Source organism: Daktulosphaira vitifoliae, unplaced genomic scaffold (assembly GCF_025091365.1).
Source record: "Daktulosphaira vitifoliae isolate Bord-2020 unplaced genomic scaffold, ASM2509136v1 Scaffold_2, whole genome shotgun sequence".
In the NCBI taxonomy this organism is placed as follows: domain Eukaryota; kingdom Metazoa; phylum Arthropoda; class Insecta; order Hemiptera; family Phylloxeridae; genus Daktulosphaira; species Daktulosphaira vitifoliae.
Window position 1 is genome coordinate 11,203,084 of NW_026099573.1, and position 72,089 is coordinate 11,275,172.

General features: G+C 25.9%; 6 protein-coding genes across 9 annotated transcripts in view; 2 read left to right on the plus strand and 4 right to left on the minus strand.

Annotated features, from left to right (window-relative positions):
• Positions 1-14,895: 14,895 nt before the first annotated feature.
• On the minus strand, positions 14,896-20,689 carry LOC126898444 (uncharacterized). Its single transcript, XM_050672457.1, has 5 exons — positions 20,550-20,689; positions 16,693-16,792; positions 15,825-16,019; positions 15,370-15,575; positions 14,896-15,275 (listed from the first exon to the last, which is right to left on the minus strand). The coding sequence occupies exons 2-5, from the start codon at positions 16,784-16,786 to the stop codon at positions 15,117-15,119; spliced, it is 654 nt and encodes a 217-aa protein (XP_050528414.1). The 5' UTR covers positions 16,787-16,792; positions 20,550-20,689; the 3' UTR covers positions 14,896-15,116.
• A 9,015-nt stretch (positions 20,690-29,704) lies between these two features.
• Positions 29,705-33,932, minus strand: LOC126897976 (uncharacterized). Its single transcript, XM_050671925.1, has 4 exons — positions 33,923-33,932; positions 33,508-33,648; positions 30,930-31,046; positions 29,705-30,075 (listed from the first exon to the last, which is right to left on the minus strand). Exons 1-4 carry the CDS (start codon positions 33,930-33,932, stop codon positions 29,759-29,761), a joined length of 585 nt encoding a protein of 194 aa, XP_050527882.1. The 3' UTR covers positions 29,705-29,758.
• Positions 33,933-35,820: 1,888 nt separating this feature from the next.
• Positions 35,821-47,626, minus strand: LOC126899853 (MATH and LRR domain-containing protein PFE0570w-like). Of its 2 annotated transcripts, XM_050675077.1 has the most exons (16): positions 47,437-47,625; positions 47,118-47,229; positions 46,877-47,055; positions 46,222-46,357; positions 46,052-46,148; positions 44,011-44,197; positions 43,853-43,936; positions 42,822-42,865; positions 41,951-42,086; positions 39,253-41,857; positions 39,071-39,187; positions 37,610-37,664; positions 37,461-37,543; positions 36,655-36,783; positions 36,194-36,371; positions 35,821-36,099 (listed from the first exon to the last, which is right to left on the minus strand). In XM_050675077.1, the coding sequence occupies exons 1-16, from the start codon at positions 47,459-47,461 to the stop codon at positions 35,908-35,910; spliced, it is 4,359 nt and encodes a 1,452-aa protein (XP_050531034.1). In that variant the 5' UTR covers positions 47,462-47,625; the 3' UTR covers positions 35,821-35,907. The 2 variants fall into 2 exon arrangements, with proteins under 2 accessions (XP_050531034.1, XP_050531033.1); XM_050675076.1 differs by having other exon boundaries at positions 39,253-42,086; positions 47,437-47,626.
• Positions 47,627-49,922: 2,296 nt separating this feature from the next.
• LOC126899854 (protein catecholamines up) lies at positions 49,923-52,274 on the plus strand. The gene is made up of 4 exons (XM_050675078.1): positions 49,923-50,837; positions 50,897-51,105; positions 51,164-51,239; positions 51,367-52,274. Exons 1-4 carry the CDS (start codon positions 50,264-50,266, stop codon positions 51,540-51,542), a joined length of 1,035 nt encoding a protein of 344 aa, XP_050531035.1. The 5' UTR covers positions 49,923-50,263; the 3' UTR covers positions 51,543-52,274.
• Positions 52,275-52,761: 487 nt separating this feature from the next.
• LOC126899856 (uncharacterized) lies at positions 52,762-57,334 on the minus strand. 2 transcript variants are annotated; one of them, XM_050675084.1, is made up of 3 exons: positions 57,137-57,334; positions 56,894-57,052; positions 52,762-53,356 (listed from the first exon to the last, which is right to left on the minus strand). In XM_050675084.1, the coding sequence occupies exons 2-3, from the start codon at positions 56,990-56,992 to the stop codon at positions 52,886-52,888; spliced, it is 570 nt and encodes a 189-aa protein (XP_050531041.1). In that variant the 5' UTR covers positions 56,993-57,052; positions 57,137-57,334; the 3' UTR covers positions 52,762-52,885. The 2 variants fall into 2 exon arrangements, with proteins under 2 accessions (XP_050531041.1, XP_050531042.1); XM_050675085.1 differs by having other exon boundaries at positions 57,133-57,334.
• Positions 57,335-60,110: 2,776 nt separating this feature from the next.
• Positions 60,111-72,089, plus strand: part of LOC126899855 (sugar transporter SWEET1-like) — a 25,750-nt gene continuing 13,771 nt past the window's right edge. Inside the window, exons 1-3 of one of the 2 annotated variants that reach the window (XM_050675079.1) lie at positions 60,111-60,416; positions 61,794-63,083; positions 65,072-65,211. In XM_050675079.1, coding sequence (XP_050531036.1) covers positions 65,170-65,211 — 42 coding nt within the window. In that variant the 5' untranslated portion in view covers positions 60,111-60,416; positions 61,794-63,083; positions 65,072-65,169. The remainder of the gene's footprint in view (positions 60,417-61,793; positions 63,084-65,071; positions 65,212-72,089) is intronic. The other variant, XM_050675082.1, reaches the window with a different exon arrangement.

A 72,089-nucleotide genomic window follows, 5' to 3' on the forward strand; every position in this document is an offset into this window, starting at 1 on the left:
TTTTTTAACATTATGTTGCTATAACTTTTTAAAAAATGCATGAATCAACTTTATTCTTTAATGATAAATACTTTATATATACTTCTTTCATTCGACATACTTTTTTTTAAAATCGGACCATTTCCCTTTATACAGGGGGGGTGCAAACCTTTTAAAATGCGTATAGAAAGTAGAACTTTTTCAACTTAACTTTTGAAAATGTTCCGGAAAGACTGACACTTGTATTTAATTGTAATCTTAAATCTAATGTAATATACTTTAATTTGAAAAAAAAAAATTTGACCTCTGGACTTGTCTTCGTGGTGAAAACGGACATCAAAGTTAAAAATATGCTATTTTTGTGAAAAAATTCTTGATATTATATTTTACATTTTTTAACATTATGTTGCTATAACTTTTTAAAAAATGCATGAATCAACTTTATTCTTTAATGATAAATACTTTATATATACTTCTTTCATTCGACATACTTTTTTTTAAAATCGGACCATTTCCCTTTATACAGGGGGGGTGCAAACCTTTTAAAATGCGTATAGAAAGTAGAACTTTTTCAACTTAACTTTTGAAAATGTTCCGGAAAGACTGACACTTTTATATATATCTTAAATTAAAGCTTATGTAATATACTTTAATTTGAAAAAAAAAAATTTGACCTCTGGACTTGTCTTCGTGGTGAAAACGGACATCAAAGTTAAAGAAAAACGTACGATTTCCGTGAAAAAAATCTCGATTTTATATGTTATATTATTTAATTTATATTTTATATAACTTTTGGAAAAATGTATGGATCAATATTATTATTTTTTTATAATAAATATTTATATACCCCTTTCATCTGGCACGCTTTTTTTGTAAATCGGATCATACCCCTTTAACAAGGGGGGTCAAAACTTTAAACATGCGTATTGTTACTACGATNTAATTGGTCAAAACTTTAAACATGCGTATTGTTACTAGGACATTTTCAATTTAATTTTTGAAAGTATTGCGAAAATACTGACACTTTTATATATATCTTAAATTAAAGCTTATGTAATATACTTTAATGTGAAAAAAAAAAATTTGACCTCTGGATTTGTCTTCNAAAAAAAACAAATTTGACCTCTGGATTTGTCTTCATGGTAAAAATGACTACTGTATTCAAAAATTTGCTATTTTTGTGTTAAAATTCTGGGTTTTGTATTTTATTTTATTTTAAAATACCTGACAAGGGGAGTANGGTTTTGTAATTTATTTTATTTTAAAATACTTGACAAGGGAGTATAGATTTTTATAAATATTATATAAATTAAAATTAATATATCATAGAAAGTTAAACTTATTTAAATTTGTTTGCTTCTTGATGTTATATTCTCCTCAGACTCCATTTTATATTAATAACCATGTGTCTAAAAATCGGTTCTTTTTATATAAACGTCGAAGCCTTTGCGATACCTTCCCTCGTTTAAAAGAAAATCTTTGGTTATCATCAAAAATTCAAATCTCCCAGAGTTCCAGCATTTACCACACATTTCTCTTATAATTCTATAAACTTATCTAACGAACGATGATCGTTTTATATGTGTTTTAAATTAGTTTCGTCTTGTCTGATACCGTTGTGTCTACCTCTACAAAAATATGATGCTATGTTGTATTGTTTTTCACATACGACGTCGTCAAATATAAATGTAGAATTAGAAGTTGCTTTTTCCGGTAGTATTACATGATCGTTATCGGTGTAAACGTATATGTTTACCCATTCTACGTCATTGATAATTTTCTCTAAGATTTTATACTTGCGTTAGTCCAAAGTCTTTATATAGAAGTATATGTTTTCAAATTTTAAACCGTTTTCTTCCATTAATAAATTAAACATTACGTTTGTTTTACCACAATTAGATGGTCCGCAAATTATACAACGTATATTATCGGGTAGCAAGGAACCGTGTTTCATTCGTTTTGATTCAGATTTATCCAAGTCAACGTTATACATCAGTAACTTATATGTTTACGCTTCGAAAAATATTACGTATAAACGATTGACGTAAGAATTTTACCGTTTAAACGATGATTCGACGTCGATCAAACATTAATAAACTTGGTAATGGTTTAGTTAATTCTCTTATAAATAATCTTCCAGTCGAAGTTCATTAGCCAACGTATCAATACCTAAGACCCGGCACGCGGTTGGAATAGCGATTAGCTCATGGTGATTCCGGTAAAAATCCACTGAATGCAGTAGCTCGGGAACACAATACAGCATATAGTAAATATAAAGACATTAAGAATCGTCATAAAGCCGATTACGTTTTACAAAATCTATCTTGGGAACGTATTAAGGCAAAATATAGTACGTTCGGAGATAAAGTAGCGGCTTACGCAACTACCAATATTATGAGAGCCGTATCATGAAACGTAAACTCGAGATGGGAATAAATGTCAAATCGATCGTTAGTTCGAATCGAAAGGCAATGCGAAAAATGCAAGTTAAAAATGTGAAGAAAGCAACTATTATTGTACTCGTAAAGGCTAAAAAAACATTTAAAAACTCTGTTCGAAAACCTAGTACTCCTTGCATTATAAAAATACCGAAATTTGGCGGAGTGCTGTCCTTGATTTCTATTTCGCCGGTATTTCTGCTCTAGGCTCGTTGGCAGGTAGTACCGCCAATATAATCAAAGCGGTGAATGAAGTAAGGAAAAATAAGGATTTAAAAAGTTCAGTTTAAGTCGGAAGAGGTATGCTCTCAAAAAAAAAAACCGCATTATATTTGAAACCATTTTAAAAAAACTAATTCATATGCTACCCAGTAATCGCCCGCTAAACAGCAATTATGTAATAAAATATGCGAGATTATTCAAACTGTCTCATTTTCGTGATATTTTTTTACAAGATAAGTTACCTAAAACACCATGAACGTTTAAATATGCCGTGGTGAATTTGGATGATGATATGGGCGAAGGCACACACTGGGTAGCGTATTATAAAAAAAATAAAACCGTTTTTTTATTTTGACACGTTTGGCAACTTACCGCCGTCTTTAGAATTACGCTCCCATTTAAAAGGATGTCGTAATTTAATTACACTCGTGTACAATATTTAATACGTTCGTATGTGCACAATTGTGTTTGAAATTTTTACTGGAACGATGAACGCTCTTTAACATTTCAAGGTAACCAGTCTAGAGTGATCAGTACCTTTTTCCAACCCATTGAATTAAATGGAACGGCATAATTAGCACTTTTGATTTTACAAACTTGCAACTCTAAATCAAATGTTAATGTTAAATATAATTTTTTTCATGTTTTAACCTATAACGATTACCATGAAAATTTAGCATTAGCGAATGAATCCGTTATTGATTTAATAATACCAATAGGATCGTACGAGTTAGATGATATAGGTAAATATCTTTCGGATGAATTGAAAAAACATATTATATTCATGTAAAATGCAATGTGAATACAGTGAAATCGGAAATGTTTTGCGATAAAACAGTAGATTTTACAGCAAACAATTGCATAGGAGAGTTGTTAGAATTCAATAAACGAATGTTTGAAGGCGGTGTCGTACACGAATCAGAACAAATGACTAATATTTGATAATAGCTTATCAATCGAAAACATGTTTAGATCTTACTTCTCATCAGTTTATAATAAAACCAATTCTGTTATTAATCAAAACATCTCATCGAACAGAATTAATTTAGTAGATATTAATTATTGTTCACTTTCCATTAGTGATGTGTTTGATGGATTATCACAACTAAAACTAGACGCAACATCTGGCTCTGATTCTATCCCTGCTTTGTTTTTAAATTTATGTCGTTATTCATTAGCTTACCCAGTACACAAATTATTCTCTTTATCTCTAAAAACAGGCGTTTTCCCAAATTCATGGAAATCTAGTTATGTATTACCAATTTGGAAAACCGGAGATCGATCGATTAACAATAACTATAGACCTATTTCTAAGTTAAGTGTTCTACCTAAACTTTTTGAAAAACTTATTGAGCCCAAACTATCAGATATATTGAAAAACACTTTAATAAATGAATAACATGGATTTCGCAAAAATAAATCAATTGATACAAATTTATTAACATTTTTCAACTTTTTAGCTAACACAGTTGGCTCTGGTGGTCAAGTAGACGTAATATATACAGATATAAAAAAAGCATTTGATACGGTTGACCACTCAATTCTTATCAAAAAACTATCCGACTTTGGCTTTGGTGATCCAATTTTATCATGGCTATCTTCTTATCTTACTGATCGAACTCAAATGGTAAAAATTAATAATAAAATTTCCAATGAATTTATTGTATCATCTGGAGTACCCCAAGGGGGTCATTTGTCTCCCTTGTTATTTTTGATTTTTATAAACGATATTTTCCAAATATTTAAATATTGTAAGTTCTTATTATTTGCAGATGATTTAAAATTATATACCACTATTAATTCTATAGATGACATAAATCATTTACAAATTGACTTGAATAGTCTATTTCAATGGTGTTCATTAAATGGCTTAGAGATAAATAGTTCTAAATGCTCATTTATTTCATTTTGTCGTCGCAAAGTAAGAATACCTTCTGACTATAATATTGGTGATTACAAACTACAAAAAGTTTCCCATATTCGAGATTTAGGTGTAATACTGTCAGATGATCTAAATTTTTCTGAACACATTAACATAATATATAATAAAGCTATTCGGAATTTAGGATTTATAAAGAGAAATTGCTCTGAATTTAACGACCCCAGTTGTTTAAATACCTTATACACAGCTCTTGTTAGATCTACACTTGAATTCGGCTCTATTATTTGGAACCCAACTCAAGCCGGCCACAAAAATAAAATAGAAAAAATTCAAAGACGCTTCTTTCGAATGATAGCTCACAAAATANCTTCTTTTGAATGATAGCCCACAAAATAGGTATGGTAGGTAAATCAATCAATGATGTTGCAATCAAATGTCAAATCCCAACCTTAGAATCAAGACGTCTATTTATTGATTTAACATTTATATACAAACTATTAAATAATAAAATTATCTGCCCAGAGCTACTTGAACAAATTTGTTTTAAAATACCAGCTTATAATACCCGATCTCAACAATTATTTTTTACTATTCTAGGGAAAAATAATTTCATTAAATATAGCCCATTAAACCGTATGTTAATGTCTTGTAATAATATTTCCAACTTTGATTTTTTTAATGATTGTCCTAACAAATTAAAATGTGTAATAACAAATAATAATCATTCTAACACAAATATTTAATGTTATATTCATAATAATTCATTACTTCTAATTTATATTATTTTTATACTTAATATCTAATTATTGTTCACCTTAATTTTATAAATGTATCACTGTATATTTTTAATTTTTTAAAATTGTATTTATATTATTATATTACTACCTGTACTACATTGCCCTTCGAGGGTGTTATCTTACAAATAAAAAAAAATATATATATTAACCTACTATCGTCTATAAGAATAGAGTGTGATATTATACATGGAGCATTTGTTAATGGACGCGAGGTAAAAATATATAATATATAGTATATATACAATAGTATAACTTTATATATCTCTCTATCAACTAATGTACACGATTTCCTATGTCTTCTTCGGGTAATTAAAACTTATTTAAGGAGATAGGGACAATATTTGGGCAGATATCAGGTAGCTTCCGATTCTTGCTTTTACCAAGATCTTCTAGTAATAAACAAACCCCTAACAGTATATAAACGAAATTGCAAATGTATTTGTTGATACAATATAGATATACAAGTTGTTCCTCAGATTCTGACAAATCCATATACTTTTCTATTGGCGATTCGTCAAAACTTCTCGGGACACAATATACTTTGCATTAAAAATAAATATAATTTCTTTAAAATCATTTCATAAGTTTTCAGTTCAGTTTTATGTTTCTATAAACACACTGGTACAAATTATATATACAAAATAATTTAATGGTGATTTTTACATGTAATAATGATTTCAAAAAGTACAACTTTGATAGTTTTTTGTTAAATTATTTACTAGACTTTCCAAAAATATTATGTTATATAAACAAAACCTATTTACAAAAAGTATAAAAATAAAATAAAAACTAAATTCATAAATAGCAGTTTCTCTTTCATATAAGTAGATGCTTCACAAGGATTTACTACAAACTCAATTTCATTACTTGACGATGCGCTATCATAATAAATATCTGGAATTGAAAACTGATAGTCTGTCGTCATAGACATGTCGGATTCCGAAGTTTCATCTGTAGATTCAGTTTCTTCTGTACTATTTCCAACCAAGATCATAATACTTATAGTATCACGTTTTATGACATATTCTAACCATGGTAAATAGTATGAAACTAAGCTAAAAGTATTAATATTCACGTTCCCGGCGTAGCCTTTTAAATTGACTAAAGATCTTTGAGTTTCTAAAATTAAAAAAAAAATCATTTAATTATTAAAAACAATTAGTTAGAAAAAAAAATTAATGTCGATAATTTGTAAAATAGGTATCGATATACAGTAGGGTCTCGATAATCCGAACGAGATTGGGGAAAGGGGTCGTTCGGATTAGCGATTTGTTCAGATTACCTATGGCTTAAAAAAAACATCAATTTTATCGTAATTTAAATTATGAAATTGTATTTTTATCTGTATTAATCGTGTAAAAATTCGTAATTTCAAAAGAATATATAAAATATACAACATATAAAATAAAAATGAAATTATAAAAATATTAATATAATTATGGGTATATGTAATTATGAACCTTACTATTTAAAATATTGATTTATTTTTTTTTGTACACTGGTTTCTATTATGGATTGGTATGCCTTGTCCCGTAAACGTCTAAGCAACATAAGTTCTTCGCAGCTTTCATCGTTTTGTTCAGCCTACTGTATGGCCGTATTTAACGCTTTAGTGGCATCTGAAGCAGATATTTTTAAAGGGGGTAAAAATTCATCATCTTCTACCTTCTCAATATCCTCTTTGGTCACGGCATGTATGATTTCATCATCAGTTAAAATTTCCTGGTGCTGTATCTCTTCATCGCAGCCCTCAGATGCCCACTGTTGAATTTCATCCTCAGTGATGGCTGTGTTTGGAGCCAACTTGTCTAAAAGTGGGGTAAGGATAATGTTTTCCCCCTGAACTTCATTGGTTTCGTTCACATCCACCAGTTGTGGACTAAGATATTTCTATGACATTTTAATCAGATGTGACGAGACAGATAACCAACAATTAGCCAAATCAAAGTAAAAACAACATCTTTAAGATTGATTTTTTTCAAAGCTGCTACCAAGTCAACTCCATTTTCTTCATCCGCCAAAATATTCGTAAGTAAAGTTTTTCGGTAATTCAATTTTATATTTTGGATAACATTCTGATCCATTGGTTGAATCATAGCAGTTGTATTTGGTGGAAGAAACATCGCAAAAATTTTGCCATCTTCACTTATAAGTTCATCTGCAGATGGGTGACCTGGGCATTTATCCAATAGTAATACAGCTTCCATAGGAAAATTGATTGAAGAAAGATAACGACGAACATTAGGAACAAATTCATTGTTGAACCAATCTAAAAATAAATCTCTTGTTACCCACGCATTTTTCTGCCCTCGGTAGCACACAGGAAGTGCAACCGAATTAAATGCACGAGGCTTGTGAGCCTTTCCTACAACAAGTAAACGAATTTTATGGTTGCCCGTTGCATTAGCGCAAGACATAAAAGTGACTCTTTCTTTCATAATCTTTCTACCGGGAGCGGCTTTTTCTGTAGATAACACTAAAGTGTGGTCAGGCAACATTCATCAAAACAATCCAGATTCGTCGAAATTGTAAATTTGTTCTGCTTTAAAATTTTTTTGTATGACAAGTTCTTCAAAGTCTTTTTGGAACGGCTGGATGCAGTCCTCTACACTCGAAAGTTTTTCACCAGAAATTTTGAGACGCCTTATCCCATGACGCTTTTTGAAGTTGTCCAACCAACCTTTGCACACATTAAAAGCATGGTTATTTTTTGAGTATTGGCGCTGAAAAGATCGTGCTTTTTCACAAATCATTTTACCGCTCATTGGAACGTGTAAACGTCTTTGTTGAATAAACCACATAAAAACTGCACTCTCAACATTTGGATTTTCTGGTTGTTTCAACGTTTTACGCTTACCTGGACCATTTTCCGTTTCAATGACAAACTTCTCTATTTTTTCCTTGTTTTTTTTTAATATCCCTGATGGATACACCTATCCCAAATTGTCTTGAAATAGTACTGTAGCTGGTCCCTTTGTTAATTAATTTTATAACTTCTAACTTATCATGTAATTTTAATGTAACATGCTTACGTGGAGCCATTTAAAAAAAATACGCTAATAAATGTTACAAATACGCAGTGTAAAGCGATCTTTATGCAGTATGACACTCAACTGACGAATGTATGTAATCGACGTTCATATCTAACGTATCATATCTAAACGACGTACATGTGCGATATCGAATGTACAAACATAATCGAAAAATTTTATTACCGGAAAATATTATTTATAAATAAATATGTACATATTATAGCGATAAGATAATTCTCAAGCCCGTTCGGATTACTGCATCTTTCGCATTAGCCTGTGTTCGGATTATCGAGACCCTACTGTAGTTCAATCAGGAGAATATCGTTCCCGCCAAATTTTAATAAGGTCGGGTTTTCGTTTGCACTTAATTAATTTTCTATTGGCATACCTACCTAAATCTATTAATTTATAAAAATAAATAATTTTATAATGCATTTTTTATTATATATTTTACTCCTTTTGTAAATTTTTACTTACATAATTTGGGATTTTTTAGTGCACAAAATCCCGTATCTTAATAATGTGTAATACATAATACAAGTTTATGAGAAGAACTTCTTGATGTTCTCAAAATTTCAGGTAAGAAATCAGTTTAACCGAAACGAAAAACCAACCTATACAATTTGGCCATTATTATTACATTTTGTTCATTATTATTAACTATGTTTTATATCCAAAAACTGATAACTCACAAAAATGAGAGTTTGAGATTTTTTTATTATTTTTGTAGAGAACTTTCCTGGAAAGAGAAAAATGCAAATATGATTCAACCCATGTTTAGTTTTGACACTAATATAGTTTCATGTCTACGATTATGATGTGCCATATTCAGTATCTAAAAGTATTCATTCACAGATGATAATTGTGTTATATCACACAGAAAGTAATTCGATAATCTTGAGATTACTTTTAATAATGATATTACCCTACTTGGACATTTTTTAAAAAATTAGACACTTAGACCCATCTAGAACGATTATAAGTGTTTCATTTTGAAATTCAAAGACCAATAAAGAATTAACAGTACATTTCTAGGGGGAAACAATCCACATTAGTAAATCACGAGTAATACTAATCCAATATCTCTTGGAATAACACTAGATCATTTGATTCTAGAACACTAGATCAAAATACACTATAAAAAGTAGCAACAAAAATCAAAACCAGAAATTCATCAACAAATTGACTGATAAGTATGAAATTGTATTTGCGCATGCCTTGAGAACTTTAAAACTCATAACTTACTTATTCTGTCGTAGAATACGATATGTCTATTTATAAAAGAAGTCAATATTGTGATTTAATCGATTTACAACTTAGAAAGACATTACGAAAATTCCTAGTGCAACTTTGTGTAATGACTTAATAGATCCAATAATACATATGGTAGTTCGACATTAGATCTCAAGACTAATACTTACGGAATCATTTTATGGGGGCCAACAAAGTCTCTAAACAAGAATATTCATATGTCAAATGTTTAATAAAATAATGGTTTAAAAAAAGACAAGGAAAAAAAGATCACTCGTAGACAATTAACTTGAATCAAAACAACCAAGTAATATATGATGTAGCCTTAATCAAATAAGTATTAAGCTAGAAAGATGCAAGGAACTCATGCATCAATAGAAATGTATAGAACATCCTAACTATCGCTGCGAAGAATGTATTCAATCAATAACTCAATAATAGAAAAATGTCCAATAGGAATTACAATGGAGATCCAAAAATCTCTACAGTAATTCTAGAGGTGTTAGATTGACAGAAAAAGTACAATATTGGTTTATAAATATATATATATACTACCAAGTAATTTTATATATTTAATTGTATCATTTATTTAGTATACTTATACTCTAGTCAGTTTTTGTTATGTATCTACCATGAAAATAAATAAATAAAAAAGACAAAATCTTACGGAAAGATTCAGGTTTATACGTGTTATTCTTTATGTGACTAAACAAACCCATTACAGTTGACGTTTGTTTATCAATCAGAAGTCCACGATCAGGAAATAAGTTATAAGTATTATTGTGATCCAAAACTCCAGCAAATAAATACCAGTTTCCTGACCTATTAGGAATATATTATTTAATAGAAATCATAAATTCTTAATTATATATAATATTACGTATTAATTAAGACGTTTTCCAGAAAAGGGACCATATAAAAAATATATAACCTTTACTAGAAAAGCGCCTTAATTAAAACATGAACAATTGACACTTTGAAATTTAACGACGTATTTTAAGAGGTTACAGATGCAATCCTCTACCCTTGAATTAATTACGACCACACTAAAATCATGTACCTCGATTTTTCTTAATTTTCAGAAGGAAAAATGAATATACCATTTTTTTTAATCTAATTTTAAGAAACAATAGAAATTTTCGATTCTTAAAACTCTTAATAATCATGTTTAGGTAACTCCTCATATGTGAGCGATCTTCCAAACTATTCTTTACGACTATCATTATTTAACTATTAATTTATTGTAAACAATGAATTAATTTACGTTCTTTTTCCTATTTATCGTAATGGAACTCATTCCTTCATTCCTCCCTCTACAAATTTTATATGTTAGCATAGAGGCGTAGAAATGGTTAATCTATAGAAAGAGGGGGGAAATGAATACATAAACCCCTAACCTAATATTTTTAATATAATTTTATTTCATAAAAAAATTTAAAAAATGAAGTATGTACAATTTCTTGAAATAAAAACAATAAACCTCAAAAAAATAGACATACAAATTTAAAATAGAAGCGATGACATGTAAATTTAGAGAACACTGATTGTAAATATTTAATATTTTACAAAATGAGAAACACTATAAGTATTTACCCACAAGGTATCTCAGATCTAACAAATAATTCTTATAGCTTTTTATCCAATTATATAATTAAATTATATCATACTGTTAGTAAAATACACCAAAAAAATATATTATAGTAGAATGATAATTAGATTAAAGTATATATAATTTTATTGATTTTTCAAATTTTCATGGCAGTTTTTAGTTTTTTTTTTCAAAAAACTCTTACTCAATGAAAACACTGGCATCTAAAAAAAATTGTATTAATATATTTACTGGCTTTTTAAGCTATCATCCGCCGTCTGGTTTTTAGAAAAATGATTTTTAGGTGGGAATCCTCTTCCAAAAAAATATTTTGGAGCATTAGAAACATTTTTACAAATATCTAGTAATGGATAAACATTATCGTCCATAAAATTCTTAACAAAAGATTCATTCCTATCCTTCATGGCTTCTTTCCATCTTGTAACACCACGTTTTAGTGATACTAAATAATAATAATTATAAATTAGTAAAATCCTATCAAAAAAACAAAACTCGCCTGTAATTTGTTAATTAATTTATTACTGGGAATAAATTACCAATCAAAAATTTAAAATATTACCATTTAAAAGATGCCTTGAAAATTTTTGTATGCTACTTTTATTTTTATAACCTTTTTTTATTTTCGATCATGATTGATCAATACAGAGCTTTATTATGTTCAAGTATCTCCGTTTTCTATTATTATAAAAATTAGGTAATTCTAAACTTATTGAACACTTTTCGTCACATTGAAACTTAATGTAAATTTATAATCCCTATATTCTTTTTGAAAAATCTATAGATTTAAAAGAAATTTAAATACTGTCTCGGATTTTTTGCTTTAATGAAATATTAATATTGCGAAAAAAAAGTCCTTTTCACATTTACACACTTATTTATATATTTTACTTTATTAAAATAAATAGATATTAAGCTGAAAATGTATTAAATTTATCATGATGTTCTTTTATCACTTCTTGCACTCAGCTACTACCAATGATGCACACGTAATGGGGCCAGGCAAAGCTTCAATATATTTTTAGCTGAAAATTGCTGTATATATCTTTGGCGTTAGTAATTAGAAGTTAATAAATAAAAAACGACTTTTACGAACAGATTTTTCTCAACTAGGATTTAAAAGAAATCGAATTACATCTAATTCAAAATATTACTTTCAAAAATGGTAAAAAAAACAAAAATAACATAATGGTTTTATTGATATACGAGGTAATCCCATTGTGAAAATACAACTTGGACTACATTAAATATTTTTTTCTTTTTTATAGAAAAAAAAAATTATTTAAATTTATTTTTGTTTTTTTATGATAGCCATTTCAAAGATTAAATTTAAAAAAGAATTTTATTTTCAAATATAGATTCAAAATAATAGATGGATTAAATATAGTTTTTAGGTATGTTTAGATATAACATCGCTGCTTGTTTATTATTTATTTATTTTTCTTTTACATACTAAATCCGATTGCAATATTTTCTGGAATAGATGAAAATGCGATTGGTTTTAAGTAAGTCCATTTTTCTTTTGGATCATTGGGGTTATTCAAACCTTCAAGCAATCTTAATACGGCAATATCTCCACTTCTCGTGGTAGGATCAAATCTGGGATGTACAATTTTTGCATCCAAGTCAACTTCAATTAAATTTTCATCATTGCAAGCCTTTGAAAATGGATTACCTTTAAGGCAAACCTATATTTTAACCAGTACTTGACCTTTAAAGTATTTAATTTACTCTCCAACTTTAAAAATTTAAAAAATTATTCAACTGATATTCTTATTCTAATTCATATTCTGCATTATTTTTCTGTGAGAAAAATAAAATTTCATCTTTTATTTATTTAAGTCACTCTATTTTATTTTAATTTATGAATAACGAACAAACTGACGTGTATAATTATTTTTAAGTTTGAAATTGATTTAAAATTTTATTTTAAGTATTGTCTACCTTTATTGTATCTAAGTCAGGTATTTCTAACAAACTTGCTGCTACAATAACATGCTGGCAAAATGGAAATGTTTGATTTTTCCAGGGATAATCAGAGCATTTTAATACACCGTGGTAATATTCTAGCGTGGAATTCACAGTATTACTTATTACTACACCGACGATTCCAGGATGCTCAAATTTTTCTAGAGTGCGTTTATTGTGTATTTTGTCAAATTTTTCAAGTTCTGCATACGTTGGATTTTCAATCAAATCAAATGAATTAATAACCATTAAAAATAGTGTCTGAATATATAAATATAATTCCCATCGAATACTCATGAGAATTTATTAATTATGTTACTACATAGTAAATGAATATTGAAAGTCAATTGTAAAGAAATTAAAGATAATGAATACAACAATAAGTTTGAATAAATAACAACTATTATGTACATTAGCTATGCATAGCTTTATATTTAGCCAATAAATCAAACAGAGTACTAGAGAGTATAGAGTACAGAGAGATAAAATAATTTGCCATGTGTGAGAACAAAAAACCTTTATAAAAAAAATTTTCGTTAGCATTGTAATCTCATGTCTTAAAATTTTTTTATTTGTATTAGCTATAATAATATTATTGTACTGTAAAATGCCTTCATTTTATATTTAAAATATTCCTTGGTGATGAAGTCACAAGATTCGATTCTTTTTGATCGTGTCATTAAAAAAAGATGCTTAAAATATCTTAGATTTTACCGGGTAATGATATCAAACATTAAAATGTATAATGTTGTTTAATAGTTATTATATGGAGTAATCAATTGTTGTAAAGAATAGATATCTCTATTATTAATTTTCATCTGCTGTACAATAGTATTTTATAAGTATACTTATATAATTGTGGTTTAAAGTTAGTGTCAGTCCCATAGATATTTATGAAATTGAATTATTTTTTAGCGTTTTCATATCTGTAAATATGAGCATCTCAGTACCCGTTTTTAAAAAAAATTTTCAACGAATAAACAAAATATTCATACTTCCTAATCTACAGTAATTTACCGTTGTTTACAATCCTATAGACATTTTGTCTCGCCTAAATGAAGATTTGGTCAAAACATATTTACAAAAATGTGTCACAATTAATTCTTATACTGAATATATCTTTTTAATGGAAATTGACGGTAAAAATTCATTAGTAAATTTGATTTATTATCAGTTGAGAAAGTATCAACAATATAACCTTGTGCCCATTCGATGTCCGACATTGATCTTGATACGTTATAGTAACACCGTTTCTGTGGACTCGTCATCGGGTTAGGTCATTGATTCTATGGACTTTCTTCCTGATGATTCGCGGTCGTCTGCTCACCAGTAACTGGTTTGACTGCTCGGAACCACCGCGACTCTATGCCAAACTGGTGTGTTCTTAGCACACTTGCCATTTACAGTAAACCCGAGCAATCCGGAAAAATAACGATGAGGAACGCCTTCATGACCGTAGTAATTATAATAGCTTCAGGGGGTACTACGGTATATTTCGGAAGTGCCACACATTTGGATAACGAGAATTTATTATACTGTTAGAAGAACAACACACGCGTGGCGGTTAGTAAACGGCTGACTGAATACATAAAAGTATAAATGTTTAAAATAAATAACTGAAATCAGTTAATGCAAAAAGCAAATGTGGCTTGAATAATGAAGGCTGAGTTATTATCAACGGATTATAGATAATCGGAAAACATAAAAAAAAACATTTAAATTTCTATAAAAAAAACATTTTATTTTTGTATTAACTAAACTTAAACATAATAAATATGTATTATAAATATATCATTTATACTTTACAAAATTGTACGTTAATTATATATAGGGTTCACTTTCGACAACTGATTTATTTAGTTTGCGCTCAACTAAGAAGTAACGAGAGTTTTACTAACATAATCAACAAAGATAACTTAATAAACAAATTATTAATTACTATTAAAGACGAATTCCTTGGTTGCGAGAGCGAACAAAGTTCAAAAGTTCATCACTGTCCTCACAAACAAATGGTTTCAGATGATGACAAGCGACATCGTGCCATTTAACTCCATCTTGGTAAAAGTTGTTCAAAACGGCCAAACAAGATTCGTCGTTACCCTATATTAAACAAAGGATTCAAATAGCTTAAACAAATTCAAATTCAAATTTATTTTGACGAATTAATATTAATATAACAATGTAATTAACTCACTTGAGGAGCTTCTCTGTTGTCAGGTTGAGCTTGTCCGAATCCTCCAGTACTACTCCAGTCACCTGAATTACGTTGGGTGGTTGGTCCAATTTTAGCACCAGATCCAGACCAGAACCATCCATTAACGTTAGCTGGTATCAAATCTGGTCTATCACATCCATTAAAATTACATTTTCTGCCAGATGTCCAAATATATTTCACGTTTCCTAATATAATTAATAATATTAGGATAAATATTAATTAATTATTCAATCATTTAGTTTAATCAGCATTTTCGTGAACTTGACTATGTTGAAACTTTTTAGCTTAAACTCCCAAAAAATACTGTTGATTATAATATTCAGATGTCTCTATTTAATTTGATAAATTCACAACGAACATTTCTTTTAAATGTATTTTTTAAGTTAACTCTATAATTTTTACTCTTAGTTTTTAATATAAAATTATGCACTCACCTCTTCCTATTCTCTGTTTAACAAATTCGTTTTCTTGTGGGGTTTCCAAACTTACTGCGTCCATACAATGTCTGCGACAAATGTTTCTAGCATCTAACCAGTCAACTTCCAAACTTTTGGTTGGCGCGTGCTCCCAACTGAAAAAGTATGAATGTGAAACTCCCCTGGCATCACGGTAGGTAGCATGCTTGATTCCTGAAATAAAAAAACTCAATTTATAATTCAAAATTAATATTAATTTAAAATCTATCCTTTGAGTTAACATGATTTTAAGCATAACGTTAATCTGAGTAAAATATATATACAAAATTTTGAATTTATAAAAATATTATTTAAGTCTTTCAGACCGGACTTTTCATTTTCAGTTAAAATGACCTTTCTTTTAATAATAAGTGACCCTAGAATAGGTTAAAAAAAGATTTTCAGAGAAATGTATATTAAAACTTTGAACTTTAGAAAAAATGATACTATAGTTATTATGTTTACATCATTTAGCATCTATAAACACTATTCTTACTTTAAATTAGGATCGTAAATTAAAAAAAATGAAAATAGGTACACAAAAGTGTTCTGAAGGTTTAAAATAGTTAAAGTAATTTTTTTTTTTGTATTTGGAAGTGAATAAAAAATGTATAATGACTAAAAAAATATTGATATCCAATACCATAATTTGAGTGGACAATGACCGATTTAAAACTGATTAAAATTGTTTTTAAGTATATATTTTATTGATTTTAAATTTTTTAACAAGTAATTATTATAATAAACAAATTTAAATTATGTTGAAAAAAGTGTTAAACCGTCATTTCATAATCTTTCTTTTTTATTTGAGCTTTCATTAATATTTGTTATTTTCTATATTGCTTACTGCTTGAACAACTGCGTGGATCTGGTAATGCTAATCTTCTTTGTGCAGCTACAACTGACAACCCAAAGAGGAACAAACAAATTGTACGGAGCATGTTTGCCTGAAGAAAATAAAATAAGAAAAACTTATTATAAGAAAACATCTGTGGTTTATATCCAAAAACTGATAAGTCACAAAAATGTGCTTTTAAAAATTTTTAATTGAGTGTATAAAGTAGAATGTTTTCTTTCGTTTAACAAAAATATTGATTAAATTTTATCGGGAAGGTCTGTTTTTCGTATTTCAAAATTATTAACACCATTGATATTTTAAATTTATTTTTTCTCTCTAGAAAAACTGCTAAAATTGGCATATTAGCTTTTGGTAAATGACGACAAAATGATATAAATTAGTAATTAACAATAGAACTAAATGTAGTAATTAATGAATTTTTTAAATTTAATTAAAATATATTTGTAAACAAAGAGTATTTTTTTTTCACTTGTTATTTTTTATTTCATACTGCCAACACATTGATTACCAGCATTTAAATCGCCACATAATTTAAAAAGGCTTACAATGAACACATCGAAGTAGCATTCACACTTGGTAAGTTAGTAGACAAAATTTTGAAATTACACTTATCAACAACTTATTAGTCTACTGTGCAATACCGTAGACACTAACTCAAAAAAAATTATGTTTAATTTAATTTTCGATAATCACTCCAAAAAATACATTAAATATATTTTTATTGATATTTATAATAATTCATTTAAACGTTTTATAAATGTTAAACAAAGCAATTTTGTTTATATAATAAGTTGAAATTCCCTTGTATATTAAAATGCTAAAAGAGAAATTGCTTCGAGCATAACCTTTTGACCGATGATTGCGATAATTTTAATAACTGTAGAAATATATATAATTACATAGACAATAAGTAATATCAATTTTTAAAATCTCTATACGTCCATTAAATCTTTCTTATCCTACATTACTTGGTATCTTATATCATCTAAATTTCTGGTTCATTTTTCAAAAACATACTTGGTAATTATTCTAAAAATACTGTTTTTCTACAATTAATTTAGAATTATTTCCATCTAATCTAATCTATCAAACATTATTTACCGCTTTCACCTTTTTTAATATTAAATCATTCATCACACTTAATTTGTTTACGTGTTTAAAACTTAGAATTCATTTGGTTATAACGACTTATTTTACTCCAAGAAACTAATAAACTGTAAATAAATGTTTAAAACAATTTTTTAAACGTAAATATATAATGTCTTGCTCGATTACAATTATACTTAAAATATAAAATGAATATCAAAAGATAAAAAAAAATTATTAGCAACGAAATTTTGAAAACCAAAATCTTATAACAGAAACATGTATATTGTATAAATGATTGTTTTGTACATTAGTAAAGTTATAAAACATAACAATTATCCGTGTAATTTAGATTAATTTAATAATTGTAAAAAGTCAACAGGTAACTGAAGTCTCCGACTATTTAGTTAACACAACAAATAACAAATTGTTAAAATTTTGACGCAAATAATGTTGGCAAACCCATATTTTTATAAGCCCATATGTTGCAATTTAACATATATTTTTAATTTAGAATTGCTAATTTTAAATTGCATCGTACTATTATTTGATTAATTTTTCTGAAGTATTACCAGTCAGCAACTTAAGTTCCTTCGGTATAATTATTATTGTTACACAAGTAAGAAAATAAACTAAAAAATGAATCTAAGAATACAAAATATAAACTTTGTTATGTGAAATTTATGATTGCGTGATAATTTTATTCTACTCTCTAAAATTTCCTTAACCAAGAAAAGCTGTATTAAAAAATAATAGAATATGGCAACTATCATGTTTTTTGCGATTCTATACATCTTAAGTTTAGTATCGTGACTATAAATTTAATACGTAAAGTATTATTATGTCATAATATAATTACAGTTTAATGAGAAATTCAAGAAACTATATTCTAAAATCAAGTCTGTCCAGCCTCAACAACAAGTACAAAATTAATTTTTACCTTTATAAATTGGTATTTTACACCAAAATTTCAACACAAATCTGCATTTCAAATATTTTAAATCAGTACATGAATGAAAATGAAATCTATTTATTATTTATGGATGAATTAAATATCACATTAAGTACTAAATAATGGGTATACTTGTATATTTGTTTTCGACAGTATTGTGTTGGTTGTTACCTATATTGACTAAATTCCATTAGTTTAACATACAAAAATTGGAAGACCATTAATCCGGGGAGATCATCGTACTATATTAGCCATTAATTTGGGCAATTATTTATTTTCGAAGGTTATTCATAATGTCATAGTGTTGTCACTGATAGGTAATATAAATTTGTTTGGATATTTATATTTTCAGTTGGTCACTAATAGAAAGTTAATATTCTTATACGACAATAGTCGAGCACGTACTTACTGTTATTAATGTATTATGGCCATCCGGGAATGTTTTTACAAAATACATCAACTTAGCAATTTATTTTTATTGTAATGGAAATGAACAAAACTTAAGGACAATGTATATATTCAGTATTCCATCATGTGTTACAGAATTTTAAACCTTTAATTATCAACTATAGATAAATTAAAATGTAATAGACGCTATATTGATTAGTTTTGGAGATTTATGGGTACAATTAATGCACGCAGTTTTAAATTATTTTAAAATATTGTTTAAATTAGACATCACAATTAGTGAATTATTTAATAATTAAATAATTTTCTCAATTATTTGTTTGCTATAGACGCAGTCACCATAAAAAAAAATTCTATATTAATGTTTAACCAATTAATAATAAAATAAGAAAATCCCGTTATGTTTATCCAAAATATAAGTGTAAATTTACACTGTAAACGGTATTACTAAAAAAAAAAAGAAAAACATTTATTACACAATAGACGTGAAATAATGTTAACGTTTTATTATAATAACTGTGAATGAAAATTTACTAAGATGTAGTGAAACTCTAATAACCCAATGTTAATTCAATAACATCGCGGTTCTTATCTGTTACATTCTCCCAATGCCTTTTTTGTACCATTAGTTTCCGTTTTCCGACTGCTATTAAACACTCGTGATCAGACGAGAATAGACATCGTAGATTCTAGATAAAAAAATCTCATTTCGATGGCTTTAATTGTAAGAATAATAATGAAAACATTTGTAGAGTTATCTTAGTAATGATAATCGCCAATTGTATTTCATTATTTTTTTATTGAAGGAGTAGATACTTTCTAAACGCATTAAGAGAAAGCCAAACACAGACGTTTTTTTAGAAGTGTTACCGATAAAAAATTGATACATATATTATCATTTATGAATAACAATACAGTTCGCGGCATACACTAGAACTTTCAAGTTTATCAAAATTAACTTGTGTGTGCATTAAAATTTCAAACATATTTTTTTATTTTTACAAGCGGGGAAATATTTTTATCATAATAATGCGGTATTCAATTATAGATCATGCAACATTGAAAAATAAATAAATAATTACAAACTATAATGATACCTGAAAACTGCACATTGATTAGCTTTAAAATCGCAAAATAAATTATGAAATTATAAATCATGTAAGTACATTAAACCACCAATAAAAGTTTAGGAAGAGTGCATTTAAAAAATTGCATATTGTAAGAAAAAAATATTTACTTATAAACCTTTTAGTTACACAAACAATTTTTTAACTAACGTAAATTTATGTTTAAAATCAATAAAAATTAATTAAAGTTTGGGGAAAAATGTTATTCGATACTAATGGATTTTAATTCAATCAATCGTACTAAATAATATAAAGAAATTTCGTTGTCTTACCAAGAGCTTATACAGACTGAGTCCTGACCGAGAAGCGACGAGATTTAAACTAACGCATACACGATCTGAGTCTTGCCGCGGAGCGATTGAGGAAGACGACTGAACCGTAGCCCAACATTCCTGGGGAGTTCATAGCTGCTGCCCTACTTTCCCGCCGCGATGCTCCACCTGTCGCTTATCCTCCACCACCGTTAGCCTACTTTACCTACAAGATCCTCTTCCTGTTAATAAACATCCGTGGTTGCCGCAAAGCGTTAATTCGTGTGTACTATTTAATTATTACTTGATACACACACACGATACGACACGCAGCGAAAATGATTGAGAGCCTGTCATGTCGATTTTGTAATCGAAAGAGGTCTCCCACATACATGCGATGTTCCTTCGAAAGACTGTCGAATTTTAAAATCTCTCTTGAAAATCAGCAAACTCATAAATTGAAAAATCGAATGTGCTGGAAAAATATTACTCAATATTGTGAGCTTCTATCGTTAAATTACATCGTCACTACTAAACTTATGAATTTAAATAACATGTTATTTTGATCGGTACAATGTTCAATATTTACATTAAACTGATATTTATTTCAAGCTTTGTCAGTTTTCACACAACTCGTGGAAGATTTTTTGTCTAAAAAAAAAAAATTAAAAACGAATACTTTTTATTTATTTATTATTAACGTCATTTTTAATCTTGTTCACAATTATAACTCTCTGTCGCAATGTCATGTTTTGTTAAAACAAAATAAATTTATCTATTATGAATAATATTCTAAAAAGAAATTCCTCCAATTTTTGTTTTATTTTACGTACAATATTTAACTGCTTTACATCAATATAATAATGGCACCTCGCGATGAAATTATTCCAGTGCGATCGTTCAACATTTTATGCAATAAAAACCCGTTACTTAAAGTAGTAACAATACCCACGCCTCATATATACACATTGCAGAAAATAACTAATGAACCTTTTTACATATTCGTGCCAATATAACATCTCAATATGTATATACAATACACTAGTAAATATTAACAAAACAATTGATCGATGTTTTGCATTTAATTCACACAAAATATGGCTGAAATGGTATATTATTATTATTATTGTATCAATGATAATTTAGTCCAATAATGAACTAATTGTATCAAACAGTTAAGTATAAGCGAAGTATTTAAAAATAACATGACTTTTTTTTAAGTTATGCCTATGTTAAATGAAGTGATTGTTTTATACAAATTAGAATTTTTTTTTTTGTTTATGTATCACGAATTTTGTCCATATATTATTAATTTTATCCTTTAATAATATGAATCTTAATTTTGATATGCAATTTACTAAGTATACTGTGTAAATTGAACATGGTCCGTGAGTAACATAGGAGCACATATGAGAGTGCAATGAGGTTCTTAGAAACTCTAAATAATGAAATAGTGATCCGAGCTTTTTTACAATTATTCCAAAATGGTAAGCTAAAAAAAAAGTTGTCAAACAATGTTTTACCTTCTAGTCAGAAATCATAATTTTAGTACCCACGAGATTTCGAGCGAATATGATAAATAATTTCTATTATCAATACATATATAAACGATTTCGCAAAATTTTCAAAAGTCAAATCTAACAGATAACACCATGACAATTTTGTTTCTGTTGAATATCAAACTTTATAACGTCACGCTAAATTTTTTTTAACAAAGTCCATGCAGTTGTAAGAATGTCCATTAGACCTTCTATTGTGCGACACTTAATTCCGAATATTGTGAAACTATTGTTTTGTACAATTTTTTAAAAGTGAAATAATATTTTCTGTCAAAATGTCGTATACGCATAAAAATAAAGCGGTAAATAATATAAAAACATAGTTTCATAAAACACATTAATATTAAAAAAATCGTAAGTTACAAATTCTATTTAACTTGTTAATTAACTTGTAATTATAATAAATACACCAGCGTTTTAAGTATCAGTTATCGTTTTTTTACATTAATAATCACTATTTGTTAATTAAACTTTTGTTTCGCTGAATATTAGCAATTAATAATATCCAGCATTCAGTGTTATTCCATCATACATGGTAAATGAATCGTTTTTTATTCTCACTATTATCCCAAATCTCGATTATATTTTCCAGTGGTACTAATAGTACTTATTTTTACCAACTACAATCTTATATACAGTCGTATCTTTAATGGTGTTCGCAATGAAATTAACTACCATCTTTGTTCGAGATTCTACTATTTAATATCCTAATGTTCCTTCTCTGATAGTGATTGTTATACAGAATATTCCACCGTTATTTACTAATTTGACTATATAACTAATATTAAAATGAATAAATCACGGTGGGTAGTCTATATAGTCACCAACTATGTTCGTAAAAAATATTCAAATAGACTTAAAATATGTGTTTTAATAAAATTATTTACTATTAATCAAAATATATTTATATTTTAGTAATCATTTGTATGAGAATTATTAAAATAATACCATACAAACACTAATATCATGTATATTCATTACATTAATGAATAAAGTGTTTTAAACCCATAGAATAGTAAACGCTTTAAATTAAATAACAGTAATTTAAACTGAACTTTATAGATAATTTTTAAGATTAATTAAAAACCATTTAAAAACGCATTTATAATCATATTCATTTACAGATCAACATGTGTTACCCATAAAAAAAATTAAGAACTAAAATCAACTTTCCAAATAAAACCAAAGAATACCATGACAATATTGCTTGTGTTGATGTCATACCTCATTCATATTATATATATTATTTGTTCATTGTTAATGCAAGATTTTTATTATTTATAAAGAGACCACTTCATAGGTCACGCACAAAACAGCCCCATCAATCAAATGATTTTCACATTCAACATATTCCTTCTATAATGCATATTTGTAATGACAGAAAAATAAAAGTTACTTACTCAAATGATTTAAATCTAAAACAAGATACTAAAAACTTACTTCGCACGTTTTTTCTCAACAACTCAACAAAAGAATTTTATTATCAATAATACAGAGTGATTGATTTATATGTAATCACTAAATTTCTCCTAAAATAATAAGGTTAATAATTTTTGTCTTGGTTTTGATGATCAGTATCTATTTTTTTAATTATAAATGGTTAAATTATTTATAAGTTCATCCCTTATCAAATTGTTTTTTTATTCAAATCAGTATTTGACTATGTACCAAACGGTATCAAATACCTTAACCCATCTCACCTTAGCTAAAAATGATTTTTCAATCAATAATTGTTTTTAAAATCACATATTAAGTGGCATTATATTTCATACCCTCAAAAAATATTTATATTTTTTCTGACACTTATTATAAAGTGGAATTGATTTATCATAAACCATTTTCATAAAATACATTCTCCTGAAATTAAAATAATAATAATAAATATTTTTGGCTTTGTTGAGTAGTATTCATTTTTTAATTTAGAAATGGTCAAATATTTTTTTAAGTTTATTTTGGTCTAATGACCTAGCCGATAAAAATTTCAATAAATCAATTGAACTTAAATAAATGATATAATAAAAATTGATCACTTGTGGCTAGTTAATTAAGTAAAATTAAAATAAATTTAAAATAAATGACATTAATGTTAAAACAAATTCGCAACTTTAAATTAATCATCTAATTTATTTTATATTTTTGTCAAATAAATTATATTTGTCAAACAAATTTAATAACATTGTTTAATTTGCAAAATCTCACTTGCTCCTTTATTAGGGCAAAAGTGATCCTTATTTTTTTTTTACTCTAATAAGCACTAGAAAGACGAATTTATTAGAACTTTTTGGTATAGATGCAAGTGTTTTTGTAGTTATATATGTTTATTATTTATGTTATATATGATAGTTATTTAACAAAGACATAATACACATTTCATTTTATGACCAATTAAGTAAAAAAAAAAGCGTGCATATTTACCCCACCTCACCTTATAATGCTTTTTTAAATAAAATGTATATTAACACATTTACTTGAGGAATATAACAGAAATAAATTGTAAAAACAAAAAAAAATACTTAATTAGAAAAAATACTAAATTTATTTGAAATTGATGTCTGCTCTATGGAAATTAACGCTACCATAAAACAAATCAAAACTAGGCTAGTAAAATTTGAAATGGACCCCTTAAACCCGTAGGCCACAGGGCGTTTGTCCTCCCCTCACCAACCCCAATTCAATATTATTGAATATTATATTAATGTATAGTGAGAATACTCATAGTGTCATTTCTTTCTAATTTTTTTTGAAAAACAAATTTATTATATTATTTTATTTACACGTTCACAATACTTCAACATACTTTATTTACATAATGAATTTTTATTTTTATTTTAAAATATTTAAAATACCATTTAAAAAAAAAATGAATTATTTTAAATAAATATTAATTTGATTTATTTAGTGCTAATTAAAAAAACGTCACAGAAATATTAGTCAAATTTATATCTTAATTAATGTTATGAAGAAAATATACTTAATTATATGAAGCGATTTTAATTATTCTAAAGGGTTATTTCAATAAATTATTTCGCAAAATATGAATACTATATTTATTATTTATTGGTGATTATGATATAAATGAAGTTCAATAAAACTTTATTAATAGTCTAAAATAGGCTATTCAAAAACAGACTATACATAAAAATAATCTTGGTTTATCTTGAAAAAATTTGCATTTTTTAAATGTTAATTTTAACGAAAATTAACTATTTGAGAATCAAAATAAATAAATACTATATATACTAGACAGGTTTTTAATAGTTGCAAATATCAATAATTTATACCTGCAACTATAGTAGTTATAACAAAAAATAGGTTCCAAATATTTTGAGTTATAATTGTAGATTTAACACATATTAGTAATAATAAAAATTGATTTGTAAAACTTTTGTAAAGTGTTCTAATTAAAAAAATATATAAAATTAGTAAGTCAAAAAAAAAAACCAGCACAATTGAGACGTAGCTTAGATGAGACAAGCTTAGGTGATATCTGACAGTGATTAAAATCACTATCATAAAAAAAATTCATGCAAATCTATAGATAGTGTTTAATTTTTGAAGGAATTATTATATTATTTCAAAAGCATTATCAACTTCAATTACTAGTTTTAATATTTATCAGTATAACACATGATTAAAAATATATTATACAAATTAAATTTAGCATAAAATCATATTCTTTATTTTGTATTATAATTTTCATATAAAAATTATGAAAAATATAATGTAAATGTTTATTTCGTTAACTCTATTATAAATGTGTATCAAGATTGTATGTATAAATTTATCAAATAAAAAGTAAAAAAATTGACTTTCTTAATTCGATTATTTTGACCTTTATTAATTAAGTATTATTAAAATTATGAAATTGAAATTGTAGTTTATCATAAACCATTAGTAATTAGAACTTTTTTTGTTTCACATTTTTGGCATTGACTTTAAAAGTTACAAAATGACATTTTAAAGCTAAGTTTTAAAACCCTCCTCTCTTATATGACTATACCGTATATACAAAAATAATTTAAAAAAAAATTTAAGTAGAAAATTATAACATCATTAAAAACGGTTATTTTTTACATCAAAATTTGTTTTACTAAAATTGTTTAATTCTGGCGGCAGTTTACACGTAGAAGATGAGGTATTAAGACAAATTCTATTTTAAACTTATTGTTTGTAACATAAGCTTTAATTTAACATATGTTTGAAGCTCATAGAACATTTTATGCAAAGTAGCGATTTTGAATCCCCAAGTGAGCAGGTTAAGGGTCAGATTTAAAGCAAACATTACCTATTATAAAAGGAAATAACTAAGTTATTTAAAAAAAATTGTTTCGATTCAATAATTTTTAAAAAAAAGTTAAGACAGTTTATATAAAAAAATTTACAAAATTGAAAAATCGTAATTTTCGAGGAATTCCCACCATAGAGAACAAGGGAATTTTTGAGGGTAATGTCTTCAACTAGATACGATTTTTAATCTTTTTATGTATCGTTTAGAAAAATCGGTCTTCTAAGAGTTGAAAAAAAAAAGACAACAGACATAAATAAAAAAACCAATTTGTAATCAATATTATAGTAAAATTAATACCTTCTCAGTTTTACATCAAAACTGAAATACAATTAACTTTATAAATTATTTGATAAAACTTAAAATATTATAAATATAACGCCTTTTAGAGTCAAAGTTATAGTAATTATTATGTATAAAACGGCTAATGAAATGCATTGCCCAGTCAGCTTCTCTGTCTACACCATTGCCTAAGTACATTTGTCTATTTGACATGATTTTTAGTAAAAAATTTATATATTAACCAAGCGATTAAATTTTTAAATACCGCCTTTCCATCAATTCCAAAATATAATGAGCTTATTCAATTTTACTGTTTTACATAGTTTTCTTTAATATCAAATGTATTATTTTCCGAATTTATTTGTCAAAAGTAAATTTGGTCATAAATTTTAAAAATTACTTAAATTTAATAATGTATTTTTTATAACTTTGAAATATGCAAAAAATAAGACCTGTTCAGTATACAGTTTTATCTTCCCGTACAAGTTTTTACCACTATTTTTATCAGGGCTTTTAATCAGTAACTCGCTATAGTAGTAATACCTAAATTAACGCCAAAACCGAAATTCGAGAGAGAAATCCAATGCCAATGTTGAAAAAACTTGAAATAATAAAATTCATAAACTTCCGAAATAATACCCAAAGAAAAAATGTCGCATTAAAGACACTGATTTTAATTGTAAATATTATTTTTTAATTTTAGTCTCTCAATAATAACATCTAAAATAAATGAAAAAATTATCAATATTCATAAGTTATTTATATTACTGAATTTCAGTCGTAAATGTTATATTTATTTATTATTATATGGTATAATAACACTTAAGATGTTCAAGAAATAACTTTCTAACTACAACTAAGTTCTGGAAAAACTTATCAACATAAAAAACCATAAACCACCAAATGGCAATAAATACGAAAATCCATCTAGTCATCGTAAGGTAATACTACATTGTTATCAAGAAACAACTAATGATTCGTTAACATTTTTTTTAATCGTAAAAGGAGAAAACGGATACGATGTATCAGTGTGGAGTCAGTGGCGTGACTCCTCATTAGGACACAAGAACTATTGTGCAATTTTTAATTTTAGCTAAAATATTTGTATACCCAATACTATAAACCGGTATTATTTCAGTTTTATTCGGTGATATATCTGCCATAGGATATAAAAGCTGATTACAAATAGAAATGATACGCATATAAGCATGACCAGCTGAACTTTTGAACCAGAGGCAATTGACTGAAACGACTTCTGCATTATCGTGCTATAATATTACTACATCAACTTTCACAACGATTGACTTCTTCCATAGTTGAGCAATAGTATATTATTATTTTATAATTTTCTTCAGCCTCACGTACACACTTCTTCTCTCTTCTTTCGTATGCGCATATAAACCCTGCGGCTCCGTTAACATGCCAAGTTTTTTTTTTTGTCATACTCATAGACCGTTTAATAAGTCTTTGTTTTTTATTTGTGCAAACTTGGTAATTATTTCTCGCATGTTGTTTACAGATGTAGCCTTAGTGAATTCATTTCGCAAACTGCAAACAATACACAGTTTGTTTTCCATACGAAATTCTGACTAGCTAAAAGATTTCGCCACGCACATTTGACTTATTTACATACTTACATAATGTATAAAAATAATAAATCTGAAAATTGCGTTATTAACCAAAATAATTATGACATTAGCATCTATTATTGTATTATAAAACTATAACTGGGGTTGCTATTAAAGAAAACAGAGATATTTAGTATTATTATATCGTATTGATCTAAAAAAGAGAAAGCCACTCTATCATTACTATCGGTAGAATATAAGATATAAAGAAAATATAATTGGAATTATAATTAATATATTATGGATACAAAAAATAAAATTTTGGAAAAGAATAAATGAATTATGCAAGAGTTTATATGATGAAACTTATGAATTAAATGAACAATACATTTAACTGCGACACATATATTATATTTTTAAAGCCTCAAAAAGTTACTTTATTAATATAACAAAAAAAATCATGTAGTTACGAGAAATGAATTAATTTTGATCATAATAAAAGAAAATAATGTAGGTCGTGCAATCTTTGACCAACTATACAAATGAATTACAAAATAAATAAAAATAAATTCATTCACTGATTATATCGTAAAAAAATAAAAGTATACATTTGAATATGTCTGTCATCAAAAATATAAAACAAAATTCACTTGAAACGTTCATTAATCAAATAATATCGAATTATAATTATCTGTTTTTTACTTTAAGACCATTCATCAAGCTTCCAAATTTATAAAGAAATTATTTCACTTTTTTTTTAAAAGAAAATTAATGAACTGATCTTTAAAAAAATTATGGTAAAAATTTTCTATATTATAAAAAACAATTATTTATTAAAACTTTTAAGAGTAGTCTTAAAAAATTACAAAATATACAAATAATAAATTAATAATGTACACTTGGATATTCCTATCAATTTAAAACCTAAAATGTTATTAACTTAAGTAATTCAAACACATTAAACATTTTTTAAATATTTAAATTTATTTTAATTGACTTTAACAAAAATTTTTATTATTAATGAATTATTTTCTTTAGTTAACAACTTTATATGAATATAAACTAAATATCAACTAAAAAATTAGTAAAAAACCTATATCAACTATTTAAGTGTTAACCTTAAATCTAAAACTATCAAAGGTATGTGTTAAAGAAACATTTATATTAAAAATCACATACTAACGTATGGGAGTTATTGGATAATTTTTTATAGTGTTCGCAGAAGCGGATTTACTAGGGGAAATTCCAAACCCTCTGGTAGCCCTCTCCACATCGATATTTTTATATTATTTAATATACAGAACTCCAAAATATTTTTAATCTTTAGAACTTCTTCCCTCTCAAAATGTTGAAAATTCGCCACTAAGCATTAAAAACATGAATTAGTTTTCTTTTTGGAGTTTGAAGTAAAAAAAATAGAGAATCTACATATCCGTTTTTTTAATTTCATAATGGATTTTTAAGTAATTTATCAATATTTTTCCTTTCAATTTATGTGAAAAATAGGACATTTTTTTTTTAATGTAATTAAGGTAATTAACGAGTTTCAAAACAATTTTTAGCATTACGATCGTTAAATTTTGGAATCAACGATTGAACATCATCATAATTTTGATTCAAACATTTTTCCTTGTTTACAAAGCGATGTAATAATAATCCAAATAAACACATAGTAATCATACAAAATGTTGTGTATAAACATAAATAGCAAAATGGTTTCTTCCACCGCAAAATTTCGCTGCGATTAAAATAAAACCTCGAATTACTGTTCTCCTCGACATACTCGTGTTTCCAGTGTCGAATTATGTCAGTCTGGTTAATTGATTTCATAACAGTTGAATTTAACGGAAAATCTTTAAAAGAAATTAGATCATAAATTTCATAGACTACACATTTTTTTAAAGATGACATATATAAACTTAAAAACCATTCAATATTTATGTTAATTACGTAATAAGAAAGTAACATCGTGAAATACATAACATACATGCTCAAGGGGATGAAGATTTCTCATAGGATTTTTATATGAAAATTTTTTATTACCCAGTCAAATCAAAATAAAAATTTATCCTAAACGCGTAATTACTTTTAATCGTAGAAAGGGTTTATCCTTCCTCCCGTTACACTTCTTTGGTGCACGTCTATATACAAAAACTATAATAGATATTGTAAAAAGGAAAAAATATATCGTTAAAGTCGTTATTCATCGTCGACTTACCTCTCAATTTTATTCATTTTGGTGTATATTCGCAAACACAATAAAAATACACAGAGTTCATTTCATTAATTAAGTGGTTAATAAAAAAATGAAAATAACATTAAACAATTTTTTTTTAATTTATCAATCATAAAGTTCGTTCCTTATAAGTATACTAACTTTATTTTTTCAAACAGCAACACGATCAACTAGCTTATTTAACAGATAATGCTCCAATTAAGAAAATTACTGGTTGTTAAACTATGGCATAAGATGAGAACGCGTGTTATTATTTTTATCATTATTAATTTCTTCCCTACGTTAAGGTATAAAAAATGTCAACCAACTTCCGAAATACTGGTCCATAAATTGTTATCAACCAGTCATTTTCTTAATTAATCATTATCTATTATATAAGCTAGTTATATGATTATATATGTTATCTTAAAAAATAAAGCTAATACACTTGTAAATAAAACAAACATGTTTAAAAAAATTATAAAAAATCACCTTTTTCTAAAAAAATTCCTGTCAATACAAATTTCGTTAGCTTATTGCCATCCAAGCGAATCTTTTCTATCACCATACCTGAATTAGTAGCCAATGTATGATTTTGTTTTGAAGGATCTTTTATCAACAAAAAAAATAATTAGTTTACACGTCATCATCATCATTATCTTCTCTTATCCCAACTATTTGGAGTCACCCATCCAGGAACCAGCAGCAAACAGAACAACTGTATATCAGCGCTAAGACAGCAATTGAATGATACACTGTGCGACACTACACCCAAATTAATTTTCAAGTATTAATTAAAACGGACGAACATTTTTAACATCCACAAATATATAAATATAGTCTCAAAGTGACAAGAATATTAGAAATATAAACTGAGCTTAATAGGACTAATAGGTCAAAATTAGAGGAGGACCCCAACAATTTTTTTCAAATAATACCAACCTAATACTTATAATACTTCTTTATATTTTGTCAATGTCTTGTACAATAATTATAATTCACATTTTTTTTTTCACAGTATTTTATAGTATAAATTGTAAGCTCTTATTATTAATGACATAATTTTAAAAATAAATTTTATATATATATATATATATATATACATATTTTACCTATATATTTCTAAGTTACGTAGCAAAGTCAGAAATGCATAGATTTTTTATCAAAATTTGTTTTGTATGACAACTCTTTAGATAAACTTTGAATAATTTAAAAAAAATTTCACCCCCTTCCATTTAGACTCAAAAAATATAAAAAAACTGAAAGACAATAAAATTACTTTTCTTACTTATCTCAAAATATTCCTAACTGAGAATGGAACATAGGGAAAAAAACAAAGTAAAATATTAACTAATCTGTACACCCTGCTATTAAAAGCTATTATTTTGTATTGCTAGCTATGGTTCAAATTATTTTGAATATACCAAAATGTGTGTGTTTTTCCAACAAATTTCAAAATTTAGTTCTCCTACTCATTTATATAATAAATTAAAAAAAGTCAATTTTCCTCTATTTCGAATGTGAATTTAATTGATAGGTAAAAACAGTTTAAATATTAATGAAGACCTCCTTATTAAAATCTTTGATTATTACTACAAAAACCGAAATAAGTGTTTTAATCTTGTTTAAACCTACTCATGAAAAGTTCTGCTAATAATGCTGATAATAGACATGGGTAATTCCACAATTATGCTGAATAAAGAAGAATATTTCAATTAAGTTTCAATATTGAATCAACAGAAAATCTATAAAGAAGTTAAAAAGAATCCATTATATCAAATTCTAAGAAAGGCTAAAAACGTTATCAATAGTTCAAAATTAATATTTGAAGAAAAAAATTTTGGGTTTTCATTAAATTTTCAAACTTCCGAATACCTAAACTATATCCTTTGCCTAAAATACATAAGCCGAGAAATATTATGGCACCTATTGTATTGAGTAATAATGTCATGACTTACAATTTGGCAACACATTATACGCTATATACACTGTGGGGGTCAAAAAGAAATACCTAAATTTAATGGGTATAATGAAATACCAACCCAAAAGCGGAGTAAAAAAAGAAGGGCAACTAGTACACTCGCTAGTATGGGGAACAAAAAGTTTTATAGTATTTTATATTATTCAAAAATTTCTAATGGCCTAACTAGAAATTTTAAGAATTTTGGAATTACTTTAATAATATCTTAGAGTAATAATTGTATTAAAAAAATGTATTAAGTAGCCCTAAAGATAAAGTAGAAAAAATGGGAAAATCGTATATTTATAAAATACAATATAAAAGTTGTGATAAATGTTACATAAGGCAAACAAATAGAAACATAGAAACGAGGTTTAACGAACACTTAAGGGACATTAAAAATCCCTCACAGCCCCCAAACAAATTACTCTAATGATCGCTCGGAAAGTATCAATACAAGGCTCTCACAATCTTAGAGAAAATTATCATCTTAATTTTACCGTATTAAAGCAAAACCCTCGATCAAAAATTACGTTTAGTGTATACTGAAAAGTTTTATATGTTCCCTCGCTAAAACAAGACTTGTTCCGATTGAAATTAATTACTAGTGAATGAATTTCCGTCGAAACAATCCTTCATATGAATTACGTATATATAAAAAAAGACTATTTTCAGAAAGACATCCCAACGGCCCGAGTACCTCATAGTTACTCGGGTCGCCTTGGATGAGGCGGCTTCTACCCCGTGGAAAGCCAGTGGAAAAGGGAGGTAGGCCGAGACTACTCATCATTAAATAGCCTAGACCCGGAAGAGCAGGAATATGGAACAAGCGAAAGGAATGTGGTCTGGGCCTAAGGGACCCACACCTGGTAGACGAGGAAGCTCTTGTGTCACGGGGGGACGGCAATGTTCACCCAACGCCAACCCGCGTTTTAATTATATATAAAAAAGACTGTATTGAACAGTCATTCTAAACCATCCGAAGATCACTATATGGAATAATGAATTCAGGGAAGGAATGATAAGCGTGTCTGACGAACTATGCTCCGTATTTGTTATTAAATAAGGATTTTAATGGCGTTTTGGTAATGAATAAAACGCTCTACTTACTTTTATAACCAAACATTATAACAAACAAAATCGATCCAACTGTAAGTATAATAATATTCACCAGCAAGCAATATGCAATCAATTTTATAGCAGCATTAGGTACTATGTATTCAGAAACCACTATCATTGCTTTATTATCATCTATTTGTAAAAATAAAAAACAATGCATAAACTAAGACACACCATATAAAATAAAAATTAACAATATTTTCCCTCCAATAATTTGTTATTAAATTATGTATACTTAATATAGTTTGGTTACCACAGAAAAACATAAAAAAAACGGCTAATAATTATAATAATCTACCAAAACTACAATAATTATTCATTCAAATATTTTTCAATCTGATTCTAATTAAGTAAATTATAAAAATCAAAAAGGGATTTTTTAATAACCTTAAAACTTAACACATACCAATGCTCATTAGTAAACATGAGGAGGCGCTAAAAAATAATAGGTCCTATACATAAATTAGAAGAATTACTTATTTTTTTATTAAGCGATGGACAAAAAAGTCATCAAAATAATTTTTTATCATAAAATTGTCAATTATTTTACCTTCGATCTCATAAAAAATTCATCTTAAATTTTAAGAAGTAGTCTTCTAACACAAGAACCACTTTATTTAACTCTTCAATCAAATCTGCCTTAATGTAGATATTTAAATTTGAAGACCAAAAAAATTAATTCAAATCATTCAATTAAAATATTACGTATTACAAAATTTATAATTGTTTTAAATTATTTATTAACTATAAATAATATTTTAATATAAATTAATAATTATTTTTATGCTTAACTCACCAAATTAGATATTTTTGAATAGAAAAGATATTGATAATTGTATTACACTTAAATCAATAAAATTGATTATTGATGAAAGACTACAACATCTCAACTATACAAGACCAACATTTTTGCCACCTACTCTAATATATACTCAAAATGTTGGAACAGTAAGTTGTATACGTGAATGGTTATGACATAAATTCATAATTATTATTTATAACGAAAAATATATACATTCTTTCAAAAATGTTTTTAAGTATAACACATTACGTAGGTTTATAAACGTATGAAGTAATTTATATAAATTATAAACTGATAATATAGTATAATAGTTTAAGGCATATACTACTTCACATTATTATAAATAATCATTTATCAATTGTAGAATTGTGTTGTACTGCTTATGTGAATGTTATTAAAACAGTAGAACCGTATAGCGCTTAATTTATTGACATTAATCATGCAATTTTGAAAAATCAATTTAATAGTGCAACATATTTTTTATGGATAGACAATTTTTTTTTATATTATCAAAAAAATGTTAGGTGATTTTATGTATAAAAGAACAGTGACGTATTTATATATAAACACTTTAAATATTTGCGTACAGCGACAAATTTTGAGGGGTAGCAACAATTTGAATTATATTTACTTTGATTGATTTCTATAGCTTAAATCCAAAAGTTTATAAATTACAAAAATGGACTTTTGTAATTTTACATAATTAGTATTAAGATTTTTCTAGCCGTTAGCAAAAAAATTATAAGTCCATTTTGTCATGATTTGTTTTTTGCATTTTAATAAATACACAAGATACCGCTGAAATATATTTAAAAAATTTTATTTATTACCCTTTCGATAAATTTGCATTGAAAAACTACTTTTGTCAGATTTTGAAAAATAGCTATAGTTATTATTTATTAATTTAGTGATATTAATTAAATTCGATTTTTTTTATTGAATAAACTCATTTATATTTCAATAATTATATTATTTTAATGTACAGTATATCCATTTTCAATTTTTGCCAACCATTACATCGGTTACATAAAAAATCAACTGTTAATTATAACATATTAAAAAAATATGTTGATGTAGGAGGAAAAAATACGTCAAGAAGTGGCGGTAGACAGTATTATGGTTAGCACGGTTCAAACGTGGTAAGTAAATGCAACAAAAAAAAAAATTAATTTAAAATTGTATGATTACATGATAATTGTATTAATCATTATTACTTACTAATCTGATATATCTGCTTTTTTAAAATTTAACGAAATTTAATGTAAAACAATAAATATAGCAATTATACTGAGATATAATGTTACTAAATGGAGCAATTTGTTTACAAAAAAAAATCTCTAAAATAATTTCTGATTAGACATAAATAATACTACTAAATTATTTTAAAATTAAAGTTAGAATTAAAGATAAAACTAAAATGGATTGGATTTAAATATTTAAAAATAAATTCAAAAGGAACAAAAGTAACAGGGAAAATGTATAACAAATAAAAAATTAAAAAATCATGGAATATAAACTATTTACTTGTACAATTATCATAATTTAATGAGGTTAATTATTAATTACATAATTTTATTTTATTTGTATCATTAATTGTCATCATTTACATCATCATCACTGCTAGAATTGACTTTACGTTTTTTTTTTTTTGGTTGAGAATCATCAGTTGTAGTGGAACCTTCTTCACTATCATTCAATTCATCATCATTTTCATTATCATCCTCATTTTCTTCATCATCTTCATCTTCAGAACAACTTTCCTCTATTGCGCCTTGTAATAACTAAAAGTTCAATGAAAATTAATATTTAAATTAATTAAAAACCATTAATATCTTTAATCACACAAATTTTAATTCCTTTAATCTAAGAATTTACCTGGCAATTATATTTAAGCTCAAATTGTAAGCTTGTAGCATCATTAGAGACTGTACTGTTGGTTGGATTAAACATAATAGCATTGAATGACATTAACATCAAATTTATTTGTAGCTCATCTATATTTTTTATTTCTTCTGCTTCAATTTTTCTTTTAACATCTTTGAGTTCCAATGGACTAATAATAAACATTTACAAAATAATTGATAATTATGAATGTAAAATATTTTGTGTTATTCTATTGACTCTTTAGTTGTTATAATACATATTCAAATATTTTGTAATACATATATAGATTTTTTTTATCATTTTAATTGTCATATTTGGTAAAAATATCATAAGTAGAAAAAAAATATTAAAACCGCTAAAATTTCTAGTCAAACATAAACCAATAAAAACTGTTGACCTAAGTTTTTTAAATACTACATTTCACAAACAAAAAATTGTATTTTATAACTTACCTATCAATTACATTTTTATAAATAGGAATTTCTTTAAGTGGCTTTTCAAACATTGAAAAGTACTTGGTTTGACACAAATTATCAAAGAGTAATTTCAAAGATCTCTTCTTGGCTTTTTTATCTTCAATACTGTAAAGCAAAAAAAATCAATTACCCATTTTTTTCATAGATAATTGAAAGGTTTATGAAACTCTGAAAGGTTTATGTAACAATTATATTGAATAATAATTGATTATTTAATACTAGGAAACAATTATGTTTTTAATTTACTTTGTTTTTTTAATTTTTAATATTCAATATAAGTATTCAAATTGCATAACAAAAAGAAATTCAACTTATCTTATTACCATATAAAAAGTATATACTCGAAAACCATTTCATAGATTAAATAATTTCAATAATAATATTCTTTAAAAAAATAATAAAACATCCTAAAATTTACACATAATGTTGATTTTAGTATCTAAAAATGATTCCTAAAAATGTTTTGTCATTTGAATTAAGTTTTTGAAAAGTTATCACAAAAATATAAATTGCATATACTAGATTTAATGCAAAGCTGAAAAAGATATTGATTTACATTAATAATTTTTTTTCTGTCCATAAAAATACTTAACTTCCACAGACCAATTACTAACCAATAATTTAAAAGAATTCAAAATATGTCTAGTTGTAGACATTGCCCTCAAAATTTGATAACATTTCTTGAAAATATTTATAATTTAAAAATTAATTATTACAAAATACTAATCAGCTGTATAAGCTGTATTGAAAGAATTTAAAATAAATTAATTCAAATTGTTTACTAGTCTGATGGCTCTTTTCCATTTTCTTTTGAATCCAAATTAAAATGTACACTTTTTCTTGTCCTCTTTGCTGAAGACTCATTCTGTTAAATACATATATATATTATATTGATTCATAGATAAATTTTAATTAACTGTACTTTACTTACATCAACTGATAAATCATTTTCAGAAATAGATCCATCTTGAGAAATTGATTTTTCTCTATAAAAATAACAATTAATGTTTTAATAATTCACAGTATCTTGCCATATTATTAGACCCGAACAAAAAGTAAAGAATCTGAATGTTTTCTATTTGTGTGTAACAGCACACACACACACAAACACAATGACCATTGAGTAAACTTGTTGTACTTGCAGCAAATAAGCACTCAAACTAGTTTACTATACTATGCATCAAGTTCCTATTCTACACACATAGTCATGGTGGATATTACGACTACCAGCCGTTTAGCTATTACTACCCACACATGACACAACATACCCTAACTATTTTGATAAAAAAGAAAAAAAGAGGTAAAATCTATTATTACCATATATATTGTATCGTATATATAATAGTATATGTTGTAGTAGAACAAACCCAATTTTGTTTTTGTTATTAAAAAAGCTATACAAGTTATTTTTTTTATTTATTCTTTTAAATAATTACACTGAACTTTTAAGTGTTAATAACTTTAATAGGTTTTTTTGTTTTTGGTATTTGTATTAATTAAAAATTTTAATTGGCTTTATTCAGTTTATAATTTTTCAGACTTCAAAATAGTAATATAAAATTTTCAGTGAATTTTTTTAATAATCGAGTCAACTATGATAGCCAGTTGAGATGTTAAATTTCTTATAAAAACCCTTTTCAATTTTCATTACATTGTATCATTTTAGTTATTATTTATTCATAATTTGTGTAATTCTTTAGATACAGATAACAGTTCTAGTCAGTGATTCTGTGCAACTGCGAATACTAAACATAATATACTATTATTTGTTTCTAATTGTTTCATTTAACGAATAAAAAGTAAAAATCATCTAATTCATTATTAAAATTTCTATTGAATTCTAGTTAACTATAAATGTCATACTAATTAATTTAAATATTGTTAATAAATTAAATCAAAAAGCCATAAGGATGCATAATAATTCAGTAAATGGGTCAACTATCTAGTCAATTTATGTTTTAATTTATTTTTATTAATTTTGTCATATTCTAATCAATCTATAATTACCTAAATTTATTTAATCCTACCATAATTTGGTACTCATATAATTTTATTTTCATATTCTATATTATTTTATTGTCTAAGATACTTAAGAAATATTTATTGTTTTTATAGGGTTATTTATGTATTAGATTAAAAATTTATAAAGTTTTTTTCTTATTTATTGATTTAATCTAAAAGAATATAGATATAGAATATATCAAATGAAAACTTTTTTATAATTTTCTAATATTTATTATTAAAATTTTATTATTTTTATACACTTTTTTTCTTTTGGTCAAAATCCTTTTAAAAGTAACATTTTAGCTTGTCATATGAATTTCAATTGGACTCACGTCCTTCAAGACCCCTCCCTTATTATGATTCTAACTTAATGTTAATTTTAATTTACCGATTTGTTGATGTTAATTCCACAAGCTGATCAATCCGACGCTTTCTGCCCCTTTTTTTAGGACCAAGTTTTTCTTGAGATGTCTCATCGTTGGTTTTACTAACTACTTCATTTGAACTACAAAAATTTAAACAAGAATTCAACAGTTTTTAAAAGTTATGTTTACATTTAACTGAACTCACTTTGATAGTGCATCCTGCTGATTTTCAAAAGTTCTTTGTAATCTCTTTTCTTTGGAAATTTGAATATCATTTGTATTATTATGTGTGACATTTATATCATAAATTTTATCTTCTTTAGATTCATTTGATTGAATACATTTACTGTCATCTAATAGATCTTGCATCTGAACATTTGTTTCACTTTCACCTAATTGGGTTATATTAAATGAAAGAGATGATTTATTTTTCTCTGAAGTTTTAGTATCCTTTATTTGGGTTGAAGAACGAGTAAGAGTTTTACTACTACTTTCATTTGATATAATATTGATGTCTTTTTTGGTTTTTTCATCTATTATTGCTTTATCATCATCATTTGATGATTTTGAGATACTAGTTGAACTTAAAATGTCTATTGAAAATGAATCTAATAATTTATTATTTTTAGTTTGACTTTGTTTTGAAGTTATACCAATTTCTTCAATTTTTGTTCCTCTAGTTTTAATATTATTTTTAATTTCTTCAACCTTATGTTTTTTAGATTCAGTTTCTATTAATTTTGACTCATTTTTATTTTTACCATCACTATCATATATTTTACTCCTTCTAGTTTCTCTCATAATTTCTTCTGGCTGTTTAGTTACTTCGGATAAAATTTTTGTTTTGCCATCTTTAACATCAATCTCTTTAGTTTTATCCAATTTTTCTTCTATTTCTTTAGCCTTAATATCTTTATTATTTTTATTTTCAGTTTCTTTAAGTTTACCTTCAGCCAATGTATTTTTAGATTCAAACATCCCTTTTTCTTCAAATATAAGTGATACAGGTTCTTTCAATTTTTTTTCGTCATCTTTTATTTCAGCATCTTTACCAAAATGCACTCCTTTAATAGTATTTCTTACCTCAGGTTTAATAATTTCATCTACTGTAATATGTGTTTCTTTTTTCATTTCATCATTTTCAAATGCTTTGACATTTACATAACTTTCTTCGTAGTTACTTTTGTCATCCTTTTCCATAACACCTACTTTAATACTTTCTCTATTTTTTTTATCTTTTGTTTTGTTTTGAAAATTAGTCTCTTCTTCTGTTTTTAACTTAAGGCTATCTGTACTAATAATGCCTTTTCTATCTTGTTTTATATTTTTTATTATTTCTTCATCATCACTACTTATTTCAAAAATAACATTAGTAGAATTTTGAGCTATTGAATCCGCGTTTTTAATAGGTTCTACACAGTTAGAATCTATTTTACTCATAACATCGGATATCACATCTTGTAATACAGGTATTCCTGTAACAGAAACATCCAGTTCATTTGATTGAATAGCTCCAAGTTTTTCATTATCCTTTTTAATATATTTTAATAAATGTGTTTCAGAATTTAAAGAGTTAATAATTTTAGAAGAAGTTAATTTTTGGTTATTGGTAATATTTTGAGCAAAAGTATCAAAAGCATCAGAATTTAAATTATTTTCATTAACTGAAGTAACTTCTGTTTCATGAATATCTACTGAATCGCATTCCAAAATTATATCCTCGCTATCTAATGAATGCATTTCTACAATTTCTTCAACACCATTATATAAATTAGATAATGAGTTTTGAGAAGTTGATGGATCTAAGTCAACTTCAAATTCTTTTATGAGATGGCCATTTCCACTATCAACACTACTTTTTTTTGCTTTAGAAGTAACAATCTCAGATGCATCATTATTTAAAATATTGGATATATTTTTTCTATTTGAAATAGGAGATTTACTTGATGATTGTTTGATACTTGATTTCTCTTCATTAATACTCATATTCATGCTATCATCATCAATAACAATAACATCATCATCAATTAAACCAGTTTCACTAAAGTTATGTTTAACATTTTGTGAACTCTCAACAAGTGTCGTTTTCTTTGAGTCAACATTTGTTGATGATGGTACATCACTCTTATCTTTAGAATCCTTAATTTCAGAGGATAATTTAATATTAAAAGGTTTTTTTATTTTGTTAACAACAACAATAGGCTGATTTACAAAAGAGATTAACTTTGAATCTCCTTTACTGTCAACACATTTGAAATTTGTCCCTTTAAATTCTATTATTTTATTTTGTTTTAACAATTGTCCATCATATGTAATTATATTTTTTCCGGTAGTAGAAAATGTTTGATTATCTTTGCGTACTAAAATTGTATCTTTGATGATGGAATTATCTATAGGAACGTAACACTCAGAAATATTAGCATCATCAATCTGTGATTGAACAGCTGTTAAATTTTTATTCTCATTTTCAACAGATGTATTTAAATGTGATATATTTTCTAATTCTAGAGTTGAACTAACATCTTTATGGACAGTTTGATTAAAATTTAAACTTTTATTACAATGTATAGTTTCTGGAGTGCTTTTTTCTTGGATCACTGATAAAGGTTCAACATCAATACTATCTAGGTCAAATGGAATATCAACTTCATTTAAAAGTTCATCAGTATTTTGAGATTCTTTAATGTGTTGATCACTTTTATCTTCAACAATTTTTTCTTCTCGTGTTTGTTTAAAATTTTGTCCATCTGCCCTTGTTTGACTCCTGGTAGCTCGGGGTTCAATTAGTCTATCTTCTATTTTTTGTTCCCCTAAACAATTTACAGCAGATAAATCTTCATTATTATTAATATTGTCTTCCTCAATTTCACTGTCACTTAATAAATTAACTATACACAAGTTACCAGTCATTAATTTGGTTTCATTTTTGTTGCTAGAAGCTAGGCTCTTTGATATTTGATCTCTCAATTCTATATTTTCATCATGTGTATATGAATCAAGAATGGTTTTCTTATTTATTGATGAAGTCTGTAAGTTTTCCTAAAAATGATGATGTATATGAATAAATTTTAATACTACAACAAACTATACAGAATGATTGTAAAATATGACTCACACAATATTTTTTTAAGTATATAATAAAATATAATTTCTATAACATAATATATTTTCAAAGAATTAGTATAGTATTTTAAAAATTATCCACTAAAAATGTTATGGACTATTCTTGATTTTACGCTAATGTTTTATATATCTATCCATTGAAAAAATCTGATAACATTTTAAGGAAAGGAGGGCACATGACAATTTTTTAGAAACTATAGAACGTAGAATACTAATATCACAAAAAAAATTGTTTATATTTTTAAAGACATTACGTAAGTCATAGTAAAACAATCATCTTTTTTATTTCCAAAAGATAATAAAATCATCAAAAAAATTAAATAATAATAAACAATGAAAAACGAAAAAAAAATTTTAATGTTATATATTTTTGAAAAATAATGTAATTTGGAATGAATTTTTTTTTTTTCAAGTATAATATTAAAATAAACAATTCTGATTTATACTATAATAATAATAAATTAACTTTTCTATAAAATATAAGTAATATAAAAAATGGTTTATACTTATAATAATGCAGTACATTTTATAATAACAAATTAATTACCTTGCATCAAATGTAAACGTTAGTATAAAAAATATAAAAATAGTTAACAAATTTATAAACAACAATCATTAGTTAAACAAAAAACATATTATTATACTGATTACCTTTTTATTAATTCCAAGTGATTTATCTGATCCAGCAGCAGCATCTATAAAATAATACATCAAAATATTTTTAAAAATTATATATATTTCTTATTTAATTATTTTCATAAACACTAGATTGATTAAAATAAAATTTTTTTTTTTTGGTTTTCTCAATAATTAAAAGTACACACCAATAGAGGGTAGCTATCCAAATTTGAGTTCTTTGGTTAATCCTAATAAATCTCTTAAGAGTACTTTTCTCCTCATTTAAATAACATGAGATAATTATATTATTGTATAAAATCTTTAATTTTTCAAAAACATATTTTTTCAAATAATTTTTGCATATTTTTAAAATCTGACTTTCTAAACAACAAAATACACATCTAATACATTTAATTTCTCATCCATTTTAAATATTCATACATTTTAACTTTTTTCTAATAGTGAAAATTTTAACAAACCAAAAAAATATATAAAAACCGATAAAAATGTTTAGGTATGTTTTTTGTTAAATAATACTTTTAAAAAAAATAACTCATTAACTATAATATTTAATTGCAAGAACTATTCTAACTTCAATACTATATTATTATTACTATTATTACATTAAATATAAGACTGTTTTATTATTAATTGTACTAAATCACAAGTAAAAAAACTATAAATATTTTGTTTTGTCTAAACACATAAATTAATTAATTTAAAATTTATTAAATGCTAAACATATTTGATAGGTAATTATATAAGCATAAAATTGAAGGTTTGCTAAAAAAGAGATACCTACATTTATGGGTAATTTGGAGTTAAATGTTTAATGTTGTCAAAAGAAAAATTTTTTTAATTTTATACCAGAAAAAATCAACTGCACAATTTTATTGTCAAATAATTAAAAAGAAAAAATTGCAAACACTATTGTATTACATAAAAATATAATAAATAACTAAAAAACTTAATGATTCTCATGAAATTCAAAAATATGGAGTTACCTCATTTCTACAACAAACCTTTCTATTATTAACTAAGATTTAAATAATTATTAATCTTACATGATTTATCCTTTTGAGTAGGTGATGGGCATTGGATATAAGGATTTGCAGGTGCTTCTAACAGTTTTGAAAGTGTAGGAGTACCTAAAAATTTGTATTAATTTACCATAGAAGTAAAATAGTTTTAGTTAAAAAAAATATATGTTTTACAATAGTACCTTGAGTAGTTTTAACACTTGGAGATGATGTTAAAGGTAATAATTTCCCAGATCTAGTTCTAGGAGTTCCAGCTGGATTTTGTAACAATGATGCAATTGTTGATGTTGATCTATTGGCTGGAATAGTGTTTCGAGATCTTAAGAGACTTGTTAATAATGGAGCAGAAGGTGTATTCCATTTTATTGGCTGTTAAAACAAAATAACATTATACCATTTTATCTGTTAACCAAATTAAAAGTATTTGGGGTTATATAATTTTGTTTTTTATATTTTAATCTGTATAAATATATAATAATTAAATAAAAATTTTAATTTTTAGGTTTTTATACTATACTAAATAAATTTTTCATAAAAATAAATTATTTTATAATCAATAATGTTCTAAAATATAATTATAACATTTACAACTTTTAATAATAATAAATTTTAAAAGAAACATAATGAATTTTAAACTATTAAATCAATAAAACACTTTTGAATATTTAGGACACATAGTAATATAATTAAAACTACTTTAAAATACATTTTTAAACCTAAATGAGATGCATTACTGCTAAAATTAATTCACTTTTGTATAAAATAGCATACTACATTGAATTTATTAATTTGTTTTTGTATACTCTTTGAAAATGTGAATTATATTTAATTAGTTTGGAAAATTTATTTAAGAAAACAAAAATTTCACTTTTCAATTTTTCAGAAAGTTAACTTTATTATTATAAAAAAAAAAAACCCAGCACAGGGGGGTCGCGGCAGTGGTGACGTGGCATAGTTGAATCAAGTATTATGATATCTGACAGTGATTAAAATCACTATCAAAAAAAAAGCTTCGATGCAAATCTTTAGATAGTGTTTAATTTTAAAAAATTGGTGGATTATTCCAAAAGCAACATGATCTGTTAGTTCATTATTAATATCCTGATTCAGATAATGTATATCGAATGAAAAAGGCATTATTAAAAATGATTATTTCTCATACAAAAATTGTGTTGATCCATACACTTTTCAATAAGTTATAAAGTTAAAAATAAAATCGACAATTTTCACACAAAAATAGCACTTGGTAGTAAATTTTACCCTGAAGACAAAATAAAGTACGAAATTTTTTTTTTCCATAATAAAGTGCATTACATTAGCTTTAATTTAAGATATATATAAAAGTGTCAGACTTTCCGGAACACTTTCAAAATTTAAGTTGAAAAAGTAAATTTTTTCTGAAAAAGTTGTCATTTTGAATCCCCCCCTGTAGGCAGGTAAAAAGTCAGATTTATAAAAAAATTATACTAAATGATAGTTAAAGAGATCATGCAACCATAAAAAGAAGAATTATATTTATCCATACATCTATAGAAAAGTTATAGCATTATAAAGTTAAAAATATAAAAAAGAATTTTTTTACAAAAATCGTATTTTTTTTATTAACTTTGAAGTCTGTTTTTACCATGAAGATAAAATAAAGTCCGAAATTTTATTTTACCATAATAAAGTATATTACATTAGCTTTAATTTAAGATTTATATAAAAGTGTCAGACCTTCCGGAACATTTTCAAAAGTTAATTTTTTGTGAAAAAGTTGTCATTTTAAATCCCCCCCTGTGGGCAGGTAAAGTGTCAGATTTAGAAAAAAAATATACCAAATAGGTAAAGACATCAAGCATCTATAAAAAAAAAAAAATTATATTGATATGTTCATTTTTGAAAAAGTTACGGCAGTTTTTAGTAAAAAAAAAATTGAAATAATTTCGAAAATTAACGAATTTTAAATTTGTAATTTTTTTGGAGGTTTCCCCCATTTATAGGGAACTAGGGAAATTTTTTCAATTTTTAAAGGTAATGTCTTCAACTAGATACGATTTTTGATCTTTTGACGTATCATTGAACGTATCCGTTCGGTGAGAGCTAAGAATAAGTCGTAACAAACACAAAAAAAAAAAAAAAAAAAATTTTAGTAAAACCAATACCTTCTCAGCTTCGTATCGAAGCTAAAATGAAAACTTAATTACTATTGAGACATTTAAATATTTTTAAGATATTATTTACTTCATCAGTAGTTTCAGAGGTAAATATATCTGATGCAAGAGTTGAATTTTGTCTGGTCATTAGTTGTTCCATGTACTGCTTTCCTTCTATTTCATTCCTATTAAAATATTAATATTAATTGATGAAGTATTTTACTTTTTATTTTTAGGATATCTCATACAATAACAAACCTTCTTGCTTGAGAGTATAGATTCACAACTTCATTTCTTGTAAGGTTACCTTGTTTCACTCTGTTCATTATACTAAACAAATTACAATATTTTGTTTTCAAGGAATCGTTTGATTTACTAACATCACGTATGTAATCTAAAATTTATATAGAATACAATGTCAATAGTATACATTCAGTTGTGTATCACACACTTTTTTAACCATTATTATATAATATAGGACGATAATCAGGGTCATATTCCAGAGAAGCGACAAGTGGACACTTGTTTTAATAATAACATTTTGCCAGATAAAAAACTTTTTTTTGCACATCATTTACTTAAAAAGGTTTTCACATAATTTTTTTAAGGAATTAAATTAATCTTGTTCTTTGGCCTAAATATTGTAAAATGTAACCCTGAGATGAATGTAAGTATATTGCTCCATTACAAATTTTAATAAAAAAGAAATAAAATATATTTCAATAAAAATATGTTTAAAATATATATCAACATTGAAACGTCTTATTTATTGAAAAAGAATATGTATACTAAAACTTTAACTTGCACAATTCTGTCATTGATTTAACAATGATTAATTGTTGTTGAAATAAAGATACCTTCATTTTTACTAGTGCATTTTTTTAGTTAAAATTCCTACATTAAAAACAATTACCTTCTTTTAAACTTTCAGCAATATGTTCCATCATGTCATTAAAAGGTAGAGATTTTATATCCTTACTAAAATTAGAAATAATTATTTTAAATTGACGTTCACAGTTTTTTGAAGTGTACCATCCTTCTTTTGGCCTGTAAGCTTCTCCTGCATTCTTTACTACTTGGGCAATCGATTTCCTAAAATTTTGATGATATTTATAAAAATTGAAATATTAAAACTTTTTATAAAAATAACATACCAGTCATGTGTTCCATAATGACAGGTAGCAGTAATTAACCAAAATTTCTCCCTGGACGTCCATAAAACTGCTTCTGAAAGTGGCTTTCTTTCAATCCATCGATAAATGGAACCTAGAATTTTTTTTAGATATTTTAGTTTTTACACCCTTTAACATAACAAACATCCAAGAGTTTTTTTATCAATTATGCTTATTACCATTAGCTAGCTTAAAAAATTACAAATTTATGAGTTTTAAAACTCTTAAATACAGATTTTGAGTTAAACTAATTTAAAAAACAGTAATTGATCAATAAATTAAAATTGTATACAAATCTTACTTTGTGAATCTCTTTTTGAAGTCATGATAAAGCCACAGGAAATTTTTCATCAAATATAATTTTTTTTTAATTAGTAAACACAACTTTATCAACCGGTTAACAATTTAACAAATATCTGATTACTAATTTGCAAACAATGTTGATATATTTATGATTAAGTCAAAGTTGAGTTGCACACTCATAGACTTAATACGACATTACTGATAAGCGTTTCTAGTACTAACAATGAATTATATAATAGATACAAACAAACAAGAATGCTACAACTTCCACATAAAGCAAATATAGCTAGATTAAATTATTCCGAAATAGTGTTATCGAACTGAATAGTTATACGGATTATTTGAACCCAAACCAAACTAAAATTAATTAATCTCTAAGTTAAAGTTACATAAAATTAATGATTCTAAATGCATAAACTTTCTGTATTTTATTAAATATATGTAATATAACCCAAACTCAACCAGTATTACTACTATAATAACAATAGTGACCCAAGTAATGGCGTAATTATAAATTGATACAGGAAGAATTATACTTAAATGAATTTTCACCACTCCCATGATTACACCAATGGATCCTACTGGCAAAATTGCGATTCTTTTAGGACTGCCATAACACATTTTTTTTAGTAGATTGTTATAAACTCATCTTGTAAAAATTAATTTGCTAATATTATGATCCAATCACCTTGATCTGAAATTACTTCTATAAATTATGGATAAGATGACGAATTTAGTATTACGCAAAATCAATCGCATATAGCAACATCCTGGATAGCATAAGTCTTAAATTACACTTTATTACTACTAGCACAATTTTTATAAAAACTTATATTTCAAACCTTAAAATGTGAAAAAGACGATTGAAATTTTGTTTAGTATTGAAGTAGTTCTCGTGCAAATTTCAATCTGAACCATAGCTTATCTCACGACAGTCTCATCTACTCAATAATCTACTCATTTCAAATACCTCGTATTATCCTTTGTCGAACTTGTACTCTCTCTATATATATACTCTGTCTTACTCCTATTTATTCTTAATCCCTTTCCTTCAAGAGCTGATCTTCACTCCTCTTTGATTAATTTCCTTCCTATTTTCTCCTATTAACACTATACGGTCAGCGATCAACATATACCACAATACCTTTCCTTGTATTTCTATAGTAATTCATCCATCACTATTGAAAATAAGTAAGGGGTTAAAGGCGAACCTTGGTGCACTCCTACTCTTACCCTAAATTCTTGTACTCCGCTCACACTTTTTACTCTGATACAAGTGCCATCATATATGTATCCTTTATTATATTAAAGTACATTTTTAGGACTCTATTTCTTATTAGTGCACACTTTAAAACCTCTCTCGTACTCCATCATACACTTTCTCCAAATCTATAAATACCATACACAGTTTTTTCTTCTTTTCCCTATACTATTCTATTAGTTGTCTTACACAAAAAAACTATCTCTATATTAACTTTCCAGGCAAAAATCCAAACTAGTTCTTTGTTTGTAATGTATCTCCTCTTATTTTTTTGTCTATTACCTATTCCCAAGTTTTCATATTATGACTCAAAAACTTTATGCCTCTTCATATCTCTTGAGCTTCAGTTATACATTTTCCGCACATTTGTAGTATTTAGAAAAGAATTCTCTTTTGTAAAATACATATTAAAAGTTTAGGTAAATATAACGGATATTATTAGACGAATAATAACCCTCCTTTCAAATATAAAATAATATGTAATATCAATAAAAGCTCAAATGAATCAACATGAGCATATATATAAAATATGAGCATAAACCCAAAATATTCAAAATCATTCCTATAAAGCTTCAGAATTATTACTTTTGTACAAAATGGATTTGTATCGCAATTAGCATATTTTCCTGTGTAACAACAAAAACGTACGAGCCCTAGTAATAAAAATAGCATCACCTGTGCCTCACCTAGTCAATAGTTAACATTATTAATAAATTCTCAATTACTGGTACAAAAATTGTTATCAACCAGTTACTTTCTTAATTAAATCATTATATAATAAATTGGCTAGTTAATTGTGTATGTTACTGTTTGTAAAAATAAAGTTAACACTTTTATAAAGCATAATGCATGAGCATAACTAATTAATTTTACTATTCGATTATTTAAGTGGTTAATCATAAAAGAATCACTCTGTATACGAAATATACTGTAAAAAAAATTTCGTATCAGGTTTACAAGATAGCATTTTACAGCTACAATACATAAAAAATTGTTCGAGCGATTCCCATTAAAAAAAAAAACAAAATATGCACTGACAAAATTTATGAAATAAGCCATCAATAATTTAAAAAAAATAATAATTATGCACTAAGTAATTAATAAAATTAAATATTTAAAGTAATAATTGTAATTTTTTCTATGTGGCTCATACTCATAAAAAATAACGTGAGACGTGTCATTTATGTTGGTTAACCTCTTGCATCTTTTTTTTTTAAATTTTATCATTACTCTTGTTTCAACGAAGATAATAAACCACGATGTATCATTATTTGTGATTATGATGTGTGACAACTCGTTATCAGTTGTTAAACAACTTCGCCGCTGATGTAAAGAAGATTAAGATTTATTACTTGAAAATTTCAACGACATTGTTCAATCCGTGTACGTTTATTAATTGTCGCTCTCAAACAATATTATGCAACGTTCGTTTTGATTATTTTTATAATTGCTATGTTGCGATTTATATATATGTAATTTTTAGACGAAGTTTTTTCACTACGTTAATTAGTTAAATCTCTTTAACGAGTTAAATAATTTTTACGTTTCATACATTAAAAATAACATGTTGTCAAAAAAATGTTTGAAGTTAGTAGCATGCATACTACTACTTGTGTTCATCATATTGAGTCTACCAGAATTGTGTAACAGTCACAGCCATCATAAAGACAATCATGCCAAATCTCTTCCCACTAATGATACTGTAGGTTGGATGTGGATAAAAGCATTATCTTCTACAGTTGCAATTAGCATATTTCCATTTTTTGTTCTTTACTTTATACCCATTGATCACAAAGATGATCACCAATCTCTCTTAAAAATTCTCCTAAGTTTTGCATCTGGAGGACTTCTAGGTGATGCGTTTCTACATTTAATACCACATTCACTTTCCCCACTAGAAAGTCACGAAACTCATGGCCATGAACATGAACATTCCTGTCAGACACATTCTCATGAAGCTGTTCATGACCATAGTAATGAGACACGAGTTGGTTTATGGATTTTAGGAGGAATTTTAATGTTTTTATTTGTTGAAAAAATGGTTAGAGCATTGAAAGGAGGACATAGTCATTCACATTCACATCCTAAAGAAAAATTGAGTGATGATGAAGATGAAAGTAGTCATGATAATCATGAATGTATATCATAAATTTACTGAAAGTTAAATATGTTATTAAAAATATTTGATCTTTTTTAGTATCTGCACAAAATTTATCAGTAGCTGGATGGTTAAATGTTGTAGCTGATTTTACTCACAATTTCACTGATGGACTAGCTATCGGAGCAGCTTATTTAGCTGGCCAAAATATTGGGTTAGTCACAACTATTACTGTACTACTTCATGAAATACCCCATGAAATTGGAGATTATGCAATCTTAATTAAAGAAGGCAGTACAAAAAAAAATGTAAGCTCTTATTAGTTAATAAAGCATTATATCTTTTATTTTAATTTTTTATTTTAAGGCTATGAAATGTCAATTAGTAACTGCTTTGGGAGCTATATGTGGCACTCTTGTTTCATTGACATTGGGGAAAGAGAGTAAGTTGAAATAATAAATTGCTTGATAAATCCTCTTAATAAAATATATTTAACTTGGATGTATCAGCTACCTGATATATTATGTTTATTCAAATCTACTTAAATAGTAAATCATAAATTTTTCTAGGTGAAGCTGCTAATTCTTGGGTATTACCATTTACAGCTGGTGGTTTTATTTACATAGCTACAGTTAATGTTATCCCAAGTCTTTTAGAAGATACTAATTTTAAACAATCAATTAAAGAAATTGCTGCACTTCTTGTTGGAGTTTACTTAATGGTTCTTGTTGCTGATTATGAATAGATATTTATTATCTTATTAATATGTCTCTCACTATTATTTTCTTTAAGTATAAAATATAAATAAATCAATTAAATTAAATTAAATTTTTAATTAAAATTAATAATTCATTGAAATAGTTGTTACAAAAAATTTGTTTTCATATCAATATATCAGCTATGAAAATTTTTTTATTAATACCAAAATTCTATTTTTTTTAATACTCCATCTATATCTCTAAAATGTAAATAGTTAATACTAATGAAGATTTACTAGGTATCTTTATATTTTGTATTACAAACTCTAAAAAAATAAATACATCAAATTGTTCAATTATGCTTGACTGTACATTATAATGAAAATAAGAAAGTTAAATAACAACATTAGTTTAGCATAAATTTATAAGGCTAAGAAATGTTTAGTGTTTAATAACTAATTTATACATAATTAGTTATTATATTCGATTTATAAAGGGTATATGATATTAGTTACCGGATTGCTCAAATATTCTAGATCAAATATTTTTGTAAAAATATATTTACCTACAAAACTGAGCATATAATTAATGCTGTAGAATAAAAATTATTCTATTTTGATCATAATTGTTAATCAATTCGACATACGATACAATTGTATGTCATCCTACCATCAAAATTATACATATATTCCATATTATATTATTAAATTAATTTGTTAATTTTTTATAATTTGTTTCATTATTAATTTATATTTAATAATAAATAAATTATTTTGATACATTGCGTTATAAATTTATTTTAGTTTTTAACAGAATTTAAATTTTAAAATTATTTTATCAAAATACACCATAAAATTTGTTGATAAATGACATATTATAAATTAATATTAGGAAACTTAAATATAATATAACTAGAGATATTTAACTGAGGTCACCTATAAAATCAAAAAGGAAACAAAAAATTTGATTTTTACAACAAACGTAGTGATTTAAATAAAAGTATTTCCAAATTATACATATGCTGACATAAAAACTAGTCAAATAGCTATCTCTTAAATTTATACTTCTAAATGATGATTGATATGCATATTAAGGCAGTCTATTTAACAATTATGATATTAAGTTTCTTAATGATGTTAATCAAATAGTTAAAGCACAGATTATTCATAAGTAACTGATTATAGCCTTACAATTTATGTAAGAACAATATCTTAATTTTTCATCTTATAAAGTTAATTAATTGCCTATTAATTCAAAATATGATACTAAATTTTTTATAATTTTTAATTAATAATATAAAACAATAATTTTACAATATAATTAAATCACAACTAATAGTAAATCACAATATAATTGACCAAAATGTAACAGTTGACAATAATTCTAACACTTATAATCCACTAAACATAAGCTCTCTTTCTAATTGTTTTGGATCCGCTGAACCTTGTATAGAAATACATTGGGGATTAAATACCGAATAAGCACTTAATGTATTTCTTCTTTTATGAGAATTAGATGTATTTAGATATATTGCAATAAGTGCAGAACACACAAAAAATACAGCTCCAAAACCTGCTTCAACAATCATCCAATACTGAATAAATAACCAACATAAAAATATAACAACTTTAACATAAAATGAATAATTATTATTTTTTAAAGGTTTTGTTAATTTTCTGTCTATTATATCTTTAGTTTCATGACTAGAATCATCTGAATCTGTATCTGATAAATTGCCATTTATAATTGGTACAGGTACTCTGCTTCTTTGAATAATAGGTACTTTAGGTTGACACGATTCTGGACTAAGAAGTACCCTTTTTTTCTCATTGTTACCATGTATAAATGAAGAATTCTGAATCTAAAGTAAAATACAAAGTACTGAAATAATTTCATATAAAATATTATTTAAGCAAATATTTTTATAAACCTAAAACTAGTAATATGACCAAGAATAAGAATAAAAAAAAACCAAGTACAGGGGGGGTCGCGGTACAGTGGTGACTTGGCATAGTTGAATCAAGTATAATGATATCTGACAGTGATTAAAATCACTATAAAAAAAAACGCTTCATTACAAATCTTTAGATAGAGTTTAATTTTAAAAATTGGTGGATTATTCTAAAAGCTACATGATCTGCTATTTTCTTATTAATATCCTGATTAAGATAAAGTATGTCGAATGAAAAAGGGATTATTAAAAAATATTATTTCTCATACAAAAATTTTGTTGATCCATACACTTTTCAATAAGTTATAGCATTATAAAGTTAAAAATGTAAAAAATAAAATCAAGGATTTTCATATGAAAATAGCATTCAGTATCCATTTTCACCACGAAGACAAGTCCAGAGGTCAAATTTTTTTTTTCTATAATAAAGTAAATTACATTAGCTTAAGTTGAAATAGAATATTTTTTGTGAAAAAGTTGTCATTTTGAATACCCTCTGTGGGCGGTAAAGGGTCAAATTTATTAAAAAAAATTACATAAAGGGAGATAAAAACATCAAGTATTTATAACAAAATATATATATATTGATTTGTTCATTTTTGAAAAGTGATTAAAATCACTATCAAAAAAAACGCTTCGATGCAAATTTTTAGATAGTGTTTAATTTTAAAAAATTGGTGGATTATTCCAAAAGCAACATGATCTGCTAGTTCGTTATTAATATCCTGATTCAGATAAAGTATATCGAATGAAAAAGGCATTATTAAAAATGATTATTTCTCATAAAAAAATTATGTTGATCCATACACTTTTCAATAAGTTATAGCATTATAAAGTTAAAAATAAAATCGAGAATTTTTACACAAAAATAGCATTTGGTAGCCAATTTCACCCTGAAGACAAAATAAAGTACAACATTTTTTTTTTCCATAATAAAGTGCATTACATTAGCTTTAATTTAAGATATATATAAAAGTGTCAGACTTTCCGGAACACTTTCAAAAGTTAAGTTGAAAAAGTTGTCATTTTAAATCCCCCCCTGTGGGCAGGTTAAGTGTCAGATTTAGAAAAAAAATATACCAAATATGTAAAGACATCAAGCATCTATATAAAAAAAAATTATATTGATATGTTCATTTTTGAAAAAGTTACGACAGTTTTTAGTAAAAAAAAAATTGAAAAAATTTCGAAAATTAACGAATTTTAAATGTTTAATTTTTTTGGAGATTTCCCCCATTTACGGGGAACGAGGGAAATTTTTTCAATTTTTAAAGGTAATGTCTTCAACTAGATACGATTTTTGATCTTTTGACGTATCATTGAAAGTAATCCGTTCGATGAGAGCTGAGAAAAAGTGGTAACAGACACAAAAAAAAAAACAAATCATAGTAAAATTAATACCTTCTCAGCTTCGCATCGAAGCTAAAAACAAAATTATAAAAATTTTCTAATGTTCTTTTATAATAGGACATCTCATATAAATTATATATACTGTATGATTCTTTAAGGTTAAAACATTTATTTTCTTTGAAACCATTAAAAAATTTTAATTTTTGTAAAGGTAAATATTGTTTGAATCAAGAACCACCGATTTCTTGAAAGAGATAAAATATGATTTTTAAATTTTGATCACTAGTCTTGGAATATAATTATTACTATATTCAATTCTTAGATACAGGGTTATTTAAATTTGAAAAGACATTAATTTAATAAGAAATTGAGATTTTTACATTTCTGTAAAAAAAATACATATTAGGTTCAAAAACCTCTACAATAATATGTAGTTAAATAATTTCATTTCCATCTATTCAGGATAACAAAACAAAACTTTCATTTTTTTTAATATAAAACGCTATTTTTTGATAATAAAAAAATTTTTTAATCAATTTTGTTTTTATAATTTTTTTTAAATGATGAACCATTCTTTTATTATGATTAAGTTTAGTGATTATTAATAATTTATTGATAATTTACTGTTTAGCATACAGTAATTGTCATTATTCATACATGATATTATCAATTATTTAAAATACTCATATATTCGTTGTAAATTTACTATTGTATAATGTTGAACGGCCCGTGTAGAACAATTTTTTTGATAACTACCATAAAAATAATTTATGGCCCATTAAAACAATTTATTGTTGCCTCCTATATTATGAAAACTCAATTAATGATGAATTTCTATTTTAAAACACACACAGTTGATAGAAAATTAAAACAAAATTTTTTGAAATTACATATAGATATTTACACAGATTGATCAGTTTATTTTAAACCACTCAATTATTAGCAAAATAATTACAATATTGGAAAATAAACTTTTGAGTATTTTAGTTACATATATTTCTTATTTTATCAGCTATTAATTATTCTTCAGAATCATCCCTTATGATTTTTATGAGTGCCAACTTTATTTTTTCAAACAGAAACCAACATATTTAACTAGCTTATTAAATAGATAATTATGTTATTAAAAAAAATAACAACTTTTGGACCAATATTTCAAAATTTATTTTATTTTATTTTTCTTATAATTTTTACATTGAGACTCAAAAATTGAATATTTACATACTAATTTATAAGAAAAATCAATAATTATTAGAATACTAGTGAAAATAGTGAAAACTGCTCTAATTCAAAGAAAAATGTTGACTATGTCACTTAATTATATTAATTTATAAATTAATAACATAATAATAATTTTAGTATTGATGTATAAGAGAGAAGCAACTCTGCCTTTTTTTTTAACATTAAACATGATTATTTTGTTTTATTAAACCAAATTTACTTAATAATTATTCAAAATATCATGAAATGTATCAAGTTGTAGCTATCTGCAACATAATTTTTGAAAAATTCCCCTCAATCGCAATAAAAAAAACAAAAATGTCCAAAATATTAAAATTATAATAAAACAGTTAATAATGATACTTTTAGTTTTCACTTTATATTAAAATAACTTTTTAAAAACTTGACTGATTATTGCAAAATTTTTATTTATAATATTTTAGACATTATCCTTCACAATGATATATTTTCTCGAAAATCCAATCATTTATCAAGGTACTGTAGAGACTAAAAATAGAAGCTTATTAACATCATTTTTAATAAAAATGATCCAAAAACCCTACCTTCTGTAACCTACGTTAAATTAATGCTAATATTATATATTTAAAGAGGAAAAAACTACCTGAGAACTTAATTTCTTGTAATTGTTATTTTATTAGTTCAAAAATCATAATATTTTTATCATATAACTTTTGATGGATATGATAAATTTTATACACATCAAAGAGTTCTACAACAGTGTTTTTAATTACTAACAGATATCAATATTGCTAGATCTCTATTTTACTTGACTTCTTAAATTTATGTATTAATATTATATTTGATATGTAGAACTTAATAATGTTTAATTTTAAGACTATTTAATAGAGTAAGTACCTGTGTATTAGAAGTTTCATGAACATTACTCTGAACTCTACTTTGTTGAGTTGTTGTCAAAGACAATGGCTTCAATACTATTCGTTTTCTACTGGTCATTTTGTATAATTAACAACTCTTACAGCATCATATTGTATGAAATTTAAAATTAAAAATAAACTGTAATTATAAAAGTTAATGTTTCATTACAAGTTATGACACAAAAAGGCAAAGTTACTAGTAAATAAATTACAACATACTTACTATACCAGTATATTCGTCACCTTAATACTTTATAAGAAAAAGAGAAAAATAAATAAATAATTTATGAAAATTACTAAAAATAATAAATGGCCACGTATTATATGGTGCTTTTACGAATTTATATAGTAAGACCATAATAATTAATTTTCATTAAATAATGATTGCAAACAAAATTGTTTACTTTGACCCAACTAGTAAAATTGATTACATTTTATTTTTCCTTTTAGTGATAACTCGATATCATTTAATACGACTTATTATATATATATATATCTATGATATTGTATCAATATTTAGTGAATAGATATCCATTTTTGGGTAGGGGAACTGAATAATTAAATCATAATTTTTTTTTGTGTATCATATTAAATAAAATCTTACTTATAGCAAAATGTTTAAAATCCTGTAACAATACATAACATATTTGATTCCACAGGTACAACTATGAGTGGTATAAGAAGACTTAAACAGATCCAGATTATAATTTAACATCATCAAAAATTAAAAACACAACCCTGAGTTTGATCGTACAGAAATTTAAATAAACGCATATTTATTATACTTAGTGTAAGAATTACAATATATTTTTATATTGTATATGTTTACATATATTACGGCAGTAGTCATTTCAAATTTTGAAAGGAGGCCAAACATGATTTTTAAATTGGGCTAAAAAAAATTTTGGAAATAATAATTTTAATATGTTCGTTTTGCAAACTTTAAAAACTCAATCCTACGCACTGTATTACGGACATTCGTAGTACAAATATTTAACTTTAAATGGTGATTTATAACACACATGGTGAGAACCATTTTTATAACTCCAGCTGTATTTCAAATAGTTTATGTAAAAATATTTTTTGTGATAACAAAAATTCTAAAATCACCTTTTGCGTAACTAGATGGAGTGGGTATAATCACCTTTAGTTTAAAATTAGCCCTTCTTTATGTCATGGTTCTTAGACTTAGATAAAATTTATTAATTGGCTGCTTAATATTTAATTATAGTAATTTTTTATTATTTTTAATATAAATTTAAGATACCTTTAGTAACAAAATAAAAAATAAATAGATATTATCTAGCTTAAAATTGATTTCAAATAATGTTTAATGTGTTAACCTGATTTCGAGAGGATGATATAATAAATGAATCTTATATATACTATTATTCATTAAACATAAAACTTAGAAACGGGTCATGATTAGTTGATATTATTGTGATAATGAAAGCAAAAAGTAAAGTAGAAAACTTAAAACTCTCAAAATGAACAACTTATGCACATAAATTAATTTATAAATCTTTTAACAAAATGTTATTTTGAAAAAAACCATCACAGGGGGTTGCGCCACAGTGATAACGTGGCATAGTTGAATCAAATATAATGGTATCTGACAGTGATTAAAATCACTATAAAAAAAAAAAGTTCGATGCAAATCTTTATTTTATATTATGTTCATTTTACCAAAAACAGATAAATTAAAATCGTAAGTTTGTTATAAATAATAATTTTTGTAACAAATAGTAGTAACATGAAAAAGGGTATCAATTATCTATAAGCCGGTTAGAATACTTACAAAACTCTAAGTAAATTAAGAATATTGCATTGGATATTTCTAATTTTACTACTAGGTTTTTTTTTTGTAATGATTTTTCAACTTGACGTTTTGACAACGGTTATTGATATTTCAGTTATAAATTAAACATTCTTGTTTCTAAAAATTATTTCATAATATTGTAAGTACTTTTTTTGTTATATCTAATACGACAAAATAGGCATTAAACAACAGTATTTGATTTATTATTTAAATTTATTCTAACATTGATTACCTATTTAATATATGTTATTATGTAATAATCTTATTTATTTCACACATGAAGTATAAGTCTATGAGTTTATTACAAAAATAGGGATCCATCTATGACAACTATGCTTTCTAACGTCAAATCACAATAATTAATGATTGCTCGTGAGTGCTGGGGGTGGGGATGCGACTTTAAGTATAATAGGTATAAAAGTCCTTAGAATAATGACTTGCCGAATTTTTTTGTAATTATTCCATAATATTAATACAGTTATTATAATTAGAATATTATTAATTATTGTGTATACCAGGGGCGTATTTAAGGAGATATGGGCGATTGCCCCCCTTGAAACAGCGCTATCAATAGTTTTTTAGACGACTTAGAAATATGGTTCTAATGACCTTTTTTTTGATCATCACTTTGATTTTTAGCAAAAATATTTCTATAGCATATTAGTCAAATTAAAAAAAAATTAAATACCTTCCTAAAATGATTTCTGAATACGCCTCAATTAAATGTCTTAGTAACAAACGTCAACCTTATACCCAATACATTTTACTATTTTCTCTTTTTTCTGATTTCAATGATTAAATTTTTAATATATTTTTGTTTCATTGATTCTGATGTAATACTTTTCCTGCAAAAAACTTATCGTGCTCGGCGCAGCCGTATACTCCAACCGGAATCAGTGACATACTATGAGGACAGGCCAAAATGGCTTACGTGCCTTCGTCGCGTAAGTCTCGTAGGCTTTCTGATCTAGTTATAAACCTAGTTATCAATATTATTTAAAAAAGACTACGTGATTGTATCTGCGTATTTGTCATTTTTCGTTTTTGTTAGAATTTTTGGCAAGTAAAGTTGATTTTTCGTGTATATATTTTATATAGAAAAATTGTTTTTATGTAACTGGTTTGTGCTGCTTCTAGCCGCACATAAAATTGTATTATTCTATTGTCATATGAGTTGCGTAGAGTGGTGAACCGGAGAAGACGTTATCGCTAATTCTAAGAATTATGAATGTTTGAGCAAGTTGGGCAGCACAAAAGTAGTCAGCTGATGGCCGGCTTATCTCCGCGCTCGCGCCGGTTATTATGAAGAGTACTTGAAAGGCTTGCGGCGGGGGTAAACCGGTCCGTGAGTACGGCTGACCAACGTTGTGGACAGTATTGAACGTGTCGTGCATGTCGCCTATTTTTTTCCGTTGCTCATAGAGTAGTGTATTGTACGCGTTGTTGTTATGTTACGCACGGCCGTTTTAATCGTGTGCGTACGGTGACGAGAATCCAGTGGGATTTTTTGTGGAGTTGGTCGCCAAATATACGACGTTGGTTCCTGATTTTTTTTTCTTTTTGTGCTGTATTCGGGCCATCATCTTTTAGTGTTGAAGACCTTCTGCTGTACATTGCCTGGACCATGTGGCTTGGTCGAAGAATCCGTGGATGACTTGGCTTGGACGTTTTTCTAGTTTTCATTGTATGTAAATTTATATTATACTAAAATTGTACTATTAAAATATATTAATTGTATGAATGGTACCCTTTTCCTTTTTATTTTTTTTATTTTTCCACTATTAATGATTAAAACCAATTATTGTGATTTGTCGGTGCGCTAATATTAGTCATACGGACCAACCGTATATTAGGAGTCCGGTGGCGAACAATGAACGTTCATTCAATTTAGATAATATACCTCAATAATCACATTAAGTACTCAGTATAATTAAGTTTTTTTTAATTATACTTGAATTATTAATGATCGTACAACCCTAATAACGTAAAATAATTTTATAAAACGAAAACATATGTTATCACTTAAAAATATATTATCATACATATATTATATTGGCGTATATTGCTTAACAATACATCTAAAGAACAAATGTTGTACCTTAAGATGTATATAAGGGAATAAAAGAAACTAATCTCTTAGTAATAATACATGAAAATTCAAATTTTCACAAACTTCAAAACGCTACAGAATATTTACTACTGAATATTAATAAGATATTTTTTTACTAAAATTTTTCTTAAATTCTACTCTACAAAATAGCTATCTTAGATTTTTTTTTTACATTTTATTTAAAATTTAAAAATAATTAATATTTTTAATAAAATGTAAAAAAATTAATTATTGAGATATAGCTATAGACCTAAGGTATAACTATTATTTAAAAAAAAAATTAACTAAAAATATTAACTGGATCAAAAGTTATTTAAGTTGTCAGTGAGTGGTAGGCTACTCTGTATATATACAACAACATACTATGACACGGTTGTGTGGGATTGGGTTAATACATTTTAAAGGTTATAAGCCGAATAAAACTGTGGTACTGACAATAGTGCAACCGCCACAAATCACATGAACTATTATAACTTCAGTACTTTTATTTATTATTTCCGTTTGTATATATCATAAGTACTCATTAGGCATAATTAATTTTTCTTTTTTATTAATTATTTTGTGATAAATAAGTACATATATATTTATATATGCTCAACTATATTTAGTACATAATTATCGATTAAGAATAAGACACTCGTTTTCTTGGAATCGATCGAGAAGATTTTATTTTCGTAAAATAAATAATAGTATTATTGTAATGTTTTTTTAATTAAATAATTTTTTTTTCCCAAAATATATAAATATTCATTCCCAAGAGAATGAGCATCTTATCCTTAATTGATTAGCATGTATTAAATAGTTGAGTAAATATAAATTTAGTATTTAATTATCACATAACGAATACAAAAATAAATTATGAAGTATTAAAAAAAGAAAAAAATAATAATAACACTAATATATGAGTAGTTGAAATAAAATAATAAAATGATAATTTTTACATTCTTCTAGTTCCCGAACTTAACTTGCTATAGAGGGTGGTGGCCCTCTTTTATATGATGAGCAGTCAAAGATGATTCTTGACTAGGCCAATGATGGATGGACAGGTATTATAGCTGGCTTGCACCAGAGACCAGACACCACCAATGAAAAAATCACAAGAAGAATCTCGGCACTCTGGGATCGAATCCAAAACACAGTGCACCGAAACATAAGTTTCTACCCACTAGGCCAAGTTGACCCCAAAAGTTGAAATAAAATATGAAAATTAAAAAAGAAAAATTATATTAAAAGGTTGAACCCCATCCTTGCCCTTTTTAGTTTTTTGTTTATGTAGAATAAGACGAAATAAGATGAACAATTCAGGATTTATTAAAATCAATCAGTTATAGAGCACATCATCCTAACTAGCATAAAATCGTCTAACGATACACTTGGTTACTCGACTATATGTTCACAATATTAAATATTAACCCAACCTACAAAATATGTAGGTTTTGCTCATTCCTTTTAAAATTCGCCTCTATAAGTTAATTGCTCTTCCGAGCAATCCTTAAAAACGGTCCTGTATACAGAATGGATTTGACAGTGTTTTAAGGAAACTTGTAACGTAGCACACATTACCAGTACTCTCGGATGTCAATCTAAAAAAACAAATTCAACCTCTTAAACGTTCTAATGATCATCATAAATCATAGATGCAACTAAAGGGGCTAGGCCACCCCTCCCCAAATCAAAGTAGACATGTTAACGGTTACATAAAAAAAATGTTTAATATGTTACTTAAATAAATTTACACAGTGATAGATTTATCATTGACCACTAAGTTTCTCCTAAAATAATAATAATCTTAAAAAAATTTTTTTTTGGCGTTGGTAATTAATATAATATTAATTTCTAAGTGGTTAAAAATGTTTTAGATCCGCCCTTTATTCTTTGAAATATTACTAAATTTCATTTTTTAATTAGCTTATAAAATAGACAATTATTTAATTAAGTAAATGATCGATAACAATTTTTGGACCAGTACTTCGTAACTTATTAACATATTTATACATAGGCGAGTAGAAGTATGTCAAAGTGTATATTGATAAAATTCCATTTTTATTAAACTATACTATTATACTATTTATATTATTTTGAATTTGATGGACAGATATTTAAGAATATTAATATTGAAGTCAAACGAACTAAGAAATAAGAGCTACAAATTCAAATAATCAGAGAAACAAAATTAAAGTGTCAATAATGTGTACTACAAAGAATATATTGCATGAGAGAACGTGACTTGGCGGCCAAATGGTAAGATAGAAGTAATCCTATCTTTACCAATAGTTACTCAGTTGCGTTGTTTCGTGTCCCGCGGGTTAGAAATAAGTTCATAAGCAAACTGGCAACGTTGATTTCATAAGACTGTATAATTAAAAGGGATAGAGCATTGGAATCATTCTTAAACCTTATTAATATCACATGTTGCCAGTTTGCCTATTAACTTTTATTTCATTTGAATTTGTCGCCGTTTTTAAAATATTGTGTTCATCTGCTGAAAATGTTTGTTTGAATGTATCGCTCAAATGTGCTAAAATTGTTGCTATTAATAGACCGTCCGGTTGAGTTATTTTTCTATTTGTTATTTGTCGCCCGTTGGTATAGTAAATAAATTGCATTTATAAAATGTATAATATGACAGCTTCGACAATTTAAAGTACAAATTATTTAAGCACCACAAATACTATATAATAGTTATTCTATTTTTAGCAGATATTGTAATGTTTGATGGAAGTTTTAAATTTTCTTTTTAAATTTTATTTGAGACTAAATATATGTTGTAATTTAATTTATTTAATGGCTTATGCACTGTAATAACTTTTAATTTAAAATTAATAAATATAAATAATAGTTTACAAAACAATGAACAAATTAATGTATAAACCTGATAAATAAAAATTGTATGAAATATAACTAAAAATATTTATTATATGTATGTATATACGTAATGTGGTATTCAATTAGTTTTAAAATGTTAACTTCATAAATATATAAAATTGTTGATTAAAAATTGCTTGAAATATTACAAAACAAATATGTTATTTAATTAGATTTACAAAAAGATTGATTTATCATTGGCCACTAAATTTCTCCTAAAATAATAATCTTAGAAATATTTTTTTTGTTTTGTTGAATACTATTTATTTTTAAAATTTATATTAAAAAAAATAATTTTTGATCAGTACTTTGGAAATTATTACAATTTTTTTATTTAGGTGAAAATGTTCGTCCAAGAAACGTTTAATTACAAAAATAGTCATATACAAATACTAATACAGGGTGATTTTTTTATCATAACCCACTCAATTACTTAAAGAATAATAATAATTTAAACATTTTTTTTTATGACTGTCTTTAGTTACACATTATTCTTGAATTATTAAATATGTAATACTTTTTAAGTTCATCCCTTATGCCTGGTAAGGGTGTCAACTTTGTTTTTTTAAATGGGAACACATATTTTGAATTTAATAAAATGTTTGGATTTTTAATTCAATAGTAAATGGTATTTGAATTTTTAATATACCTTTATTTATTTATTAGATATAAACATTTAAAGTTTCAATTTTTTGAGTTAATATATAGGTATAATACACAAGAGATTACAAATACAGGTAGCTAATTGGTTTTTTATGACATCAATATTAGCAGGTACACAGCATTGTTATTATAAATGGTAGTAAAGTACATTGTTGTGAGTTTATAAATACACTAACTGATAATACAGAAAGTATATCTATTGATAGTCATAATTGATAATAAAGAATCCGTGAATGTGATAGCAATATCATAAAAAATCAATTAGCTACCTGTATTTGTAATCCCTTGTGTATTATACCTATATATTAACTCAAAAAATTGAAACTTTAAATGTTTATATCTAATAAACGAATAAAGTTATATTAAAAATTCAAATGCCATTTGTTATTAAATTAAAAACTCAAACATTTTATTAAATTCAAAATATGTGTTACCATTTAAAAAAACAAAGTTGACACCCTTACCAGGCATAAGGGATGAACTTAAAAAGTATTACATAGTTAATAATTCAAGAATAATGTGTAACTAAAGATAATAATAAAAAAAAAAATTTTTATTTTTATTATTCTGTAAGTAATTGAGTGGGTTATGATAAAAAAATCACCCTGTATACTTTAAGAAAGAAATTTTAAAGTTATAAATTTAAAACTAAACAACAAATTGGCGACAAACTTATTGATTATTTATAATTTGATACACAGATATTTGAGAAAATGAATACTGAAGTCAATCGAGTTAAGAAGTAAAAGCGACAAATTCAAATAATCGGTCGAACAAAGTATCATATAGGTATAGTACAATGTATATATTGCATGCGAGAACGGGACTTGGCGGCCAAATGGTAAGATAGAGGGATCCTGTCTTATTCAATAGTCACTCGGTTGCGTGGCCTGCGGCATAGCAATAAATTTATAATCAAACTGGCAACATTGCTTTGAGAAGTCTGAAGGACAGAGCGTTAAAAACATTCTTAATGTTTATGAAAACCACGTTGCCAGCTTGCTTATGAACTAATCTTTTATTTGAATTTATCGCTCTTCGCTCAATTGCCTTCACTATTATTTTCTCTAATATCTCTCCATCAAATTGATAATAATCAATGAATTTGTCGCCGTTTTTAAAATGTGCTGAAACGTTTGTTTGAATTTATCGCTCAAATATACTAAAATTATTGCTATAAAATTTATAGCAATAATTTAACAATAAATTTATAGTATAAATGAACCATCTGGTTGAGTTATTTTTCTTTTTGTCATTTATTGCCCATTAGTACTATATATATATATGAATTGCATTTATAAATGTATGTTGTTTATTATGAGGGCTTTATCATTTTTTGGTACGAATTATTCAAGCACTACATTATAGTAATTCCATTTTGTTCTATTCTTAGCACAAATTGTTATTATGTTTGATATAAGTTTTAAATTATCTTTTTACATTTTATTTCAAATTATATTTATAATATAATTTATAATAATTTAATCAATAATGCATTCCAATAAATTTTTAATTGAAAATTTAAAAATATTAATCATTTTTTAAATTCTGAACTTCAATAATATATAAAACTGTTGATTAAAAATTGCTTGAAATAATTTCAAAAAAAAATTCAAAAATGTTATTTAGATTTACCGAGTGATTGATTTATCATAGACCACTAAGTTTTCCTAAAGTGATAATTATGTTAGAAATATTTTTTTGTTTTGAGTACTATTGATCTTACAATTTATAAATGATTAAATACTTTTTAGGTTCATCCTTTATCTCTTATAAGAGTAGTAACTTTTTTTAGATTCAACATACATTTTTAACTAACTTATATAATAGAAAATGCTCTAATTAAATAAATTACTGGTAGGTAATAATCATTGGATCAGTATTTAATATTTAATGATAAAAAGAGTCATATCCTGCATAAATACATTAGAACAATTAATTGAAAACTACACATAAAATTGGCGACAAATTCATTGATTATTTATAATTTGTTACACAGATATTTGAGAATATTAGTACTGAAGTCAATAGAACTAAGTAGTGAGAGCGACGAATTCCAATAATTTTTTGAACAAAATTAAAGTGTTATAAATGTATAGTACAATGAATATATTGTATGCGAAAACATGACTTGGCAGCCAAATGGTAAGATAGAAAAAAAAGATTCTACATTACTTAATAGCCACTTAGTTATGTTTCATGTTCCGCAGTTTAGTAATAAGTTCCTAAGCAATCTGGTAACGTTGCTTTTATAAGTTTATATTATTAAAAGCATTGGAATCATTCTTAAACCTTATTAATATCACACGTTGCCAGTTTGCCTATTAACTTTTATTTCATTTGAATTAGTCGCCGTTTTTAAAATATTGTGTTCATCTGCTGAAAATGTTTGTTTGAATGTATCGCTCAAATGTGCTAAAATTGTTGCTATTAATAGACCGTCCGGTTGAGTTATTTTTCTATTTGTTATTTATCGCCTGTTGGTATAATAAATAAATTGTATTTATAAAATGTATGCTGTTCATTACACGTTATTCAACTACCGCTTTTTCTATATTATTCTAGTCTTTCTGTTTTATATAATACATTTTCAGTAATGTTTTGTGATTTTATTAGTTTAACATTTTTAGTTTTAAATTTATAATATTTTTATATAGTTTTAATTTTAAATAAAAAACTTCCTGTTTTGTTCTATTTTAAACGGAAATTGTTGTTATGTATAATGAAAGTTTTAAATTTTGTTTTTACATTTTATTTGAGACTATATATATATATATATATATATATACATTAATTAAATTATAGTTGAAAAGCAATCTACTTAAGATAACAAATTCTCAAAAAAAAAAAATTCAACGAATTTGATACTCCTTGGTAGTTATTTTTACCGTTATGATTGTCTTTTAACTTCAATTTTAAATTATATTATAAATAAACGTTTGGTTTCCTAAAATATAGTGATTTTAATTTTTGCTATAAATAATTGTTTTATCTTTAATCAAACTAGTCAATTTTTTATTTTTTATATTACTTAGTCTACTTTTAATTTTTTAAAGCTAATCTAAGATAATTTGTTTTTAAACATTTTATAAGCAATTGTAATATTTAAAAAATAATTAAATTAAATAATAAAATTTTTCAAGATTTTTATTATCATTTTATTGCATTAAAAATATTTTCTAAAGTATTTTTTTGTTTTCAAAACTATAGATGGTAGAAAACTTATGATTCATAAACTTAGGACTTAATTTTTTGAATATTAAGCAATCTATTCCTATCATATCAAAAATTAAAATTACCCTCCCTAAAGTTTTTAATTAGCTTAATTTGAATTTCATATTAGAATGCCAAGTATCGGATCATTTTAATAATTAATCTAGAGATTATATATATGTAATATCAATTATATAAATTATATAAATTATTAAAACTACATGAAACATAAAAATATTTAGGTTTAAAAAAAACATGACATGCCTTAAAAACATATTAAAAAAGTGAATACACACCAAGAAAAATAATAAAACCAAAACAAAACAAGGATATAGCTAGTGGTGGCTCATGGGCGATTGGTGATGCGACTTAATACCACAAGTCATAGGTATCAAAAATTGTCAAACTAATTATAATAAAATAAAACATAATACACATTATTTTTTTGAAGGTCGCAGTAGAATATAGAAATGAAAATAATAATAGTAGTGATTATACTATTACAGACAACCGATAACGACGAGCGTACATGCAGTTAATTCTAAAAATGAATTACTCTGTTTAGTAATATACTATTATTTTACCGTATGGACGACGCTGTCGGTCGTCCAAACAATACTAGTGTGTGCATGCGTACCAGCATATACTTAGGGAAACAACTTTAATGTTCACACATGACAATTGTATTATAACTATTTTATTAAAAATTTGCATTTTTAATAAAAAATATTTTTTATAAATGTAGAATTAAGAATATACAATACATTTTTTTCTTTTAATTAATTTTAGTAGGGAGTGCGATCGTCCCGTCGTCCAAACCACGAGTTGCCACTGGCTATAACATAACATTTATCCAAACTTTTATTGAAAAGGACGTTATTTTTTTCATTAACATCATTTCTGGTATTTTCTATTCACGTGTAAATATTCCTGTTATTTGATTTTTTAAATGGTCAATAAATAACTTCAGAGTTGAGTTATCAATATTATATAAACTCTAGATCATAGTTTTTATTAAACACTTTCGATGTAAACAAATGAATTTTTGTCTGTCGATATGTGTCGGTCCCTAGTGGTATTTATAACGTGATGAATATTCTGTTTAGCGACGATAACTGATTACCCTCACTTATCTCAACCGTTCAATCTCCCACAATCAAAACTAGTTATTTTATGCTTTATTATCGACGCATTGACAATTTGGCAGTAACTTATCTGAAATTATAATAACATTGTTATTATTGACGAGTGATGGGATTCAAATTTTAATTTTACTGTGTTCATTTTTGCCAAAAAGTTACTTTGTGATTTTTACATGTAAATAGTAATGAAAATTTAATAAAAATATCTATTGATCGGAAATCTGTCAGAAATTTCCATAGAATTTATTTTTTTGTAACATTAGAAAACATACTTGTCACGAATATATGTTGACATCATTCATTGTACTCGAGGACGGCAGGACGGATCAACCGTCCTTTTAGTAACTGACAAAATCAGATATTCTTTCTCCAAAAAATTAATTACTAGCCAAAAAAATGAAGACCATGAAAAATTAGAGTATGAATTAAAAGTTATATATAAAAGTATATATATATGCATTATAAATATATAAAAGTTTATCGGTTCTGAATTTAATTAAACGTAATTTAAGGTATTACTTAAAACCATATATTGATTTTTAAGACTAGCAACGTGTGATAAGAAATTCTTAATTGTTAAGTGTGTAACTAATAATATTTACATACATTAAATTTCATAGAATGAAATATAGAGATTTACAAAAAATTTGTAACACGAATAATAAGTTTTGGCGTCATTAAACAACGTTTTACATGATTGATTATAAATATATTTATATATTATATGTATGTATTCATTGCGTACACGCACTTAGTTTACTAAGTTTATTGGCACAATAGAGAATATGAACTTAAATTAAATTAAATATGAGCATTTCAACACTCAATTTTTCTTTTAAGCTTTTCTATCTAAAATAAAATCTGCTATATATTCTTAGAGAAAAATTGTATTTAATATTACCCCAATTGTATCAATTATCCCACTTGACCCTATCGCCAAGTAGCATATTTTAGCTTCGATTCGAAGCTAAAAAGGTATTGGTTTTACTAGGATGTGTTTTTTAGCTCGATGCGAAGCTGAGAAGGTATTAATTTTACTATGATTTGTTTTTTTTTTTGTGTCTGTTACTACTTTTTCTCAGCTCTCACCGATCCGATTTCTTTCAATGATACGTCAAAAGATCACAAATCGTATCTAGTCGAAGACATTACCCTCAAAAATTGAAAAAATTTCCCTCGTTCCCCGTAAATGAGGAAACCTCCAAAAAAATTACAAATTTTAAAACTGCTAATTTTCGAAATTTTTTCAATTTTTTTTACTTAAAACTGCAATAACTTTTTCAAAAATGAAAAAATCGATATAGTTTTTATTTATAGATTTATAATGTCTTTACCTATCATTTGATGTATTTTTTTTATAAATTTGACCCTTTACCTGCCCACAGGGGGGGATTCAAAACGACAACTTTTTCAACTTAACTTTCGAAAGTGTTCCGGAAATACTGACACTTTTATATATCTTAAATTAAAGCTAATGTAATATACTTTATTATAAAAAAAAAAAAATTTCGGACTTTATTTTGTCTTCACGGTGAAAATGGCTACCGAATGCTATTTTTGTGTGAAAATTCTCGATTTCATATTTTACATTTTTAACTTTATAATGTTATAACTTTTTGAAAAATGTATAGATTAATACAATTTTTTTATGAGAAATAATATTTTTTAATAATCCCTTTTTCATTCAGGATATTAATAAGAAAATAGCAGATCATGTAGCTTTTGGAATAATCCACCAATTTTTAAAATTAAACTCTATCTAAAGATTTGCTTCGAAGCGTTTTTTTTTTTATAGTGATTTTAATCACTGTCAGATATCATTATACTTGATTCAACTGTGCCACGTTACCAATGAGGCGCGACCCCCCTGTGCTGGTTTTTTTTTTAATTTAGAGATTAACATTTTTAACACGCTTATTAACACGCTTTTATTAATACGCTTTTATTAGTTTCACATGTATGTTGTATGTTGTATGTTGTTTGTATGTAACTTTCCAAACGCCACGCGTTATCGCATATTCCGTTGTCTAGACTAGACTGTTATACGCATTCACCCCTCCCCACGCCTCGCTCACAATACGACGGTACACTATTCCTATAAAAATTTATTTTTAGTTATCGTACCCGTACACGCGTGCTTGTCATCAATATTATATATATGTAAACAAATTTTTATTTTGACTGACCAATAACGCCCGCGTCTAATGCGCCTTACGTATATATATATATATTCCTACCGCCGTTTATACCTCGGGTATAACGTTAGTCCGACCCGCCCGGCCATAAAACACAGCTATACTTAGTGCATGATACTTTTACGTAGTTAAGTCGCATTATTTGTATAAATATATATATTCTAATTACTATTAAAATTAATATATTAACACGATTTATTCTAATTAAGAGATATAAAGTATTCATTCCGATTACGAGGGATGATTTCCGTATCGTCATTTTTCGTCACTACCTCCACGTTCCGGGAGTGAGTAATTTACGCGCCTGCTGCTTTCCTTGGATGTGGTAGCCGTTTCTCAGACTCCCTCCCCAGAATCGAACCCTGATTTCCCGTTACCCGTAACAACCATGATATTGATAGTAACTACTATCATAACATGAAACTAAAAAGTAAAAAATAAATATAGTTTAAAAAACTAAAAAAACACGCTTTTAAAGTACATCGAACTAAAAAGTTAAAAATAATTTTTAAAATAATTATGAACAAAAAATACTAGTATTATTGTGATAAAAGCGTGGGTGCTTTGTGCCATATTTTTCGTATATTGAGCGCCCGACGCTTTTATCACAATAATACTAGTATTTTTTGTTCATAATTATTTTAAAAATTATTTTTAACTTTTTAGTTCGATGTACTTTAAAAGCGTGTTTTTTTAGTTTTTTAAACTATATTTATTTTTTACTTTTTAGTTTCATGTTATGATAGTAGTTACTATCAATATCATGGTTGTTACGGGTAACGGGAAATCAGGGTTCGATTCTGGGGAGGGAGTCTGAGAAACGGCTACCACATCCAAGGAAAGCAGCAGGCGCGTAAATTACTCACTCCCGGAACGTGGAGGTAGTGACGAAAAATGACGATACGGAAATCATCCCTCGTAATCGGAATGAATACTTTATATCTCTTAATTAGAATAAATCGTGTTAATATATTAATTTTAATAGTAATTAGAATATATATATTTATACAAATAATGCGACTTAACTACGTAAAAGTATCATGCACTAAGTATAGCTGTGTTTTATGGCCGGGCGGGTCGGACTAACGTTATACCCGAGGTATAAACGGCGGTAGGAATATATATATATATACGTAAGGCGCATTAGACGCGGGCGTTATTGGTCAGTC

Bases quoted from the DNA above. Each gene is read 5' to 3' on its own strand.
- LOC126898444 (XM_050672457.1), bottom strand. From the start codon at position 16,786: ATGCTCCGTACAATTTGTTTGTTCCTCTTTGGGTTGTCAGTTGTAGCT. The intron at 15,576-15,824 runs GTGAGTGCATAA...TAATTATATTAG, and splicing joins TAAACAGAGAATAGGAAGAG to GAAACGTGAAATATATTTGG. The intron at 15,276-15,369 runs GTGAGTTAATTA...TGTTTAATATAG, and splicing joins ACAACAGAGAAGCTCCTCAA to GGTAACGACGAATCTTGTTT.
- LOC126897976 (XM_050671925.1), bottom strand. The intron at 31,047-33,507 runs GTAAGTAGAGCG...TGTTGATAAAAG, and splicing joins TATAATGTTTGGTTATAAAA to ATCCTTCAAAACAAAATCAT. The intron at 30,076-30,929 runs GTGATTTTTTAT...TTTCTTTTAAAG, and splicing joins AGGAATTTTTTTAGAAAAAG to ATTTTCCGTTAAATTCAACT.
- LOC126899853 (XM_050675076.1), bottom strand. From the start codon at position 47,461: ATGACTTCAAAAAGAGATTCACAAA. The intron at 44,198-46,051 runs GTAAATAATATC...TTGTTTTAACAG, and splicing joins CCTCTGAAACTACTGATGAA to CCAATAAAATGGAATACACC. The intron at 36,100-36,193 runs GTAAATTCTTAG...TTGAACTTTTAG, and splicing joins AGCTTAAATATAATTGCCAG to TTATTACAAGGCGCAATAGA.
- LOC126899854 (XM_050675078.1), top strand. From the start codon at position 50,264: ATGTTGTCAAAAAAATGTTTGAAGTTAGTAGCATGCATACTACTACTT. The intron at 50,838-50,896 runs GTATATCATAAA...GATCTTTTTTAG, and splicing joins TAGTCATGATAATCATGAAT to TATCTGCACAAAATTTATCA. The intron at 51,106-51,163 runs GTAAGCTCTTAT...TTTTATTTTAAG, and splicing joins AAGGCAGTACAAAAAAAAAT to GCTATGAAATGTCAATTAGT.
- LOC126899856 (XM_050675084.1), bottom strand. From the start codon at position 56,992: ATGACCAGTAGAAAACGAATAGTATTGAAGCCATTGTCTTTGACAACA. The intron at 53,357-56,893 runs GTACTTACTCTA...ATTTTACTTTAG, and splicing joins ATGAAACTTCTAATACACAG to ATTCAGAATTCTTCATTTAT.